General features: G+C 39.1%; 1 protein-coding gene and 2 long non-coding RNA genes across 6 annotated transcripts; all 3 read right to left on the minus strand.

The window, feature by feature from the left end:
• Positions 1–9,450: 9,450 nt before the first annotated feature.
• LOC112166970 (CEN-like protein 2) lies at positions 9,451–10,659 on the minus strand. Its single transcript, XM_024303908.2, has 4 exons — positions 10,372–10,659; positions 10,231–10,292; positions 10,038–10,078; positions 9,451–9,947 (listed from the first exon to the last, which is right to left on the minus strand). Exons 1-4 carry the CDS (start codon positions 10,561–10,563, stop codon positions 9,730–9,732), a joined length of 513 nt encoding a protein of 170 aa, XP_024159676.1. The 5' UTR covers positions 10,564–10,659; the 3' UTR covers positions 9,451–9,729.
• A 10,534-nt stretch (positions 10,660–21,193) lies between these two features.
• On the minus strand, positions 21,194–25,250 carry LOC112166898. Of its 4 annotated transcripts, none has more exons than XR_002923480.2 (10): positions 25,034–25,204; positions 24,707–24,954; positions 24,438–24,545; positions 23,822–23,953; positions 23,346–23,420; positions 22,833–22,881; positions 22,419–22,522; positions 22,215–22,337; positions 21,837–21,927; positions 21,194–21,367 (listed from the first exon to the last, which is right to left on the minus strand). It is a non-coding gene; the product is annotated as an uncharacterized LOC112166898 (long non-coding RNA). The 4 variants fall into 4 exon arrangements; XR_005800831.1 differs by having other exon boundaries at positions 21,196–21,367; positions 22,419–22,757; positions 25,140–25,250; XR_005800830.1 differs by having other exon boundaries at positions 21,196–21,367; positions 22,419–22,757; positions 25,034–25,200.
• A 22,515-nt stretch (positions 25,251–47,765) lies between these two features.
• Positions 47,766–48,727, minus strand: LOC112202862. Its single transcript, XR_002937593.2, has 3 exons — positions 48,673–48,727; positions 48,412–48,466; positions 47,766–48,080 (listed from the first exon to the last, which is right to left on the minus strand). It is a non-coding gene; the product is annotated as an uncharacterized LOC112202862 (long non-coding RNA).
• Between the last annotated feature and the right edge of the window lie 23,362 nt (positions 48,728–72,089).

Genomic DNA, 72,089 nt, shown 5'->3' on the forward strand with positions numbered 1-72,089 from the left:
GCTGTGAGAGGAATCACTTCTGAACCTGCTGTGAGAGGAAGCAGCTGAGGTGTTTGGTAAACTGTTTTTAAAAGTGCTGTGAGAGCGAAAAGCAATTTCTAGGTGTTTGGTAAGTTGAAGGCAAAAGTGCTTTAGCTGGGTATAATTACCAAAATGGTCATATATGCTAAGATATGCTACTAAAATAAATAATTTTGTTTTTTGATTATATGACCATACTAAATAAAAAAAATTCTCATCTATTATCCTTGTACCTTTGCTTGGACCGAATAAAAGATTTATTTTAAACCCTTCAATATGCATATTATGTTTTAATATTACACAAAATAAATCAAGAATATTTGGATTAATTTCCCGACCATAGTTCAACGGGAACCATTACACAAAATTTATTGAAGTCACTTGAAAATTGCAACTAAATACTAATTAAGTAGATGCATTCATTAGACTTTGTGCAATTATATTTCTTAAAACCTCCATTTCTTGTCTTCCCGAACCATCTCCTTCATGTTTATTATCCTCCTTGAACCATGTCTACATTGGAAAAGGAGCTTGCTAGGTAAATTGCCTCCCTGATTGCCAAGGCCTTAGCTGCCATTGGCGAAGGCGCTAACAATTTCACTGCTCTTCCAGCAATTAAGCAAGCAAGGAAGCAAAAGTTTCTCCTCCTTACTATGAGTGTTGACCTGAGGAAGACTACTTGACAGGCTGGATTTGGAAATTCATTCAGAGGTTTTGAACTTTTAATTACACAGAACAGGTAAATTGTGAAGAACATACAACAACAAAACATATATACGTTCTATTTTCATTCATGTTCAACGCACAACGATTACATGGGAGGAGAAGCAATAGTTTCTTTACAATTTGATTCAATGAGAAACAGTGCAGCAAGTTAACATTAAGACCTTATACATATATATACTACTTGAGATTAGTCATGCTCAAGCTAAAATCCCAAAGTTTGGAAGCCAAATCTGCATCTTTGGCCTGATTGCTCGGTTTGGCAATGTTACAGTCTGCAAAATATTCGCCGCTTACTCCCTTAACTTGTGGATGGAGTGCCACAAAGCATGTGGTTGCTGCACCCTGCACAATCATGTTCAATATGGAGATTATTATGCATGTTCAGTTTTTATGAACGGAATGATAAATACACCCAGCACCTTCACAATATCTGTATCAAGCCACAGAAAAGTAAGTGGTCAATGGAAATTAAACCAGACAAGTATTGCAGTTTAAAAAAACTATGATCATGAGCTAGTCTGATTTGTGTCCATGCATATCATAGAAACTGATCATAAGCAAAAAGGTATAATTGTAAGGATCATAAGCAAAGTCCGCCAGATTAGCGACAGTCTTCTTTTTTGATTATTCAGAAGGTAGTACTCTGAAATTGAGTCACCAATTCCCGAAGGTAGTGCAGCCTTGGAGTACTATAGCTTCTGGTTCACTCTTCTTGCCTCGTATCATTGGTAAACAATTGTTGAATTGGTGAATCTAGTTGACCTTTTGCTCAATAAAGTCCTTGCTTAGTCACCCAAGTCTGCTCAGGCGTTGCCTGAAACAAATTAATTTGGTTAGCATGCAAGCCTAACTATATAAAAAGAGCTTTTGATCAACAAACTACAAAAACTGTAATGAAATATAACTTAATTCCCATGAAACGATAACTTAATTAAGCTGTTGTTTCACACTAGTACCTAACTAAAACACTTTTGCTAGAATCCAATATGGCATACTGCCCTTGTTTATCATCTTTGGTTACTAAGGTCAAAGAATACACTTGTTTATCATCCTTAGTCCTAAAATCATCAAACACACTTGTAACTTCTAGCAAATGTCTCCACCAAGAATACATGCATATAAGTGCATTCCCAACAAAAACTTCAGAATGCAAGACAGGCTCAAATACAAGAGAATGCATGCATTTGTAATCCAATGAGCAAGTCTTCATGATCTGCAAGAAAAGAAAGGACGGAGTATAATTCATCCCTAGAGATAGTATTCCAAGAAACTATAACAGTAAGACACATATTCTTCAAGGTAGATAAGACAACATCAGACCGGCCATTAATCAGAAATATGAGCATTTTAGGAACTAGTTGCTTCTCTAAAATTGCTTGAAGCTAAAAAAAGAAAAGGAAAAAAAAAAAATATATATATATATATATATATCCCAAAAGGTTGTTGTACCATCATCCTATGCACTTTGCAATCGATCAATAGTAAATTCTTCACATTAAGCATCAAGTATAGTGTCAAGAATTTAAGTCATATACACTACTAGAGAAAACCCATTTGGAGACAAATCTTTTCGGGACGGACTAATTTTTCATCCCCCAAACACATGATTAGAGACGAAAAAAATTATTTTGTCCCTAAAAGTTTTGTGTTTCAAAACTCTCCATCCAACGCTATTTAGAGACAAATAAGTTTCAATTAGAGACAAAAAATATCTGTCCCAAAATTTAATTGGGGACGAAATTTAATTTAGTCTCCTATGCATTTTAGATTTTGCAAATAATTTGTAAAATTTAAGCAGTTAGTTGCACTGAAATACAAATTTTGGATGAAAAGAAATAGGGTGAAAAAGTTCGTCCCTAATTTCGTTGGTAGTATTTTTTTTAGCTTTTCATTTGGATGGGGTTTGACAAAAATAAATAGTGTTTAGCAACTGAATGGGATTGAAACGATGTAGTTTCTATCTCACATAAAAATCACTCCATTTATCTCAATCCTTCGAACTATTTGACGATCATTGCTCTGCGACTTCCCCATACGAACTTTCGAACAACAGTAACTCCTAGCAGCAACGTCTCTATCATGCAATCTGTCTCGTCTATCTCAGCTCTCTGAGTCTCTCTTCTCCTCCTTTAGTACTTAAATCTCGAATTAGGGTTTTCTCTATTGCAGAATTTCAATTTTTTTTAGTTTTGGTAGTGCTAATTGTTTGTTTGTTGATGTCATAGACTTGTAGTAAGCGTAGAGATTGCATTGCTAACTACTAAGAACCTAAGAGAACTTTTTTGAAAATTCGGATTCTAGATCCATATAGATGAGAGAGTTTATTGTATTCAGATTCTCTTATTTTGATTATTCCTAATCTTAATAGCTTATTACGTACGATTCTTTTATCTTAATATTGTTTAGCCAAAACATAATTTTTGACGTAAATACCCCTTATATAGATACTAGGAAAACCACGTTAATTAAAAAGGATAAACAAGTAAATTTACAAATAAAAGAAATAAAAGAATAAAGATATATTTTGATCTTTTATTAAAGGTAATAAGGATAATACAGGCTATACGCGCTCAGAGTTCCTCAATTGGGGTTTAGGGTTTTTGATCGAAATCTTCTGGATCTCGTGGGTGGTCTCATCCTCTCTCTCATTGGAGCCTGTTTTCTTCCTTCACCCCCTCTTGATTTGAACTCGTGGTTGGGCTGTGCACAGCATTGATGGAGAAAATTTTGATTTGCCATGAGTCGGTTTGGTTGCAGAGGTTTGTTAACTTTGTCTTGTTATAAATTATAGTTACGTGTCTGTTGTTGCTGGGAATGAGTTTCTCAGGATTTGTACTACTTTGTAAAGGGCAGGTACCCGAAGTTCATCGATGCACTAAGAGATTTGGATGACCATCTCACAATGGTTCGCCACTTTGTCTTGTTATATATCTCAGACTCAAAAATTGCGCAAATTCTTTGTATATGTTAAAGGCATATATTATTAGGTGTAGTACTGTTTCTTTATTCTTTAACCTTGCATCTTGTGTAATAAATCCATATGGTTTTGTTTTTGTATGTTCAGGCCGAGGTAAAGGGGCAATTGATCACATGGTTGACTTCTCACCCTTTGCAGCAAGTTTTGACTAATGATATTGACTTCAATATCATGCTAAGCTTTTTGGAGTTTTATGAGGTTACAGTTTTTACCATTGTGTTTTATTTTTTCTTCAATGTCTCTCTGACCTTTTCAAATCAAAGTTTCTTCTTTCATTTTGTTTTTTTGATGCTGTTCTTTCATTTACTATATCATTGTTACAGTTATGTTCCGCTTATGTTGCAGGCTCTTCTTGCATATGTGAATTGTCATTTATATCGTTCCAAAAATGTGAAGTATCCACCAATTCTTGATCCTTGATTGGTAGATAGCATCAGAAGAGATACAAACGGTTAAAAGAAAATGTATTTTACTTTCATTATGTGCATCCTATATTTTTTATTTTTTATTTTAAAAAATAAAGATATAGTTACTCAATTTTTTGTATTGGTAGTCGTTCTTGATGTCTCAGCAACGTCTAGATACCAAGCTGCAATACTGAATATCAATAAATGGGGAGAGGTATGCCAAGTATACTCACTATGCAATGTAGACATGTATCCTAAAGACATGTGATTTGATTCTAGGCATTTTGTTGTGCAAGACAGTTCCCATTTGTTTGGATTCGATTGTCCCAGCATGGTTTGCTATCTTTGCTGCAGTCATCCTTGTACTTGCTTTTACGGAGGTAAAACTTCGCATTTTGAAATGCCTCCACTTTCAGTTATGTAATTAGGCATGAAGAATCAGTGTTATTTACTCTTCTATTTTTTTTTTCATCTTTTCTAGATTATCTCTCAAGCTCTATGTGCTAGTTATGGACTAACTGTTGGTGCAAAGCTCTCTCTCTCTTTCTCTCTCTCTCGGTTCCACTTCTTCGATCTGCTAGTTCCACTTCTTCTGCAGAGTTTGCTGAGTACATAAAGCAAACTAGATATGACCTCCATGATGTAAAAGCATATGGTCAGGTAACCACCTAATTATTTTTTCTTAGCCCACCTTTTACAGTATCTAGTATTCAAATTTTCTTGACAGAAAATTATACTTTACGGTTATATTAATCTCAGATGCTGGTTTTGATGACGTAATTGCCAAGGATCATATTGATCAGGTCTGCGTGATGCAACAACAGTTCTTTGTTTTTGTATATATACATGATTTGGGCTTGCTGATAAAGACAAGGATCCATTTATTGAAGAATTTTCTAAGGTGAGTTTCTTCCTCATTTTCTCTGTGCATTTGTTATATTATTACAGTTCTATGTATTCATGAATTTATGATTCTTTGCAATCAAAATACATTCAGGAGAACTGCAATGACATAGTTGGTGGATGGAAGGCAAAGCTGGTTAGGATTAACTCTGGAGAGCAGAGTGTAGCCTCTTCATTGCCAAGAAGAAATGACTATGACACTTCAAGTTTTGCATATGCAAATGCAATACTGTACTCGAGTTAGATATGCATTTCTAATAACCATTGTATTCAGTTGCTGGTGTATTGTGATTTAAACGGTGTTATCTTAAACTATGTCACAATCCTATTAATGTTTGAACTTTTGCTGTCTGATAATAATGGAATTGGGGTTTGTCTTCACTCATTTGTATCTGAATTTGTGTCAAATTTACTGTTTGCTTGGTTTTAATCATTCCATGTTCGTTTGATTGGTGCCATTAAATTTGAAAATAATTATAATTTAAAAATAATTAAAATTTGAAAATAATAAGAGACAAAATGAGTTTCGTCCCTTATTCATCTGATTGACGTCATCTATAGTTAATTTTCCCGCCAACTTGAATGAGATTGGGGATGGAATTTTGTTGAATAGGGGACAATTTTATTTTCTTCTCCAAATGCATTAGGAGACGGAATTTATCAGTCGTTGTCTTTTGTAATTAGGGACGAGCATTAGGAGACGACTTTAGCCACAAAATGATTTCGTCTCAAACGTTTTTTGGAGACGAATTCTCAACTTTTAGAGACAAATTGATTTCGTCCTTAATAGGGTTTTCTCTAGTAGTGATATAACAGATCGAGGTCACCACGAAGTATAGGGTTTAGGGTTTAGGGTTTTGAATCCTCTTGGAGATCGATTTCTATAGAAACCGATGGTTTTGAGATTGATGGTTTTGAGGAAGAGGCTGGGAAGAGAGATGCTCTTAACGAAATCGATCGATGGTTTTGAGGAGGAGGCTGCGAAGAGAGAAGGAAGAAACGAAACCCTATAGAAAAGATGAGGACATAATAGGAAAAAGGAGAAACTTTCATTTAATCAATACTGTTTACTTCGTGTTTTGACAGAAGCAGCTTCCCAAAGCTGGTACTTGGGTGCTTCTCAATTTCAGATTCTAGGAGAAGCAAATTGGACCAAACGCACTTCCTAGACAATTTACCAAACAGCATAACATAAACCCAAAAGCAGAAGCAGGTTCAGAAGCAGGTCCAGAATCAATCCCAAACTGGGCCTAAGTCTACTGTGGAGAAGCAGAATGGAAAAGGTTGGTATTACCAAAGCAGAAAGCACAGGCAAGTACCGTCACTCTAAGTCGACCAACCAGTCACTGCAGAACTACTTGCGTGTCTGCGTTCCCTAACCTACTCCTATATATTATAGGTAGGGGATGGCCATTCAGTAGCCTATCTTCGGGACACATGCCACGATATTCAGAGAGGGATTTCTGTCCACAGTTTCTTTTTTTGCTCATGTGCTGCACTGCTGCTTATGTTTATAGCCTCTCCGGTGTCGACAGGCAAAGATCGTTCAAATCCAAAATGATGTAGGGGTCCTCACACCGTCTTCCCAAAGTGATAAGGATGAGGACAATACTGAAGATTTCCTCCTTGCTTTAGTAAATGAACAAGGTAAGAAGATTTCTTCAGATACTATGCAGTGAAGTTCACTTAGAAATATCTAGGGCTTTCATTCAGAGCCGACCCTCGGCTTTGCCAAATATTCTCTGTGTTTCTACATTTCATGTACTAATAATGATGTCTAGATTATTAACTCTCAATTAAGCACAAGAATATAAATGAAAATTGAGTACAGTACCCCACTTTTAATGTGCCTAGGGCTCACGTAATTTCAAGATCGACTCAAATCTGTTTTCCATAGTCTATAGTTTATGTAATATACTAATACGTGAAAACATGAATTTGAAAGCCCATGACAAAGTCTAGTTTGGGTCATATATATATATATATATATATATATATATTTTTTAAGATAATAAAATTTTGAAGTTTATATGTATTTTGGACCCTCGGAGTTTAAAATTCTAGTTCCACCCTGACATATGTACACATTAAGGCTGTCATTCGGTCGATACGAAGACATTACCAACTTCAAAACTAAAACTTACGGTTTTAAAATTAAGCTGCCAATTACCAACCAAAGCTTTATATTTCAAAATTAAACTACAAATTACCAACCAAAGCTTTATATTTCAAAATTAAACTACAAATTACCAACCAAAATTTTCATATTCAATAATTTTTATCAAATTAGATATTTCGGTTTTCGGTATTACTAACTTTACAACAAATATTTGTTTAAACTATAAATTAGAATGAACAATACTATTTGGTTTTACTCAATTTTATAAATTTGCTTAAATTTTACATTCATCTACTTATTTCTTAATTTCTTTACACAAATGACAGAGTTTTATTCATTAATAAAACTAGTTATCTGACGATTTTTTAACGGGTTACCCAACAGTATATGACCTACTTTGTTTAAGTTCATTAATATATATATATATATATATATATACACTATTAATCTAGTAGTAGTAATAATATTAATACTACTGTAAAACATATGTATGCTTATAGTTCTTAATATAAATATATTTGTATTGAAAACTAAAAAATATATAACTAATATTTATATAATCAGTAAATTTAGCATTTATCAAAATCAAACCAAGTTTTTCAGTAATTTTTTATTTTGGTTAAATAAATTTCAATTATTAAAAATCGGTTTAATAAATTTAAAATATTGGCTGCTATTAATTATCAAACCCCTAGTCAATATCCATCTGCACTTATACTTAGTATTCATGTGTCCGTATCCAATTATCCATCTGCACTTGTCCCATCTGGTGTTCAGAATCTGCACATGCTCATTTGTAAGGTCAGTTATCCAGCTTGGACTGATAATATCTCATTCAATACGCTATGTACTTCTGGTGCACAAAAAGGGTGGGCGCTCGAGTACTGGTTTTATGATGCAGGTTTACATACGTACCAACAGAAAAACATATATGTACATGTTTCTTTTCCCTTTTCTGATGGGTTAGACAATAATAGTACGTGTAGCCGAGGTTAAAACAGAAAGTAACAATCTTCTATACATGCTTTAATATTTAGAATTGTTATCATGTACTGCTGAAATTAACTTCTTTGCATTACGTCCAAATTAGTCATTTTAATGGCACAAAATTAGTCATTTTAAAATATTTTCTAAATTGAATACCCAAATGCAAGTTTGTTTGCTAATAAATACCCAAATGCATATTTTTTGGCAACCATCAATAATTCAATACTTTCATTAATTGTTGACATGGCAAGCGAATTAAGGTTTTCCCAACCGCGTGCGTGGGCGCGTGGCTGCAATTGAAAAACAAAAGTGTTCAGACCCAGAAAAAAAAAAAAAAAAAAATATATATATATATATATATATACACAGATCCTATGTAGAGTGAGGCCCGTTCAGTTTTTAGGTATTAATGTATAGACTATTTCTGCAAAATTTCAGCCAAATTGATGGCCGTTAAGACATTGATAACTGCCTTAAAGATAGTACGGTTTATGGTGAACAGATTCAGTTCGTCAATTGATTTAATTGAGTTAGATACCTTAAAAATCATCAATTTGGCTGAAACTTTGCAGAGATGATCTATATATTAGTTTCTAAAAACTGAAAAGTCGAGATGTGAATATGAGACCGAAAAATGACCATAAACTCCAACTTCACACGTTAATTTCAGAGTGAAACCTCACTCTGGATTGGATATATATATATATATATATATATATATATATATATATATATATATAAAAGCTTACTTAATTTCCCTCCCAACGTGCTGATGGTAAGTTTTTTATTTTTTATTTTTATTTTTTATACAAAGAGTAAATGTCTCCTACATGCATGTAAGTCTATATTTTTGTGCATATGAACAGTAACAAAAATAAAATAAAATTGCAAACAATAAACTTTTACTGTGACTAGCAGTCAAAAAATTCTTGAAGTACAAAACCAACAAAAGCAAAAGCTCCTTTGCAAAGATGTAAAATGCAGGGTTGCCCATTCTAGGTTAAAAAAATAAAAAATAAAACAAAAAAAGACCTGAACTTTAACGCTTGTGAATTGTGAAATGTGGCTTAAAGCTGTGAAGCTACAAATGTACAACCACAAAAAGTTACACATAGGCCAGAAAAATAAAGCCTAGAATTGCATGTATTCATCATTTTATTTAGGAGAATGAAATTCACATTTCTCATTTTATAATTCACAATTCATGTTCCATTTTTTAGTAAGTTAAGTTTTATTTTTAGTAACCTAATTTTATTTTTTCATAAGAATTTCAATTAAAAATAAATGAGTATGAATTGTAAAATAAACGCTGTGGATTTCACTCTCATTTATTTATTTATAATACTTGATAAATAGGAAGGTACACAAGGTTTACACAGCCATAGACTAATACACATAAAACGATGATAATTCGTAAATAAAAAGAAAAAACGATTTTATGCAGCAGTTATAGTGTTATATATTGACTCTCACAACAGATGATCTATGAGATTTATTTATTTAATTTTTCTTCTCATATTAACTGGCACGTACAAGTGTTTCCAATAAAAGACCAGAAGCATCACTTGGTTGTTTATCTTATTAATTAATTAGCGTCTTCTTGCAGCAGTTTCCCTCTGGGCATTGAAGAAAACAGCAGCCACCGGAAGCCCGAACTCGTTTGCTTCTGCAAACTTTCGACTGTCGAAGTGGTCCTTGGAAGGAGGAGGAATCACTGTTTGCCGACCTTTCTGCTTGAACAGAAGGAACACAAACCTGTGGATCCCTATGTTTGGCCTCGGCATTTCATATTTCACCACCTCCCTTCCTGCGGTTTTTATCGACCACATATTTAATTAGTTCAAAGAAACAAAAACAAAACCATAATAAGCATCATAATCGGTATGAAAGGACTTACCAAATGTGTTGTCAGTTGTTCCTGGGATATCCGTGACTATCCTGCAAAGGAAGAAAGAAAAGAAGATTAACACATCCAAATCTTTAACAAAAATGGCAGCTCTGCTCATGTTGAATCTGCACTATTATTGCCGTAACAAATTTTTTCATGCCTAGGTAGGTATTCTACCAACCAAGAGTAAGGGTTTTGTTACCAGTGCAAGTGCTCCTTCAGATATGGATCACTAGGACCTGGAACATCTGGGTCAGTCATGACCTGCAAAGAAAGAATCACCTTAAGGACATATATTTACAAAACTAAAATTAGATTGGAGATCACTGTAAGCATGCTTTACCAGTGTAAAGAAAGATCTCAGATCGCCTCCCTGAACTTCAACCTTAGGCTTCGTGGTTACTGAGGAAGGAAATAGCTCATGCCCATTATACACCTTCTTGCTGGAGTTGTAAGTCACTGCCATTTTAACACTGGGGGAGAAATAATCAACAACATCTCCAATGACTCTTCCAACAACAAGAGGATCTGACATCTTTGCCACGGAATTTGAATTGATATATAAATAAAATTATATATCCTTTTCTGTTTTCCTTGAGGAAGCAGGTTTCTGATTTATAAACACTGAAGCAGACCCCATATTTATAGTTGAGAAGAACCCTTGAAAACTACATAGGATCCATTATGACAGTTGATCGAAGAGAAGTGGGTTTAAAATAAGTTTCAAAAGTGGAACATATATGAAAAGATATATAGCTAGTGTACGTTCTCTCTAATTAGTTAACTTTTAACAAAGTATCCTTAAAATGCCATTAATTATAGTCTTGTACTTCAGTTCTCTCTCACGCTCATTAATACAAAATGATTTATGCCTAGAAGTACAGAAAAAGAAATAAAAATAAATCATTGCTCGAGTTAACTTACATTTTCTGTAAAATCTCAGCTAAATTGATGGTCGTTAAGGCATTGATAACTACCTTAAAGCTAGGACAGTTCAGGTTGGACAAATTCAGTTCGTCAATTGGTTTAAACGAGTTAGATATCTTAAAGATCATCAATTTGGCTGAAATTTTGCAGAGATGAGAATACATTAGTACCTAAAAACTGAACAGTCGAGATGTGGATATGAGACCGAAAAGTGATTCTAAACTCTAACCTCGCACTTTAATTTCAGGCCACGCTGTGGATAAATATTATATATATATATATATATAAACAATTCAAAAGACTCGAAGTTGTGTACAAGCCTTTTACATCTACCCTAAGCCGTGAAAGAACTACATACGCCACCCCCCATCCATTGGTACGCAACTCTTGCTTCTTCAAGTCTTTTGTGAGCCTATTAACCTTTATCGTTTGCGAGTCCATGTAACATATAAATAATGCGATCACATTTATAGTTGCAAATATGCTTCAAAATAACATATGCATAAAATACATCGATTATGACATTTGTATGAGAAAAATAGCTACTTGAGTGAAAATAGATAAAGAACTAAAAAATAACAATGAAGCATAAGATTTTCGTCATCAAAGATTTACCATATCCCTCTCTCCCCTCCATCCCCAAACCCCTCTTCTTCTTCTTCTTCTTTTTTGTTGAACTGAAGTGCACCGAAGATTTACCAGCTCTCTCTCTCTCTCTCTCTCTACCCCTCTTCTTCTTCTTCTTTTTTGTTGAACTGAAGTGCACCGAAGATTTACCAGCTCTCTCTCTCTCTCTCTCTCTCTCTCGCTATCTCTCTGGTTGAACTGAGGTTCATCTCTATGCCAACTTAGTTTTATTAATTAGCTAGTTATTGAAGTGGGAGCTTAATTACATATTTGATATTTCTGAGTTATTTAATAAGTGGCTTTTGTATTAAGTGCATTAGAGCCATATATATTTAGCCCAGAGAAATGATAACATATATTGGGGATGAGACTCTGATACGAGTCAAGGAAAGCCCTAGACGACTGAGCATCTTGTACGTACGATTTCAACTATTGTAGCATCTTACTTCAACTGTCACAGTTTGAGTCTCAGTTTTAGTGTCAGTCCGCGCGAGCGCATACACTATAAAGGTTTGTTGATGAAATGAGGACCTACTTGACTTGATCGATGTGATATATGATTCGAATTTTATCATCTCTCTATCTTTTTTCAAGTTCGTTTTCTCAAGGTATTTGATGTATTGCCCCCCACCAATTCATGTGTCTCTACGAGGGCGCATTGCAAGTGTATCAAAGATTATATCTCTTTTCAGGAAATGTTTGCTTACCTCAAGTTTATGAACAAGCAAAAAAGATAGTATGCTTCGATGATTTTGGCTTGTAAAATCGAAAACCTCAAATTGATTGCAATTCGTATAAATTTGCAAAAAGTTATTTCATTTACAATAAGTTTTTGGAGGTGCACAGTTGAATGCGCATCGGACAATAAAACATGTAACTAGTCTAAATGGGAATGAAATTCCTTCACTAAAAGGTTTATTTGGATTATGACATAAAAGACTTAGAACCCTTCATGTTTTAGGTATGTTATTTATGATTTATTTTGCAAAAAATCATTTATGTTAGAAATCGTTTGATCATCGAAAATGATAAGAGTATAAAAAGAAATAGCTTTTTTAGGTAGATCTGGGAGGATGTTAATAGAATAATTAAACGATGGTTCAATTAGTTAAATCTTTTTGTACAAATAATTCATGAAAGATTATAAATTTTATGAGGAAACATTATTAATTCAACTTAATTAGTGAAATTTGAAAGTTATAACTTTTTTTTTTTATAAGAAAATTATCTATTTGAAGGTAACCTTCAAAGAAAGACATAAGCAATGGGATTGTGTTTCGATCGGCCAACACATTCTGAAGCCGGGAAAGAGTCTTTAGCCTTTTGTATGAAACATTAAGAAAGGTGAACTTTTGAAATTGGTTTCGCAAGAACCTTCCAAAAGTGAGGATTCACTCCAATATACCGATGTTATTAATTTGAGAGTTATTTTATGGTATAATTTAATTTGGGGTATAAAGCAGCTCGTTCCACTACCACAAAGCCATAAACATAGACTGGTGGCCTGGTGCTGAGCAGTCACTTCAATAAAGAGATTCACTTGTGCTCGTTAATCGTTATGGTTCTTGAAATAGCAAGGGCAAATAAGTGGCTTTGCTATAAGGAGAAGCCATAATTCTCTTGTTTATTTCCATATCCCACTTTTGGATTACATTGGATAATGTTTTCAACCGATTATGTACTATATTTTATGCTAGAATCTTTTCTACCATTACTTTTGCTCGTAGCACGTACATTTATTTTACACTCTAAAAGAGCACTAGCTATATGCTTACTGGATTTGGTAGAATAAGTTTTGTCACATTACCGTTGCTCCAAATTTGTTGTAGTTATCTTTGTTTCGTTCTTTTAGTGGTCGTCACTCCCACCTTTTCTTGCATCTTTGTATGATTTTTTCTTTTGTTTTCTCGTTGTACCTTGATTTTCTATATCAGGTAAGGTTTCAAGCTCCTTTTTCACTTGTCTCACATCCTAAGTTTTTTATTTAATTTTTTTTTTTTACACCAAATGCCATTTGGTTATTTATTAAGTACAAAAAAATTAGGTCAAAATACATCAACAAATAAAGCCTCATGGACAAAAACCTGAAAAATGGTTGGCCAGATCAAGTAAGAATAAAAATAAAGAAAAGTAAAATAGGTTGTGTTTCTGTGGTTCTAACGGGGGATAAGACTGGGGTTGCCGGCCTATTATCCTCTTATGCCTAAATCAGTATCAGTATGAGATGTTGACAAATTAACGAATGGAAAGGTACAGTGTTTGATTTACTTGATTTGGAAGTATATGGCTGTAGATATTGGAAATGTTGGGAGTTGTGCCCATAAACCTCCGATGTGGGAGAGTGTGCCATCCCACAAATGGTAAACAAGGGCTTTGCAGCTTGGTTGTATACATATTCTGCATCCCGACACTCGGAGGTGGTTCCGGTCGACATGGATACCAGAGACTTGGCCTGCCATGTAGGGGAGGCTCTGGAGTGTTTTCTGTCAAATCTGAGGTGAGTTCCAAGGGCCGATTGGCCTTGTTCGTCTGGTGTTTGCGTTTGATATGCATATGGTATAAACAAGTCCCCCAAGTCCTCAGTCAAGAACTCTCTTGGGTGGAGAGTTTGTTCTAGTGGAAACAGCGGGAGTGCACGATGAGAGGCCTGCCAGACTCAACATGGATGACCAGTCCCCCAAGTCCCTGGGCAAGAGGGGTCGGAGACCGAGTCTTGGTACGATATCCTTGTTTGCCACCTTGGGAGTGATTCACACGTAATTTACGTGTGTTTCTAGCCCTAATTACCTTGAAATTAGTGAATACGTACTCAATCATTATTTCATAAGTATTACTTTGTTTTCTTCATTTGTAGGAAATTATGGTCAAGAGAGGAAAAAGAAGAAAGTAGTAGTGAATTCGAGCAAAAAGTCAACTTCGACTAAATGACGAAAAGTCAACTAGTTGACCATTGGATCAACTGAGTCAACTTGGCCTGATAGCAAGAAGTTTAAGGCCCAAAACCAAAGAAGCACAAGCTGGAGACCCATTTTTCTATACCCTAGGCCTTTTGGCCGAACTTGGGACTTCTCTCCCTTCTCACCTCTTCTTCTCTTCTTCATCCCCCATTCTTCATATGTAGGCTTGCACAAGGAGGAAGCACATACATTTCCGATATCTAGGTCACCATCTCTACACCATGGCTTCATAAGGGTAGCAAGAGAAGCCATGAAGTTATGGCAATAGCTAGTGACAAGTTTTGCCTTAACTTCCATGGATTTCTCCTCTCTTTCCCTCTTCTTTCTTTTTCTTATTTCTTGCTTATGATGTTGTTTGATGTGCATTGATATGTACTTATGTGTGACTTCTCATGGTTTTAGGGTTTTGAAACCCAAGTTTAGTTTTGTATGGTTTTGTTGAGGAATTAATAAAATTGATGTTTATTCATATGATTTGTGTACTCTTACTTTAGTTTCTTCACTCTAGATGTATGGCTTAGGTTTTCCCCTCGTTAGTCTATGTTTGGTGTGTTGGAATTGGAATATTAAATTGGGGAATTTATATTTCAGTCTAGATTATGGCAAGAGTATGGTGGAATTAATTTGCCCATTGCATATCTGTATTTTCATTTGGATTTCTTAGATTGTGGTTCTCCAATCACCCAATTTTGAGTATTATTACCCTTGATTGTTGGAATAATATTCAGAATTGTTGGGTAACCACAAGTACTCTTTTCGACCTTATTATTTGTGGTGATGGTTACTAGAGTGTGTTACAATCGATTGTCGAAACCTAAAGCATTTAGTTTTGAGCACTTATGGCCCTAACAAGGCATAAGGTTTGAGACTAGTATAGGGTAGCCAAAACCTAAGTATTCTTTCTTCTTCTTGTTTTTGCTTAGGTTCGACTACTATTTTATGACAATTAATTTAGCTTTCTTTTCGGCTTCTTAATGCCAAATGAAAATCCAACAAAACATTTGAAACATCATTTGAATTAATCATCATCATTCCATGTTATTTTAGATTTGTGTGGAGAACCTTAAATTACATGGTGACCCTTGATGCGATGCATCCCATCCTTCTATCTATCTTATTTTTATGTCGTAGTTAGTTAGTTTATTTATCATTTATGAAAATCCAAAAACATTATGACTTTCCCACTACCATTCATTTGTAAATCCATGTGGGTGTGAGCATTACAAGCACTTTTGTGTGTTTCACGGCCCTATCTAGACCTTCCTTGGTGCAAGGCCGTCAATGTGACTTTGTGTAATGCAAAGTCATGCTTGAATATGGCTCGGTGCCTTGTTTAGCGTTATTTCTATTTTTATTTGTTTGTGCAAGTGATTTTCGGTGACCTAGAACCACATGATTCTTAGCTAGCTCATAATCCCCGAGGTACGATAAATCGGGACGTAAATACTTCCCATCTTTGATGACCATGTTGATTGTTACACGATAGGCGAATGAAAAAGGGTCAAATCAGGGAGGCAGGGCTTCCCGTTTTGGCTAGGGTCTTGTACACTGGGAGTAGCCTCTGGTGTTGGGACGGCCCAGTACTTGGCGTGTTTTGCGATGCTTCTAGGCTTCTAGTGTGACACATGGCGTGCTATTATTTGAAATTCGTGCATGATGAGAAATCATTTCGGTTTCCACAACGGGTCATAATTATCGTGCTGGAACCAAGGCGACGGTCTATTTACGCCATTAATGAGAATGTGTGTTCTAAGTCAGAATAGTGTTTGTGGGCAATTCGAAATTGATGACAGCGATCAAAGGGTTGGTGTGTATAAAAGGTGGGGTCATCTAGAAAGAGTATTTTTCTGGATTTTTGTTTTTTGACATGAAACTTCTCTCCCAAGAACTCAGAGAAGAAGATTGCAGGGTTGTGTTGTGGTTTGACAAGTAGTGCGAAGATTTTTGGAGTTCGTCGAGCAATCCGAAGTTTGCAACCATCCTTATTACTCGATTCATCCTCCAAAAAGACGCCAACTGCTGGAAAATCACAAAGGTAAGAAATTTTCTTTCGACTAGGAAATCTTGCTTCAAATTTTTGGTTTTGCATGTTGCTTGGAATTTCTGGATTTTTTGGGTTCTCTAAAATTTGGAATGTGGAAAGTTGCAAACTTTTGGATGTATGATTGAGGTGAGATTGATTAGAAATGATGTGTTGAAGTTTCTAGGTTTTGTCTCTAAGAATAAAAAGTGTTATGGGTTTTTAAAATGTATGGGTTTCTGGTTTTTCAAATGTGTGAGTATTGGACTTGGCTATGTGTGCGGGTAGGTACCAGGAGTAGGGGTCATCATTTGGCCCTTGGGCCCTAAGCCTATTTCAAGCTCGCCCGGCCCGTAGGATCGAAGCCCAACCCGACCTTTGCATTAGGGAGGTCGGCTCGGCCCTCTTTCAAATAGGGTAGGGTAAGGGCCATGGAAATGAAACCCAACCCAGCCCCTTGAGCCCCGCAAACAAGCTCTAATAATTTTCTATTTTTTAAATATGTTAATTTTTTTTTATCCACATACAACTTATCCCTTTATTATTTTGTAATTCATTTAGGAAGCTTTATTTTCTTTGTTAAACAATAATTAATTTTGGGAGATTTAGAGAGATAATTAATTGTATATAACTATCCTAACTAATATTTGTAATTGTTATTATGGTAGCTTAAAAAAATGTATATATTAAATAGGGTAAAAAAAAAAAAGTCTTGGATTATCCACCTATACAACTATTGAGCCACATTTTGTTTGGGCCGGATTCGGCCCAAAACCAACCTAAATTATGCCCAACCGTTACCAAACTGAAGTTGGTCGATAGGCCCAGTTCTTGGGCTGAAACAGAATCGTGCCAGGCCTAAACCGAAAAGTCGGTTTATCGGATTGTCAGTTGGTTTGTTTCGGTAATCGACAGCTGCCGAATTTTATTGGGTCTTCATTCCCTTCATTTTTTATGGTTTGTTTTCAAGCCCAATATGTGTTCTCAGAGTTGATTTAAGCATTGACCCAATAAGTGTTTCCAAAGCCCAACTCTTCATTCTCTTATAAAAAAATCTGAAAATCCGATACTAACACAATAGCACATTGAAACACAAAATCTGGAAACTCAAAATCTTAAAGCGATTCAAATCATTAAAGGGATCCAAATGATTCAACCTCTTCATCTTAAAGGGATTCAAACTCTTCATCGGAAACCCTAACACATTGAAGGGATTCAAACCATTTCAAGTTAGAACTTAAAACTGTAGTCATCCTCAAACAAAATGCAGCAGCAGTCTTAAAAGCAAAAGAAGTTCTAACTTCTAAGTTAAATATTACAAGGGAAAATGGTCCATACGGTACCTGAAGTTTTGCTTCTTATAAATTTTGGTGTCTCAAGTTAAAAAAAAAAATCAGAACAGTACCTGAGGTTCTGAACACTAGTACCTAGAGCCGTTAATTAACTCCGTAACGGCATCTGACTTCTGTCATATACTGAAGGGTATTTTCATCCATTCATGTCCCTCCTTTACATCTGTGTTCTTCCTCTCCTAGCATCTGTGTTCTTCATCTCCGGCCACCAATTTAAACCTCACAACTAAGTTTCAGCATGACTTGCAGATGATGTCAAGGTGAGATACTTCATATGGAGTTTCAAGTATTAATTTGTAGGTGTATATATAATGTATTTGGTCAGCATTATCCATGCCTACCTCTAGGTAAACTATGTGCTTGTTCAAGTTGATATTTTGATGTCATTTAGTAGTGGTTGGATGAACATGTGAGTCTGATTCTCTTTTGAAAAGAAATCATACATAATTTTTCAATTTGCCTTATTCTCAAAGAATATATGGCTGCTGATTACTGGTTTTAGAAGAAAGCATCTATTGTATTAGTAAACTGATGATGATCAGACTACTGGTGATGCTTTTGAGGAACTAATAAAGAAGAATGATTCAGTAATGTTTTTGTAATTCTTTATCGTTGTTATTTGTTCTTGCAATCTATTAACCGTTGGACCATTAATCCCAAGTATATATGACCAAACAAAAGAAAAAAATTGTTGTAAAATCCAGCTGATTGTCTAATCACTACTACAATAAGTTAATCAGACGACAGATATTTGGAGTTATGTGATGACCAGCCTCACTGTGGTCTAAACGAGTGTTGTGTGATTGAAAAATCACACAACGGTGATTTCACCGTTGTGTGACAATACTTTGCTCAACAGAATACTTGTTTCCGTTGTGTGAATTCTGCGCAGGCATGTGCCTGGCATGACATGCGTGGGGATGTGTCGACACATTCAGACAACAGAAGAAGGAATTCGCCGTTGTCTGAGATTCATAACACACAACAGATATAACTCATTCTTTGTTGTCTGAGGTTCATCATTCTTTGTTGTCTGAGATATGTAACACACAACAGATATTACTCATTCTTCGTTGTCTGAGATTAATAACACACAACTGAAGTGAAATTATCTCCCTTGTCTGTTGATTACTCAGAAAACAGAGATGATTTTATTTCTGTTGTGTGTTATGAATCTCACACAACAGAACCTTGTTTTCTTTTGTTGTTGGTTGTTAGTTCACACAACCACTATATTTGGTTAGCTGTGGTGTAAATATTGTAATCAGATTGGCTAATAGCCAATTACTGTTGTAGGAGAAGCCTTAATTTTGAACTCGTTTACAGTCATACAATACATTGTTTTGTATTGTGTTGTATGAGATCAATGCTAGGTGAAATCATACAAAATCAATGCTAGAGATTATTACCAATGAACAATAATTTTATATTAATGCTAAAAGTAACTTTGATACATCAAAACAAACTCCAATCGATTCACTATATACAATTTTATAAGCATTTAAACATTTCATTGAACTAAGCCTTCCAATTTCATAAGCTATACAAGATTGTGTTCGATCTTCACCCACAAGCAATGCTGCAATACGAGCAATCCAATTTCCATCTTGTGCAGCATATGCTTGAGGATTCTGATGGAAAAGTTCATTATCTTGTGCAGCATTAGCTCTAGATTCATCTCCTACATGGAATCTTAGGCCTGAATCTACACCAAACTTGAATGCCAAGGACAGTTAGCTTTACTGCTATGTCACATTATATTTCCGTATAAAAAAAAGAAGAAGAACATGGTAGAAACACAAACAAAGAAAGTTAGGACTAGTTTCTAACTTTTGGCAGATGATCCATTACAATACCAATGTGATCTTAGACACTTGAAAACCTTATTTTTAATGCTTTTGCGTCCTCTCCGAGATACATGCATGCACAAGACCTTATTTTTATGTCTTTATTGAATCAATTAGAGTAAACCAAATGCATTTGGTCAAGACGAAGTCTAACAAAATAATGCACAACATCACATTCGACATAGCAGTACGTAATTGTGAATCCAGCATACTACGAATATACTTACTAAGGATACTACTGGGACACTATCATATGTAGGATTCCAACATATGTACACTATCATATGTAGGATACAAGCAATAACCACAAATTTTCAGGCCAATTGACTTATTCGGTATGCACTAACTCTTGTCGAGTCACCAAAGTGACCAAGCAATATCCTATAACAGAGTATAAAATGTCCAAAATCCAAAGTAGAGTTTTTTATTTATTAAGCTGCATAATATTCAGAAGCCAAAAAACATCCAGCAGGCCAAATTCATGTTTGTATTTGAACATATCACTCCAAAAATCACCCAACTAGAACTGGAAATTGCTTAATTATATACCTTTGCAGCCTACTATCTGATTCCAGTTGGCAATCCAGATTTCTGTAGGCACAATCACATGAAAAATGCTCAAACATGCAGCTAGAACAATGGTGGTCTAATCTTACGTCTAATAGTACGTTAATACTTTAAAGCTAGCTGATGAGTACTTAAAATAGAACAATGGTGATCCTTGCTACTCAAAAATCAAAATAACAAGAAAAAGAAAAGAAAAGAGGAAAAGGAAAACGACAGCTAAAAGTTGACATGCATGGTAGAATTTGCAAGGATCAGCCTATCCATGAAGTGGCAAGAAATAACTCATAAGGAGGCTAGATTTCACTACTACAAAAACATGATTTAAGGACACTGGAAAAGAGTCCTCTAATACATTTAAGGACACTCTAAAAAAGAGTCCTCTATCCAGCAGTCATTGTAAGTCATATACAAGGACACTGGAAAAGTGTCATCTTTTCCCTACAAGGACACTAAAACTGTGTCCTTAAAGAAAAAAATAAGTGTCCTCATATCCAATAGAGGACACATAAACTGTGTTATCATATCAAGAAAAATGTGTCCTCTTTACCTTACCAGGACACCTAAACTGTGTCCTTAAAGTCCAAAGTAAGTGTCCTTGTATCTAATAGAGGACACGTAAAATGTGTTCCCATATCAAGAATACTGTGTCCTCTTTACCTTACTAGGACACCTAAACTGTGTCCTTAAAGTCCAAAGTAAGTGTCCTTGTATCTAATAGAGGACACGTAAAATGTGTTCCCATATCAAGAATACTATGTCCTCTATACCTTACTAGGACACATAAACCGGGTCCTTAAATGTTGAAAACCATCCAAAAAAAATTATATCGCAAGCATTCTTAAAGTGCCAAAATGAATATAGTCACCAAAATACACCAGTATGGTATGGTATGTATACAAATTAAGATCCGATCTAAGGAGAATCAACTGCAAAATGAAATTAAAAAAGTAACGTTACTATAATGCTAATTTTCTCATTAGGTATGCTCTATCAACCTTGAATAGATTGAACTCCAATGATTTGTCCTTGCCAAAATAAGAACCTACACAAACAAGCCAATAAACAGAAATTTAGATAACTTATACAATGTATTTGCTATAAGGTTTGTGTTATATACCTAGCAGCCAAAACTAAAACCATATGCAATTCAGTTACTAAGTTTGTGTCAAATACATTTGCAGCTTTTATCTACTAGTAATAGAGATGTATCATGCATGCATATTACTGGCACCTTTCATCATATTATGATCAACATCCTGACTTTAAGCTACACATTGTGGAGAATCACAAATAACCCCACAACACATTCTTTTTCTTCGTCTTCTAGCTTTTACATTATTCCACAGAAGATGATTGCTTACAACTCCCTAATGAAAATTATTTTTAACAGGAGGCCAACAACTTACATATCTAGGAAAATATCCATTTTTTTGGTAGTAAGGCCATTAGCTCTCTCAAGTATTTGGCATACATAAAAAGAGAAGAATTGAATATAAAGAGAAGGAAGCTACCTTAGGAATTGCAGTTTCATTTGTGTACGTTGACAGTAGTGTTATGGATGGAAGACTGATAACCCAATGCATTCTATAAAGCATAGCAGACCTGCACCATACAAGAGGCTCTGTCAAAATGAGCACGAGCCGCTATAACATGGAATGAAGATAATGCCAACAGAAGACTATTGAGGGTCGTTTCATGATCGATCACATGCATCACATTCCAGCAAAAAAAAACAAAACAAAACAAAATAAAAGAAGAGGAAGTGGACACTCTCCAGTAATGATGAATGAATACAATTGATTATTGTTTTTAGAAGGATGATGCTTATCTTTGAAAATTTTTGTGGAAGAATAATACAATATGGGATAAAATGTTATTGTCATTCCAACCTCAGTTTGACCCAAGGCAACTTAAGCTCTTGCTATGCTTCCACTTTGCAGAATCTTTGGGCTTTTGTCTCATTGCAGCATAGTTATCATTCTCTTGCACTAACTTTAAATACATTAAAGTAACTGCAGCAAGCAACAGAACTTCAATAGAGAGCAAACATGAACCACAAGGGAAAAAGAATAAGCCATAAGATGTGATCTTACCATCCAAAAAATACCAATTGGAAAAGCCAGCCCCAATTGCCCATCTATTACAATTTAGTCTCTAGCCATTGCTTCCATCGGCATATGGTGAACCTACACTTCCCCTATAAGTCAAGAAAAAAATAATACGAATATAAATTGATTGATCAATTAAATTCAGACAAAACCTACAAATTTTACAGGTTACCGCAAGCTAATCACAAGAATGAGTCATTGAATATGATAACAGAGAGACTCATAAATTCAAAAAGGGAAATAAAAAAGACAACCAGAACAGAAAAAAGAAAAAAGTTTGCAAACTAGCTGTCATTCCAAGTCTGCAAACATTATCACTCATTCCTGCATTTGAAAAATAAATACATGCAGCAAGAAACTAATGCATGTGGGAAAGTCATAAAGAAAATATGTACAAACCTTCATTGTAACAGCTTAAAGCTAAGGATCTCGTGGAAGGACTAGTATCCTACAAATAAACAAACTAGAATTAAAACTGTTCTGAAAAAGGGGGCACAGTGAACTATAGAAAGTGTAAGTAAATTGGCTAAGCATTTTATTCTAACAAATAAAGAACCCACACCAGAACTTAGTAGGTGAAATATCCACTTCTCAGGTAAATTCAATCAAGTCGAATATCATCATATCCTTTAGCCATTCAATGAACATTGAATTTCAATAAGCATTGATAATAATGATACTTGCATGAACATTGTGAGTAGTTAATACAACTAGCTAGCAGGTCTGATTAATGCGGTAGTGGAAACAAGAAACTAGCCCTCGAGCCACCCCCAAAAGAAAAAGAAACTTTAGCTGCAAACTGAAGTAGGATAAATCTATGCTTATGTTTATGTGAAGATGGTATATATAGGAGAGGCCTCCTGCGTCATGATGTATGCTAGTCATGACATTCATGAAATTCACATTTCTTACAAGTACTGCAATCTGTTCAGAGTAAGATCTTCAAGATCAGGAATACTTCCTTCCAATTTGTTGAAGCTGAGATCTCTATAAAACATTAACGAGAAGATGTTATAAGAACCCAAAGCTTACTAATACTTTCAAGACCAGTCCCTATACCAATTTCTAATACTTTCAGCAACATGTGCAGTTTGCAATTGAAATTCAAGGCTAATGGGAGAGGCCAAAAAGCATATCGATCAGGGACATAATCCATGACCAAGATTCAAAGACTTGGCATGTAAACTAGATTAAAGTTTACAGGTAAGTAGCTAAATAAGTAAATAGAGACTACAAGTGGAAAAAGCACAACCACAATCATGTCAACTAGGCCTCCCACCTCATATTAACTTCTGTGATAACTAATGTGAAACCAATAAGTTATATTCCAGGGCAAGACATTATCCTGCAATCATCTTAATAAACTTTTTAAGGCTTTGAAGACTGACCTGACTCTTTGATGGGTTGGTAACCGCTTGATATTTTGCTGGAGTACCAACTCGTAGCTCTCCTTTCTGATTGAAGGCAACTACTGATGGTGTGGTCCGAGCACCCTCAGAATTCTCAACAACTTTGGGAATCTGTGACAAATCCACAGTGAGGCATAATCACATCAACAACCTTTAAAATTGCATGCAACAGAATTCAAGAGTTGTATCAGACCATTATGTGACTATCCCGCCTTATGGAACTAAGTGCCATGCGATTGAAAGATTAAATTGCCTTGGTGAATATTTTGCCATTCCACACATTTGATTAGCATAACTTCCAACAGAGATTAACCACAAACAATATTTATAACAACTGAAACATTTCATATACTAATCTAGATATGAACAACCACACAACCAATTCAATGGGCAATGCAAGATGCTTTGAGAACATAAATTGACAATGCACGCAGCTCTTGGGAATTGAACCTTCTGGTTTCAAAGAACATGAGGTGCCATTAAGTTCAAAGCCATCAGCTTGACATTGCAAGGCTTTATTCACATATATTCTAAAAAGGACAGGAAAGCTCATACAGAATACATCATGAAAGAAACTAAAAATCAGCCAAAGTACCTTTGGAAAGCCCATGGTAAATGGAACTGTAAGAACATCCATGCCTCTTGAAACATTCTTCATGGTTTTAGCAACAGGATTTCCCTACATCCCTTCTTGCAGATTGTGCTAATGAACAAAAGAAAAAAAAAATCAATTCATAAATTTAATTGAATATAGTTTCTGATCCTGAACAGGTAATTCTCATCCCCAATCCTATCACCACCACCATTAACAAAACCAATCATCCACGAAATGCAAATATAAATAAAAAAAAGGCCACTACATACCTTAAGATCGAGCAGCGAGGAGTAGGACTGTCCGAGAGACAGCTTAAACGTGCGAAGGAGAAAGCTCTGAGGTTCCCATGCCAATCGCACAACATCAGTGCGCTGGTGGCGCTGGAGCTCCTTAATGGCATCACAGAGGGGGTCGGAGGAGTCAAGGGACAACGGCGAGGTTGCGGGTTTGGAGAGGGACGACGGTGGCAACATTGCTGAGAGGATGAGAGGGTTTCAACCTTGAGGTGGCTTGGCATCTGAAGAGTAGATGAAAACAAAATTAAACCTCTAGCATCTCATCCACATAAAGGATTATGAATCGACCATCTGACATACCATCTAATTTTGATCATAAGCCACCATCACATTATGATCTGGATAGAGCATATAGATCTGGCAAGAAGAAAAAGCTATGGACAGATAGAGAAGGAGAGAGAAGTACCCATATGTAGTCTGATTTTCTTTGCTCAGAGCTAAAGAATCAGAGCTCCAATTTAATAGCTCGAGGAAGAGATGCAGAGAGAGAGAGAGAGAGAGAGAGAGAGAGAGAGAGAGAGAGAGAGAGAGGGGTCGATTGTAAAATAGAGGCCTAGGTGTGAATATGCCTGGGAAAAAAAGAAGAGGGAAGTTCAACTTTTGACCCAAAAAATAGGCGGGGCAGCAGTATTTTGCTCCTGTTTTTTCAAGTCGTCCTCATAAGCTTATTAGGACTCCTTGAAAAAAAGTGTCCTTATATGGTGTCCTTATATGGGTTATTTGTAGTAGTGTTTCTTTAGGCACAATCACATGCAAAATTCTCTAACAGCTAAAACAATCTAGTCCTGATTTTACTTAACATAGTTAATACTTTAAGCTAGCTGATAAATATTTAATCATAACAAAGGTGATCCTTTCAATTCAAAATAAGAAGGAAAAAGAAAAAATACTAACAAACTGGTTTGCCATAGTTTTGAAGGATCAACCATATACTTGCAGTGACATAGAATCTCTTAACATTGTTGATCATCTATTAATCTTTGTGTTAGTGGTGCTACTTCATCGATCATGCATCACTGTGATGGAGGAGACTTATCCTTTGCTTTTCCCCAGAAAACGAGATACGGACCAATGATGATTAAAGCTGCTCCGATAACACTACGAACAAGAGTGAAACAGACTAGTCAATCAACTATCATGCATATATAGGCATGGATTAATTGAATTAACCAGAGACAAATAAATACATGTGAGCCTACCTCGCAATGTAGAATTGTTCTGCTAAAACAAAGAAACCCAGGATTGCTACCTACTGTGGCCAAGGGATGAAAAGCCGAGTGAAAAACAGGTCCCTTTTCCTTCACTACCATTCCCATCATATAATAAGCAACACCAGATTGCATTGCCTGCAGTATGAAATATTAATACAAAGTTCATTAAATTGGATTGCAGTGTTAATTTCAATTATGCAATTACTTTGGACGGCCATGAGATCTAAGGCGCCAGATTCGTTTTGGGCCCACTAGCAAGGGCGTCGCCCTAAATCCAGTTATTATAGTACAAATGTAGGATTCATACCATCATATGATAATATACTACTGGGACAATAGTATACTACTGGGACAGTATATTCGTAGAGACCGACCATCATATGATAGTATACTACTGGGACAATAGTATATACACCATTATATGTAGGATTCCAAATCAAAAAGGGCAAAAATTGTTTGTATCATGTATACACCATCATAACAATCATGTATCTTGTTTGTCACACACCTTGAGTACAAGATGACTTGCAACCATATCTTCTCCCTCTCGGTTTCGTAAACCCTATAACGATAGGAATCAGTACATAAGAGAGTGACAAAATTCAAAATCATAGTCAAAACGGAAACAAAATAGACAATCACCTTGGTAAGGATCAGTGTTGATACTGAAAGTCTGTCAAATGTCCTTGTTGACAAATAAAATCACATTGACCACAGATAAACTAAGACAACAAATAAGGGAGAGCAAGGACGAGAACATCTATGATACAGAGTACATACTGTAGTAATAAAATTCACATAATAATCCAGAAAATCATACTCATTGTTTAAAGCTCAGTTGAATTATAATACCCTAGTCACGAGTATCCTAGTTAACAAGTCACCAACAACAATATTAAGAGGTACTCATCCCAAATAAGTATCTCAATGGGGAAGAAAAACAGAAAAAAGAAGAAGAAAATGTGAAAGTCAAACGGTGAAAAAGATAAGACCTTGAGCTAGGTGGCTTCTAGGTGTCAAACATGTGAAGCTAGCATCCACTGATGCTTAATAAACAAAAATAAACTTAATCTAAAAACTAACTAGCTTTATCAATAACAAAAAAAATAACCTTAGGTAAAAGAACATGGTAAAAGAACTCATCCTAAAAATAATTTAGGTAAAATATATAAATAACAGATTAAGAAAAAACAAAAAGAAAAAAATTTGTTTCAGGATTTCACACAAGAAATCGAGGTATGCTATAATCTTCTCACCAACATCTTCCCATTTAACTAAAGGACTTCTATCCACTATGGCACTATTTATCATTTCAACCAATTTTTCATCATAACCTGCACCAGAATCTTGCACAGGTTTTGATCTTCCAATATATTGGTATGACTCCTCATTGCTGGTATGCTTGTACTGGGACCACATGATTTCGTGAATTAGATGTTGTTGATAGCTGCAGTCCAACTCCTCAAATCAAAGACCTAAATTGTAATTCAAATAAGTGAATATACAAATATATATATAGAACATCAAGTTTGAACATAGACCTTCAACCAAAAGTTTGAACATATACATATATATATATATATATATATATATATAGCTGTAGATTTGTTGTCAATCTTTCAATAATACAAATATCTACAAAAATGACCGCCATAACTAATTAAATAAGAAATTAATCATTATAACCGCAATGCATCAAAAATACTTCATATTGCAATTAGTACAAAAATGGAAAGTATTTCTTCATAACATATCCACGTCAACCAAGACAATAAATAATGCAACAAGTTTTGTGTTTACACAAAAGTGGAGAAGAACAATATAACAGCTACATATATATAGAGTTCAACTCAGGTGAGAGATTACTTCGATAATAACTGAAGAATGGTGGAGTACTGTTCATTATATATATTAGGCCAAAGAAAAGATGATTGATGTGAAAATAAAAAATAATTCATTTTATCAGTTCGGCTAAATTGTCAAACTATTTGACAAGTTTAGATGAAAAGATAAGACACTAAAGCAAATCCAGTTCTACCAATCCAAATTTCATTATCGTTTCTATATTAGGCATTAGCAGATATGTTCTATCCTTAGCAGAAACAATACACTATATGACAGCCAATGAATCCTCGACGATACATTCAATCCTTCCCAATGTCATTTTCCAGTATGGTTAATGCATAATCACAAAAACATAGCCAAAACCTCCGAAACTTCCACAAAATATCAAAGACTAAACAAAAAGGTTGAGCTAGATAGATACCCTCAATGATTGAACTTAGTGGCTTTCTAAAGCACTCCAACTGACCTTGATCTTTGAGTGAAATAACCATGTCTAGGTCATATAGTGTAGAATGAATGAAATCACGAACCTGCTCAATTGAATTCATGAGCTTTATTATCTTGAATTACATAAAGTGAAGAGTCCAAATTGAAAATGATAGGAAGAGTGAGTAAAGTGGCTTACAAGAACTTGTTTTTCACCAACAATGTGTGTGGAGAAAAGGGCTTGGGGTGGAACTGCCCAGAGTTCACATGGGTTCACTGCACACATAGCAATTTTACTGTGCTTACAGCGTAGAGTGTAGAAGTGAGATAGATAGATAGATAAAGAGAATACCTTTGGGGCTACGGAAGAGCAAAGGAAGCGTCTTGGAATGAAGAGTCTGACTCATCATCGCCGTTCGCTACCAGGTGATGATGGTTGCGGGCCCACCGAGAGGTCTCCGACGTCGTTGACAAGGGTTTCAGTGGCGGTGCAGAGGATGGGAGGGAGGTTTCGCTGAATGTGTCGAGCAACCCTAGATTACAGATTGATGATATCAAATATGACATTGCTAAACCTCTAGGGAAAAACCCTCCAACTAAACACTACCTTCAGAGAGAGTGAGCTAGGATTGTGAAGGAGACAAGCAAATTAGGGTTAGGCTTATGAGGTAGAAGGTCTTGGGGGACTGTTTGGGGGTGGAGGTCGATTCTCAAAGAATGTCTGGGATTAGGGAAATTGAAGTTCTTCTGGGGCCAGATCCATGGTTGATTCAAGACAGGTCGAAGCTTTAGGGCCAAAGATTGAAAATTTGGGGGAGATTGGGGGGAGGGATATTGGGAACGGAAGAAGGGTAGTAGAAGAAGAAGGGGAGGTGGCAAAAAAAAGGTGGAGTGAACCTTGATCGAGACTATTGGTTTCAATAAAGACTACTTGTTTAGTAGGAGACTTCAAGTTTCTCCAACAACATAAAATTAATGGACCGTTGTATGAGTATATGATGACAAAGAAGGTTGAGACGGAAAATTTTCCGCCTGTGACTATAGGTTTCATTTGAGTGAAATTTTGCTACGCTGTGCAATTTGCTGTCATGCTCAGACAACAGAGCTATGATAATCTGTTGTACAAATTTGTGCATCTTGCACTAGGTGTACCTAGAGGATTTCTAAAAATTCATACAACATTTCATTATACAACAGATATAAAAAAAACTATTGTGTGGATGGTTCAAATTGAGCTCCTTCTGGGAGGGAATTATGTACTCATTTCCCTCCATCTAAGTCTCACATTCACACAACGGAAACTTCTTAAATCAGTTGTGCAATATCTTCCTAAAAAAAAAGTTTTCAATTTGCTTATATTCACACAACAGAAACATATTTGTACCGTTGTATGATAGAGTTTGTGTTAATACACAACAGTAGATTTTACTTCTGTTGTGTGATGCACTGCTGTGTGTTTCGATTTTTGTAGTAGTGAATTACTGTTGAACTTCTTGTCCCAAAGTCTTTGTGTCATGGTCTATGTTTTAGATAAAATTTTAATTCTGCATTTTAATCACTGGTTATATCTATCTTTGACTAGTTAGATTGTCCGCTCTTCTTTGTTTATGTTGTAATGTTGTTTTGGAATCTGACAGCATCATATGGATTATCAAAGTTGACAAATCCAAAGCACTTTGGTTTTCCATCTTGATCTCTCAAGATCACTACGCTAGTTATTGGTCTGAATTCACCAAAATTTTTGGTAAAATCATCCTCAGTAGTCGATTCTGATAGATGCTTCCTAACAATCCCTTATTGTAACACCCCGAACCCGGATTAAATGAAAGGGTGAATTAAAAACAAATAGAACTCAGTCCAACTCAAATCCCTAGAAGAGCTTCATCTTATTATTGTCTCTATTATCTAATCATCAATTGAAAAAGAAACAAAAACACACGAATTACAAGATCAGTACCTGGATCGATCAATCGATCTTACCATCGTCTTTGATTGATCACCATCGGTGGTTGCAAGGACAGAAGAGACCAGAATCCATCACGACCATAGCTGAATTCATCGTCAAACCTAGCGACGTCATGTGCCAGCGCACTGAGAAAGGGAACCGACTCGGGAAAGATCTAGAGTCTCCCTTTTTTCCTCTCTCCCTCTATCCGGTATGTACGAGTACTTATATAAAGTCAAATGAATGGTCATGATCAAGCGGTGGAACAATGGACGACCCTTATTGCAACATCTCATGTTGCTTTTGATAAAACATTTTCTTTTTCTTCCAACCCAAAAATCTCATAATATTAATTTGGGTGTCTAAAAATTTCTACGACCATTCATACAGATTTGTTCTTACCTCTACTATAAACTTGAAACCTTAAATTAAAGGTTTCATTTCAATTACATATTGTTTATGTATTTATTTGTTTTCCTTATACAATTCAAGTATCTAAATAGAAAACAAATATTTCTTCTATTTAAAAAATTTAAGGGTATTTCACTTATTCACTAATGACTCTCCCTCACAAACACCCACCAATCCTCACACACCCAAATTTAAATTCCTAGCTTCCACAGACAAAACAACGTTCCCACAAGCTACACACTCTTAAACCCACAAGCCCATCTCTCTCTGTTTTTTTTTTTTTTTGAAATAGGGTTAGTACGGCTGCCCTTAAGCCTTGATCATTAATGAAACTGTAGAATACATCCAAAAAAGCCCATCTCTCTTTTACCTCCAAAAAAGCCTCAGACTTTAGTAATAGTCCAAGAGCTCAAACCAGCTTTGAGGTTAGTCATTGCATTTCTTTACTTAGAGGTAACCATGTGGCTGATTGTAGACAAATTCATGCTCAAGCTTTGAAGTTGAATGCTTTTGAAGTGAATATTGAGTAGGAAACAAGCTTGCTATGCTGTACTCCAACAATTATGAGCGGTTAGACTAGAGGTGGCAAACGGGCCACTAAGCACGAGCACGGCACGCTTAAAAGCGGTCCGGCACGGCCCAAGCCCGTTAGTGGCTCGGCATAACCTGAGCACGTTAGAATAACGGGTCGGGCTGGGCCTAAAATATTGGCCCGAGCCCGTAATGGGCCCAGCACGGCCCAAGCACGACATATTGTGGGCCGGCCCGTTACAAACACAAAATTTCATTTAAAAAAAAAAAATATTAAAAAACTACAATGATGAGATTTGAATATGAGACATTTTTATTTAAAATCTCATGACAATTCCACCAATGCTTTCTTTTATATTGTCAAAATAATGAAACAAAACATTATATCCTTGTTTTGACATAAGTATTTTTTCTAAATATTAAATATATGTTTATTAATAAAGACTAATCTCATAATAATACAACTATAGATTGAAGGAAATAATAATAGATACTGAATCTTCATTATATTAATAAAGATTAATGTCACATTAATATACTAAAAACAATATATTTTGAGTTTTTTTTTTCTTTCTTTCTTATAGTGGAATATAAAAAATTATTAGAAATCTAATCTTAAAAAGCTAAGATTAAGAAAAACGTTGTAGAACTTAATTTATTTTAATTTTCTAAATAGTTAAATAAAATTAATTTTTATTTGTTCAAATTAAGATTTTAAAATCGTGTTTTATAATGGGTAGGCACGAGCACGGCCCGTTATTGACCCGGCACGAGCACGGCCCGCCACAATATGGGCCGGGCCGGGCTTAATGTTTAAGTAAATGGGCCGGCACGAGCTCGGCACGATAATAAATGGGCCGGCCCAAGCCCGGCACGAAGCACGACTAGGCCCGCTTAAAATGGGCCGGGCCGGCCCGTTTGCCACCTCTAGGTTAGACTATGCCCAGAAGTTGTTCTACGAAATGCCTAAGAGAACAATGCCCACATATGCAGCTTTGATTAGTGCATATTATCAGTCCGAGCAATGGGGGGACCTGTGATGGTTAAGGAGGGAATGGTGCCTCATATGTATGGAATTCTAAATGCAATCTTCGAATTGGTGGCCGGAGATGAAGAACACAGATGCAAGGGGAGGAACAACACATATGTAATGGAGGGACATGAAGGAACGAAAATACCCTTCAATATATGCCAGTTGTCAGACGCCGTTATGACGTTAACGGATCTAGGTACCAATGTTTGCTCGGGGCCAGAACCTTAAGTACCGTTCTGATATTTTTTAAGCTGGAGGTACCAAAATTTATAAGGAGCAAAAGGTCAGGTACCATACAGACCATTTTCCCATATTACAACTACTACTAATTTACATATAACTTAAGCACTTAAATAATACAGAAATAAAAAATAATACTACATTACCAGCATAAATCAAAATTTAAATTGCACCAAAGTATTTTGAAGAGTAACATACGCATGTCCCATTACAAATAAAACTCAAAAACAGAAGTTAAGCACAATTAGGTTGCTTTAATCTTCCGATAAGCCATCACCTCATCTTCTCCATTATGTTGTTGCTGCTGCACAGTTTCAAAACATTGATATTACAGACTAAAATGAATTGGAAACTTGATGCGGCAGCCCATAAAACTTAATTTAAAGAAAATTTAATGGAAATAAATACATACCAAAATCAATACAGCAGCTGGCAGAAAACTAAACTTATCATATTCTTTATGTTGTAGCAGTAGTCAAAGAAGAGCTTGGTTTATCCATTCTAAATCCAGTAGTTTCTACAAATTAAAACAAAAAAATTGATAGTGAATATAAGTTTAGAAAAATTAAAGAAATCGCAAAATCAAGTAAATTTAATCAAAGATTCTTTAAATTATACCTCTCTCTATGCTTCAAGCTCTCGATACATCTCCAGCTCACTCATAGTTGGTTCCTTGTAGAAGTTAGGTTGTGTAGCACTTAGCCAATCACTTGAGCAGACTAAACACTCCACCATTCGAGGTGTTATTGAACTCCTATAAGGATCTACCACCCTTTTTCTCAAACTGAAGACATTTTCACTTGCAACGGTGCCACAAGGGATGACAAATATATTCTTTGCTAGCTTGAAAAGTATCGGATAGGCATTTGCATTTACTTTCCACCAAGTTGTCACTTTGGAATCCTTTGTCATTAGATGAACATATCTATCACTCACATATTTGTGAACCTCATTCAATATCGATCATTTCATTTTGTTATTAAATAAACTAATATTTCAGCTTGTCCACCATAAATTCCATCAAACTCAACCCTTCCATTGGCTGAATTCCATCTAATGTTATGGTTTATGAAGGCAGTTTCACAGTGCTTCCACTCAGGATCCAACACATTGGCTATGACAACTATTTTGTTCATTTTTTCAAATGAACCCCAATACTTATTGAACTTGGCTTTCATCCCACAAGCCACCCATTGAAGAATAGGGTCTGATTCATCTCTCATCTTCATATCAATCTCTGTTTGCAGCCCAAGTAACTCAAAAAACAGCAGATGTGCTGTCACTTTGTTCCAAGCATTCAACTTCATCGTTGCTTCATAAAACTTCCCAAGAAAATGCACAGAAGCCTGTGCAATATTCCTCCAATCTTGTGGTGAAGGAAGACGAACCCTTTTCTTCCCTTTGGCATCCTTCTCGTTAAAGTACTTATCAAAAGTTTCATTTTTTTTTTTGAGGAGACACGTGAACAATTTCATTACTCCGGCCAACAAAGTTACAAAGGAACCCGCCACATGTGTGGCTCCGATAAAATGAGAACCTAAACGTAACTCTGTACTTACAAACACAGCACGCCCTAATGGTAGGGAAAAGAGAAGGGAAATACTCAAAAGACTGCCTCATATGGGCCCTAACCTTCCCTACCGAGCTCCATTCTATTATTAAAACACAATGAAAAGAAAAATAAAAGAAAAACAAAAATACTAAAATAAAAGCAAAAGTGGGCTACGAAGCCCATAGTCAAGCCCAAAGATAACTCTAGAGCATGAATCAAACCCTAGCCACCCTAGAAGCAGCTTGACTTTAGCGCTGCCGCCGGTAACAAAAGTGACGACAGCACCGGCTTGACCAACACCGTCTGCGTTGCCATTGCCACAGCCTGGAATGCCACCATGGCTAGCATCACCATCACTAGGGCCTCGAAACAACCCTAACCACCATTGGAACAAAATGGCTAGGAGCACATCCATTAGCATCGCCGCCGCCGATAGCACCACCTCCACCAGCATCACCGCCTCCTCCTGGATCAAGAAACCAAGAGCAAGAGAAGAGTTGCACAATCTGACCCAGAGCAGCCACCATCTTCTCCTCTAAAGCAAAACACCCCCCCCCCCAGCAAAGGGAAGGCTAGCATCAATTCCACCACCCGCTACGAGACCTCTATCTCAGCAACAAAGGCGCCCATGTGGATACTCGAGATGAAATGGGTTGAAGAAGGTAAGGGAGATGGAAAAGAATTGGAAGGAGATCAGGGAAGGACGATCTGTGAATTAGATTTGAAAACTCAGCCTTGCGGCCACCGTAGAAAAACACGAGGAGAGAGAGCCCCTCGGACAAAGTACCAATATTATGAAAAATTTCATCTTTATCAGCCATCTTTTCATACACTTTTTCATACTTTAGTGTTGCATCCAACATTAAGTATGTGTCATTCCGCCTAGTTATAACATTGAGGGGAACATTTGCAGTCTTTCGCAAGTGTTCAGGCACTGAGAAATCCCTAAATTTATCAAGTCCGCTTAAAAATACTTGATAAACTTCACATAGTGCCAAATAGCCTCTATCCCATCCTAATCTCATCGATTTCATTTCTCACAATCAGATTTATGATGTGACAAGCATATCAAAGGTGTAAAAAGTCACTGTCAAAGTTTTAAGTCCTTTGACCCGTAAGTCTTCTCTTCATTGTCCATTGTTATTGTAAAGACATTGTAACCACTGCATTCTCTAAGATACTACTCCAAAACCCTCCATGTATCATCCTCTTTATGGTTAATGATAACATAAATTGATTATTCTTTTGTGAAGGTTCTAATCACTGAGTGATGATCGTATGGTTTATGTTTTGAATACTCATCCAAGTATCAGTACTTATGCTCACTCTTGTTGAGTGAGAGTAAACTCACTCATCAGCTTGGTTTTCTCAACTTGATACAACTCCCACATTCCTTTAGCAACCATTTTTCTGTTCATTCTTTTCCACTAAGGTTGTAACTCTTCCACAAACTCCTTAAACTCATTCCTTTCAACTTGCATGAAAGGAAGTTCATCCATGATATCATCCTAACACACTTTAAATTACATTTAGGGTAGCTGAATTTATGACAAGTAACTCCCCACTCACATTATCCTCACTAAGAATGGTGTGACCCTTTGTTTCAAGTGGTACATGACTCGTAAAGAGGGCATCTTTTGCACTTCTTGGCATGAGACCACATTGAAGAAGTCCCAGTTCTAGTGTTATAGGCAGGTACAATTTCTTTGCAAAAATTACATTGTGCAACTTCTAGATTATCACTACCATCAATCAGTTTCAACCTAGTGAAATACTCCTAGGTTTTGCTTCTTCCTAAGTATTGTCTTGCCCTTCGTGAGTAGGAATGCCTGGGGATGACTGTGAGTCTACTTCAGGGATGATATTTAGGTTAGGGTTTGTGTTTGGGTTTGGAGGCTGAGATGTAGATAAAGTTGTTATCGCATATTGAAAGGGTTCTCATGCTACTAGAAGAAGATGCCATCTATACAAACATGAAAAGAAAAAACAAACAAACAAACAACAAGTGTCATATTTTGCCTAACTTTAATCAGTCCAAGTATTTATGCTTAACAAATAAACAAACATTTCTAGTTCCAATTCATGGGAGTGTATTCCATGCACCGTCAGTGCATGGGTACTTGCAATATGAATGGATGTAATTTTTTTTATATTAAAATATATAAATGAGTGGATTAGATGAGTGGCTGTTATTTTTTTAGAGATTAAAATAACCTACAGTGCACTTGCACTGTCGGTGCATACAATCCTCTCCACCAATTCATTACCAAAACGACAGCTAAGCAGGTCCAATGCATTAACATTTCAAGTTCATTAACATTAAGCAATTCCAATTCATTACCAAAACATTAATTATTAGCATTCACAATTCATTAATTATTAGCAACCTTCATTTATCTTTGTCATTTATACAAATATACATTATTCATAGTTCAACCAAGTATACAAGTATCATTCACAGTTCAACCAGAACATAGTTTCATCATTTATCATTACCATTTATATAAGTATACATTATTCATCAACATCACGAAACAAAAATTTGCATTTCTAATTCATAAAATCTCCATTAAGCAAGTCTTAACATTAACTCAAATACTCCTACCTTTTCAATAAAGTCCTAAACATATACTCCAACTTATCACACTTGGACTACAACCAGCTTTGTCCTTGCCTAGGAAATCAATTATGTAATGCTAGAAACCACAATTTTCACATCAATAATCTATTAAATGGACCAAAATATAAAAGAGGGGTAGAAAAAAGTCAATAACCTTTCTTGAATTAGTCATATATAGTCTGTGTTCTTCACTTATGTAACTATGCATCATAAGACTTAATTAGTAAACCAATTTAGAGAATATATGTTTAGCAATTTAAAAGATGCTTGTATACCAATTTTGAAGCTCACTAAGTCGAGCAATTAATTCATTGCCACTAATAAAACAAAATGAAGAGACAAACCTTCTTCATCTCCATTTATGGACTTTAACAAGCTGTTTTTGACAAACTAAGAATCCCCAAGCTTAGAAGCAGGTGAAGTTCTTTAGGAGTTATTGTTTGATCCACTTATCTTTCTATGATGGTGAGCCCCCATGAGCTTCATCCTCAATTTACTAGGAGAAATTATACCAGTCTGAAATGATGAGGATCAAAAAATTAAAAATAAATCATACACGTCAGTCTTTGTAAACGAAATCATCTGAGAAAGCAAAACCCAATAATTAGATTACTTCAATCACCCAATTGTTCTTGTTCTTATTAACAATTTGAAAGAAAACCCAGATGAATTTTGAGCTGAAAACAGAGGAAAACTTTTACAAAGTTGAACTAAAATCTGGGGCTCTTCATTCTTCCTCTTCTTGATTGAAATATGGGGCTACTTCACCATCTCGAACTACTCTGGAAAACTTCTGTTCTTTTACCCTAAATCTTAAAGAACTAGGGTTTGAGCAAATTGTGGTTTTGCAGAAATCTTCTAAAAAATTGAGGATAAGGCCTAGAAACTATTAGTATAATATATGTATGACTAACGGGAACCTTTCTCGGGTACTGATTTCATAAATAGGGGCCAAAATCTGGGTTTCGGTGAATTTGTGGAGGGAGGCACGAGAGATGTGAGACTGGAAAGGAAGACAGTAGGAACTATAGGAAATGTTGAAACCCTATATGACCTTTTGGTTTTATTTTAATTCGATAGTAGGAACTAAGACGCATTAAATATAAAATTTGTATATATTATAGCAAGAGTTGCTGGTGCTCTAGTGGTTGGGAGAAGAGCTGCTGGTGCTCTAGTGGTTGGGAGCAGAGGTTATGTGTAAGAGGTTTAAGGTTCAAACCCTACCTCCTACCAAATTTATTCATATTGTGTATATATATAACAAAGTGAGGCCCTTGTCAGCCCTATTCGGTCCTATTTGGAAGGCCAGCCAACCTGACCTTTTTGACCCTTACAAAATGGGCCTTAAGGTTGAGTAAGGGTTTACATATTGAAACCTTAGCCTGGCCTAAGTTTCATTGACTTTAACTGCCCGGCTCGATCCTACCCTAAGTCCTAAAATTTAGTGTAGGGCAGGCCCTAGCTCGGTCCATGATGACCCCTAACCAAGGTTCGAAAAATCGCTAGGCGCTAGTCGGACGGTGGGCTGGGGAGGAGCGCCTAGGCGGTTTTGTATTTTTTAATTTTAATTTTATTTTTATAGCTTTTATTTATGTAATTAAAAATATATAAACATATTTAAGACTCAAAAGAGTAATAAAATTGGACCTAAAATATTTAAATTTTGAAAGAATTCTAAATTATGGGCCATTAAAAGAATCCTAATAACAGACCATTAACTAGCACTAGCAGATCTCTAATTATGGGTCTTTTAGCTGATGATCTTTTTGTTTCTCCGTAGCCCAATAATCAAGTTGGCATTATTTGAGCTGGATACCTGGCCGTTGTTATGAACTCTTCTAAGGGCCAATTTTGTCTATTTAACTCAAAATTCTAAGGGAAACCCTAATCTATATAAACAAATGCTTCTTCTTCTCCGTCAGTCCCCCCCCCCCCCCCCCCCCAACACACACCCCTCCAGATTTTGGGTTTCTGCCGTAGCCAAACAACGATCTCTGTCAGTTTTCCCGCACACATACACACCTCGAGATTTTGGGTTTCTGCCGCAGCCAAACAATGAAATGGTAACTCTCTCTCTCTCTCTCTCTCTCTCTCTCTCTCTTAATTTCTAGCTTGATCATAAACATGCATAGATTTGTAACTGTGTTGTTGAAATCTGAATAGGGAAAAGGAACTAGTAGCTTTGGCAAGCGCTGCAACAAGACCCACACTCTCTGTTTCCGATGCGGACGACCGAGCTTCCGTCTCCAGAAGTCTCGCTGCTCCGCCTATGTTTACCCCGCTGCTCACCTCAGAAATTCTTCAAATGGGTTTAGGTTTCGTTGATGTCGAGTTTAGGTTTGGGAAAGAAAAAAAAAGGAGGAAACCGCCCAGGCGGCCGCCTAAATCATATCTGCCTAAGGCTTTCGATTTGCCATTACTCGCCTCGGTCTGCTGCAGCCCAGCACCTAGGCGACCGTTTTTTAGAACACTGCCCCTAACCAGTAGGATGAGAGTATCAGTCCCATAACTAGCTCTAACTTAGATTTTTTTAGTATAGCTGGTGAACATCTCAAGTACCCCTAAGGTGATACCGGTATCGAGCTTGAGCGATAAGAGCGCGAGTCATTGAGGAAGCATTAATAGATTACTTGGTGAGATACACGAGGTGGTGAACTTGAGCTTTGGTAGGACTAAAGCAGGGTTTTTGAATAGGGTACCCGCTACTAGGGGAGAGTTTGTAACATCTATCTTCTTCATATTCAATTTTATAGGACATGGAGAATTATTCCCTTAGGGAGCCTAGAAGTTCACGGATACCATTACCGATCCCCTCATGGAAGAATTGAGAGGTCCAGTAAACGCTATGGCAGAAGATCACATGTTACGTGATGCCACACTGGTAGATCAACAAAAGGAGGAGCATGATGCAAGAGGAGATCGATGTGTTCTAGTGGAATTGGCATATCCTGTCAGAGGTGGAGTTGCGTCCCCTCTAAGATGGCCAGTTGGTGAGTCGCCTGAAATATGGTTTCACTACCAACAAATACCAGTTTAGGTGTGGACTGTTGCTGCTGCTGTCAGAGTATGTGCAATATGCTCTGGCAATGCTTAAACGTAGCTATGGAGTAGTTTTCACCCAATACCTGGCGGCAAATCATGGGTATGAAGCTGTTATGGTGACTTTGTGGCTAGAACTCCCATGTTACCATGCATAGGTTTAATGGCTATTACCGGTTGGAGTATGCTCAGAAGCAGATGAATAATAGATGAGTGAACATGAAGCCCTAGGAGTTTGGGATCATAGATGATGATTTGCCAACCTTCGTGTTCAAGTAATAAAGGGACAAGGTATGCCTTGCTGAAGGCTAGTGGCAAGATCCCTAAATGGTGCATCAGGGGGCATGCTCCATTCCAGGCAATCAGTAAGTGTTGCTTATGTTTGAAGTTTTAGGTAGGAATGTGTAGTGTGTGCTAACATTGTGGTAGGTCTCGTAGACAAGAAAATGTTTGACCTCTCGCCGCTAATAAGGAAGAAAATCCTAAGGGTGATTACGAGTTTTTCCTGCCCCAGCAAGAGGAGTTCGTACCGGTTACGTAGGTTGTCATTATTGTAGAATTGGCACTTAGGGCGAGTGCCTGGTGAGTTAGTATTCCCTAGTTTGAAGCTGTAACCTTTTTTGTTATAAGTCTAACTATGTTCCTTGTGTTGCAATTGCCATGCCAGGAGAAGGACTAAGAAGGAAGAACTTGGGACCCTTTGATGACATAGATGATGACGATGTCATCTTGGGTTTTCTCGAACAAGGGAAGAGAGCTAGGAGGATGAACGTTAATCTAGAGAACAAGAACATGGTCTCGACGCCAGACAGGGTGGGGATATGCCTCGGATCGGAGTACTACAGAGGCTACCTCGATGACATTGTGCAGTAGAGGTATCTAATAGATCTTAAGGTCCTCGAAGAGGAGAACACTGAGGCTGACAACTAAGAAGAGGAGGAACTAGAGCCTGTTGCTGTTGATGAAGATGTGGTGATCGGAGAGGTAGAGACTAAAGTCCAACCACTGATACAGAGTAGCTAGCTCCAGCCATAAAAGTCTATGCTGACATCTTGGTACAAGTGGTGGTTGAGATTGTCGGGAATGAGGTGTCAGATGCTGCTATTGTTCAGGGGCCTGGCATGAGACCTCTCCTCTGCGTCAGGCACCTGGCCGAGTTAGTGACCATGGTAGAACTCTCGCTTCTTGGTGAGAAGAAGTCAAGGGTTCGTCCCGCTAGCTCTCTAGACATGTTGATGTCGCTGGCGTTGTTTTCTTCTTCACTCATTGTAGTGAGCAATGGTGATGTATCACTGTTAGGCCTTCCTCCTAGCACCAAATATTTCTGTGTGGTTTTACTGGGAGGGGAGAAGAGCACTTGAGAATCACCAAGTTGAGTATGTCTGATCCCGTGATCTATCAAGACAAGAATAAGTCAGGGGGAAAATCGGGATTGCAGGCCTATAACCCTCCGATGCCTAAGTCAGTATTAGTATGAGATGTTGACAAACTAACGGTTGTCAACTAACAGTTAGGAAATGTACAATTTTGGAATTACTTGATATGGAAGTATCTACGTGTAGATATAGGAAGTGCTAGGAGTTGCGCCCATAGTCATCCGATGTGGGAAAGTGTGCCTTCCCACAGATGGTAAGCGAAGGCTTTGCAGCCTAGTTGTCATATTCTGCATCCATGTCTTGCCAACCTCCGGAGGTGGTTCTGGTCGACATGGATGCCGGCAACCTGACCTACCCCGTAGGGGAGGCTCTATAATGTTTTTCGAGAGAGCAAGAGGAGAGTTTTAGTGGTCGATTAGTCATGTTCTTCTAGTGTTTACGCTTGATATGCATATGGTTTAATAATAGGTTGCAAAGACAATAAACTAATGTACACGAGCTAAACTTGCTAAAATTTTACTGCACAGTAAACTGGGAAAAAGAATATGCATAAGAGAAGTTAATAGAGTGGCGAAACATATGACCCAATAGTACCAGCATGAAGGTTGAAAGTATTAAATGAACACTCTCAGAACCAAGGTTGTCCCTCCACCATTAATAGCCGATCTGTTGTCAGCAATATAAATTAGGTGTAAGTGAGATTTGAATGATATAAACCACAACATATAACATATACCCGGATTCAGGTCTATATTCATATCTGATATAGACTTCAAATCCATTTTTGAACAACAAGGAGCATTCCCAGTTACCTGCCTAGCCATGATAATCAGTTGTTGCCAAAAGTAAAGCATGCTAAGAATATCTTAATCTCTAGAAACTGAAAGGTCATATGCTGAAGGATGATCTTTTAGAAGCAAAAACCCTACCCACCTGTGACAAAAAGAAACCATAAGAAATATGTCAACAACTGATATCTATAACTTTAAATTTACCATGGAGTGGATGGTAGGAATGAGATATCAGATCGAGTAATGCCTCACCTACTGATGTTTTCATAGAGGCTAGGGAAAAACCATATATGTTGCTAATAAAGAGAGAATGAAGTCTATAATACCTCTCATAGGGTTTGTTTTTTTGTCCTTAGCTAGTTAGCATCTTAAGAACATCCAGCAGCTTTCCCTATAATTTATTTTTCTCTAGTTTAGGAAGAAATATGCATTCTAGAATTATAGTGATTCACCTTTTGGAAGTTTGTACACTATTAACCATTCTCTCTTCAAATTATATTTCTTTTATCATTAATTATTGGATTACATTTTTGAATTTTATAAAGTAATATCATATCTAATTGTGGATAATTAATTATAGATAATATAATAGAGAAGTTGGAACTGCGAAAGAAATATTTTTTTGAGTTGAAAAGGTCACACTTTTATAAAGTAAGCAAGCAGTACAATAATGACTTGCCCATAGGACCGTCAAAAGAAGCCATTACATAGAGCACACTACACTAGCACACCCCTCACACAAGCGTGCTACTCAGCACACCCCTAGCACACCCACCTTTTAGTATTAAGCTCAGACAAAGAAAAATTAGAGCTCTAAAGAAAAGTAAAAAGGACAACAGAGCCCCAATCTTTCTTTGCGATCTTTCCCGCTCAAGCCAAGAAAAATACAGACCCACCCTCTTTTTGGACAAAAAGAGTTTTGGACAAAAAGAGAAAGACCCACTACTAAATTAAAAAATAAAAACATAGGCCAACAATGAACCCAGAGCCCAACAGAAATTGACCATATCCAAGGCCCAATTTCAGCAAACCCTAGAGGAGAAGACAACCCTTGTGTTGCTGCCGCCACTTCCATGTGGGCCCAAAACCTAGCATTGCCGCTGCCGCCGCCCTCTGGGAAACCCCTGCCATTGCCATGGAAGCTACTGCTCCTATGGAAACCACTGCTGGCATCGAAGAGATCGCCACTGCATAGGACATACTGCACAATTGGATCCGAATTCGAGCACAGGACCGCTGACAAGCAAGACCGCTCCACCATTAACACCATCAGAGCTATGTAATCCCGGGCAAACCAACCTGGATAATCAACGCGACAACCACCAGAGGTCTAATCACCGCCGAATTCCGCATGCCAAACACCCCTATCCATTTGCCCCACATCACTAACACTCCGATCCAATCTCAAATCGACACCACCATCACCATACCCAACACCGACGATGAGCAAAATTAGGCAGAAGCACAGGAGCAAGGAGCCCCGACAAGAAATCCAGCCGGCAACACCAAGAAGTAAACTAGAGAAAGGAGGAAAGACACCCTTCATAGTCCAGAGCACAAGACCGCCACCACCTGAAAATAGTCGCCATCGAGAAACCTCCCTTACGGGAGTCAGAGAAGAGAGCATCGATAGAGAAAGTAAACAATCTTAGTTAAACTACTAATATCTCAAATCTAAACTGCGAAAGAAATGTAATAGAGATCTTAACTTCTGAGTTTCAATAATAGAGATTTTTTATAGAAGCTGTTGGAGAAATTTTAAGGAAGTTTGTAATTTCTAGAAAATAAATTTAAATGGAGGGACGGGCGGTGGGTTCTTGATTGTGATGGCCACATTTCTTTCGGGATTGTGGGTCAAGCACCCCAAATCGGCTGTTACAGAGGAGCTAATATCACATAATCCTCTATTTATTAAAAAAAAGGTGAACATATTTTTTATTTTTTGTTTGATTTGAGAGAAACCGTTATTCATTAATAATTCAGCAAGCTGTTCAATAATGATGTGTAATTACATAAAATACACCTATTTTTTAGTAATGTGCCGAACGACAAAATTACTTAAACATCGAATGTTGAAGAAACTTTTTAAGAAAATGAAGTCCTGATATTTTCTAAGACATCCTCTCAAGCATAAGAAATCATGCTCAAGTGAAAATTTGAGTGCCATTTTCTGGCCTTTCATCCTTGGTGGAGTCTAATTTAAGATTCCTCTATTGCTTAATTTTATTTCTACTACATGACATGCTATAGCGCTGGTAAAAAAAGAAAGAAAAAAAACAATGAATGATCGAATGAAAAGAAAACAATAATAAAACCTAAAATTAGGCCCAACATCTGATTCTGATCCAACTATTAGTTTGCAACCAAGTCGAGCTAGAAAAAGAGTTTACATAACTGTCACCATTTGAAACATCACATACATCATTGTCGCCAGCCCTTTTACTTATTTGGAACCAGGGTCGACCTTGGGTTTAAAAACAAAAAACATGACACACAATTGGACCAATTGGTGAAGAAATTTAGGTCGTTCAAAGCCTCCCATAACAATATTAACTAAAAAAAGGGATACATGTAGTCAACACAAACCTCCCATATCTTTTTTGTTTTTTAATTTTTAATTTTTATTTTATTTTTTATTTTTATAAACAAACATGCATATGCCGATGATTATTTTATCCATATAAGCCACCAGTAAAAAATATAAAAATGAACACACTTTGACAACAAAGTATCATTGGTAAAAGTCTCCCATATAATATTTAAAATAAAACAATGCACTTTTCCAGGCAAACAACTCATCCTTAAAAGCCTTCCAAAAAGAATTGTTTGCAGTTTATGTAGGTAATTATATTGTTATATGTATTTTATGAATTAGATTTTCTATTATTGAGTTTTTTTATATTTAATCTTAGTTCTTAGTTGAAAAAAAAAGAAAGAAGAAGATTGGACTACATTCATAGATTGTGATATGCAAAATTTGTATTAGGTTCATTTAATATAAACTTTTATATCTATACTATTATTAAGAAAAGATGCTTTGTTAGCCAAAATGCATATGAAATTACATATGGATCCTTACATCATATATTAATTTAAAATTATATTTAATAACGAAGGGATAAGAAGGTAAATAACAAAATCAAAATTGAAAAAAATAAGAAAACAATAATTTACTTATCTGCAGATAACTTTCCACTTACCCACTACGTGCATTTCATCCAAGACAAAACTTCCCACTATCTTTAATAACTCTCCACTTATTTTCAAAAAAGCTTTTCCATATGTATTTAATTAATAATTATTCACACCCATCGGGTGTGTTTTGTTTGTTTGTTTTTTTTTTTTTTTTGAGAATGGATAATGATTTTATTCAAAAGCAAAAAATTACAGAATCCGGGACTGACCGGTGGTGGACAAGAAATCCCCACTCTCCTCCCTGCTAACCAAAATAGTTACGGGTCCGTCACCTAAAATGACATCCATGAGCCAAGAGGGCCCAACCTCTAACCAAATATGTCGCCCATGATCACGAGCTACAAACCCTGCTACTTCATGTGCCGCCCTGTTAGCACTCCCTGGGACATAATGTATATCTTGGACTCCAACAGAACCCAGCAAGAATCTGATCCTATCAACTAACACGCCTTCCTCAGCAAGACATTCATCATTCCCATTTACTAAATGCACCACCTCCATACAGTCCGTCTCGACGACTAACCGCCACCACCCTTGTTCAATACACCACTCCAGACCCCTTAAGATAGCAAGTAATTCAGCTGCACATGGCTTAAGTCTACTTGCAATTTTTTCTCCCACTGCTGCCATTAACAAACCACTACTATCCCTGCAAACAAATCCCACACCAACCTGGCCCCCATTTTGACGCACAGAGGCATCACAATTAACCTTTAGATAATCATTAGTGGGTGGAATCCATAGGGTAGGCCTACTTCCATTAACGACATCCTGAACTTCATGCACCAACGTCTGAGCATGCATAATTCCTGCCCACACCGCAGCTCCCATCTCATAGACTACCTTTGGAGGTCTTAGGGTCTCACCAAATTGAATAGCATTACGTTCTTTCCAATTACACCACTACTACAAAAAGGCCATCAGATGACGCTGGATTTCTGTTGTGTGATGACCAAACTCACCGTGGTGTAAGTGAGTGTTGTGTGATTGAAACATCAGACAACGGTGATTTCACCGTTGTGTGATAGTACTTTGCTCAACAGAATACTAGTTTCCGTTGTGTGAATTCTGCACAGGCATGTGCCTGGCATGGCATGCACAAGGATGCGGCGGCACAGTCAGACAACAGAAAAAGAAATTTGCTGTTGTCTGAGATTTATAACACACAACAGATATAACTCATTTTTTGTTGTCTAAGATTCATAACACACAATAGATATAACTCAATCTTTGTTGTCTGAGACTAATAACAGACAACAGATATAACTTAATTTTTGTTGTCTGAGGTAAGTAACACACACCTGAAGTAACTTAATTTTTGTTGTCTGTGGTAAGTAACACACAACCGAAGTAAAGTTATCTCCCTTGTCTGTTGATTACTCAGACAACAGAGATCATTTTATTTCTGTTGTATGTTATGAATCTCACACAACAGAATTTTGTTTTCTTTTGTTGTTGGTTGTTAGTTCACACAACAACTATATTTGGTTATCCGTTGTGTGAATATTGTAATCAAATTGGATACCATCCAGTGACTGTTGTAGGAGAAGCCTCAATTTTGAACTCTTTTATCATCATACAGCACATGGTTTTGTATTGTGTTGTACGACTTAACCTTGGACAACAAGAAGAATATCAATATAAATGTTTGTCCAGAAATAATGTTCGATATATTACCAGATAAATAATACTCTAATCCATTTCATTCAAGTACCATTATTCAAGCATTCATACATTCAAGTAACTAGATGATGCACTAAACAAGAGAATTCCTAGTTAGCTACACAAGAATAAAAAACATTCCTATTCTCGATATATAGCTCTTAGCCTTCAACTGCCTTTGGCTTCAACAAAACTTGGAATGTCTCACTCCCCCAATTGGCCTGCAAAATGCAAACTTGTTTAGTGATTTGATGAAATTTGACAATGTTTGTATCAGGCACAACATGATTTAATGGTTGCAGAAGAAATAATACAAAGCTGCAAGGGAATGTGAAGAAAGAGTAGTGAAACAAGAAAACGAAAATGCAGGAAATTAACAGCAAAGAACAGAAAATGCAAGTGAAACCAAAACCAGCAAAGTCCAGAAATCACAATATAAATACATTGATTTCCACCATTGCCACATGAGTACATGACTCTAGATACAAAATGGACATGTTCTTTCTCTTAAGGACAACAAAAACGACATTTAGCTTAGGATAGAACAGAGCCAGAGCCAGAGCCAACCTTAACAATGATCTGTAATCCTAGCTTAGGATAGTTTTGGGAGATCTGCAATTCTAAATAGAAAAAAAAAACATAGCTGTATAATTATAAGCTTTATGGCAACACCTTATTATCCCCAAGAGAGGGTACCTGAAAAAGATACATGCATCCCCAAGAACAAGTTTCTTGGCAGTCACAAATGTACTCCAACCAGTAGTAAGCAAGTGCCTCTTTGGATGACCTACATTTATTGAGGGACATATAGCTTAGAATCCAATACAGAAGGTTACAGCATGATCATGCACAAGCACTAGCAGTGTTCACCAAGATTAAGAAGATGATGAGAAATAAAATCGTAAAGGTAAAGTACATAGCATTAGTGACCATTTATGAGTAGGGCCAAATCAATTGCCTTCCATGATAACAGGTTTTATGGGATATCCTAAAATATGTCCTATTTAATGTAATAATCACAGATGTGATGCATACTATTGCATTGTTGGACCAAAGAGAAAATTTATGTTTTGAAACATCTAATCTTAAGATGTTAAGGCAATTGATTATCATACAAAGCCCGAGCCCCAATGGCTGCATATCTAGTCGTGGCTGCAGAGATATACGCATTGTATGCACCATATCCACCTTGTGGTGCTGGCATTCTGCCCAATGGTTTAAAGTCATCTTCCTGAAAACAAAACTTTATAAATCTTCCTTCTTGAATTAACAATGTGACCAACAACTTATTATTATCAACGAAAACTATGAACCAAAACTATGAATATAAAATGGAAACTGATCTATAAGATTAATAATACTAAAAGTAAAGGTCAGTTATGCTGTACCTTGCCTTGGGTGTTGCTCGATCAACAACTACATTGGAACCCCCCAATTCATGGGTATCGGCCATTAAATTTTCCACGGAGTCTGCAATTTAGAGAACAATTATCACTTCAATAATTTTTTCATCACAAAATATATGTACAATGAACCACAAACAAAATATGACACAATCAGCTCTCAGATACTCTATCCTCATTAAGCTAACTCGGTATATTTGCAAAATTGAAGACCGATAAAGATTGCTATATCGATATAAAACAGGTTATTTACTATGTGAACAAGCTATAAAGGTTAAGCTACATAAGAAACACAAGCTCTAAGGAGACGAGAGCTTTATGGTAAATTGAAAATGCAATTAGCCTCTATTATGCACAATTTCAACTGCAAGTCAAACAGAAAAGTGAAATGATCTGACCTGCATTTTCAAAGGTAATAAACCCAATTCCTCGATGCATTTTTGAGCCTTGATCCTGAAGTAACAGATAAACAGAAGTCATAGGACATCAAGTCCAAACCAACAATACTTGAAAACATAAATGAATTGTAGAGTACATATGAATCTTGGTGGTACGTGCATGTGTACAGGTATGGACTATGGATACACATACTTAGAATGACTTGAGTGCATGTGTCTTGAAAAGTACCAAAAGAAAGTATACATAGATAGATAGAGAACCTTCGGCATGTATAAATCTGTTATCTCTCCATATTTCCCAAAATGACTGCAAAAGAGATTCAAAGAAACATCAGTTTGATTCCAGACCATGGCAGAAGAAAATGATTAAATAAGAACAAATCAATAAATGACATTAATACCCTCAAAATTTCACAGATTGTGGGATCCTTGCAACAAACATCCTGGTAACTTTTCTTGCAGGTGCTCTCATCTCTTCCTGCAAACAAAAAATATAAGCACAAAGAACCCATTAATGCCTTACCCCACGATTTGTAGACCATTGGAATCATCGTCAGCAACTCCTTAAGAGACAGGTTTTTGAAGATTAGACCCAATGCATCGGGTATTAATTCGTCCCATTGCCGAGAATCACTTGCCTCACTTGCCACTTCCATTTATTTCACCTTTAGAAAATGAGAGACCAGTAAAGACTAATCAATTTCTCAGCTTAGCAGAACCATTACGAATAGAAAACACATACCAGCACTGACCACATAAAGAAAACAAAAGGATGAAGAAGAACAAATATCTTTGATTCTAACGAAGAAACGAAACATAGTTGGGGGAGAGAAGAAAAGCCAAGAAATTAGTAGTATGTGAAACAATACGGCAAGAAATCAAACATTAAGAGATCAAATTAAGACCAAAATCTTCTTGCAGATCCAACAAAATCCATATGTGAACAAGAACACCATTTAATGGAATCACAAACAAGGAAAAAATAATCATAAAGACATAGATTTCAGACCAAATGAGAGTTAAATCAAAATGAGACTTACCAATCAAAGACCAAGATTCAGTACTTTCTGTTCAAAGGGTTCATTGAGTGCATGAACAACTCTCCACAGATCTAGATGAAAGGCCAAAAGCTCCAGTTTCTGTTGGTCATCACTCTTTAACTGGGTTGGTAAATCTCAAATTATATACAAGCCATCACATAGAATAGAACAAAAGCATTTATATCATACCGTATGTTCCGACTATACCTTCTCCTTCGTTCTCTTAGTCTGCAACAAGAAAAAACCATTTCTTAGAAATACGCAACTTTTGAAGATACCAAAACAATTTGAAACAACCAAATCGATTCCAAACTCGATCTCTACAACCCAAATGGTAAAACCCAGAATCCTAATTCCGCAAATATGAACCGCAAAGGAATTGATAGATAAAAAATTAATTACTAGTACTATGGCGCCATCATCAGTGATTCAAACACTCAGAGAGAAAATACTACTCTCACCTAGCAGTTAGATTCAGCAGGGTGAGCGGCGAAGCCAAGAATGAGAGTGAAAGGAGGAGGGAGGAAGAAAAGCTGGGAAGCAATGCCTGTAGACGACGGGGGTTTTCTATTTCAAGACATGGACCCAAACGACGCCGCTTTTGGAGTACCGAAACACCAAGTCACTGAGCCAGAGGCACCAATCGAGGCGGAGAAAAACCAAAACCAGGAGGAGGCTCAAGCTGTTGAGGACGGTGACGGCGAGGGAGAAGAGGCCGAGGCCGAGGATAAGAATAAGGAGCGGAGTACTAAGCTTGAAATAGAAGCCATTTGTCGGAAAAGGGTTCGAAAGAGAGATGGGTCTTTTGTCCAGGTTTGTTTGGAATTTTCAATCTATGAAGGAGAGGACTGAGATAGAGATGGGTTTGTAAGGGAGATGAGTTTCTAGGTTTAAGAGAGGACTGAGATTTTGTTCAGGGGCGAGAGAGAGCTGAGGGTCGAGAGGAGGGCTTTGATATTTTGTTTTTTCTCTTTTGGACACGAAGTGGCAATTAAACCTAGCTATAAATTCTCAAAGTTATTCACACAACAGAAACCTCACCAACTGTCGTCTGAGTGCAGCATTAAAAATCAAAATGTGAAATCATGGAGGGAAACATGGCGCCTATAGCATTTTGGCTTAAAATGTTGCCGCCCAGTTTCAAGTTCACACAACAGAAAATCTTAAATCTGTTGTATAATTTCTACAGCTTACACTAGGCCTATCTAGGGGAAGACATTCAATCAAGCTTCCTCAAATTTTGGTGCTTACTTTTTCAATCACACAACTGAAATAGTAAAACCCGTTGTCCTAGTAGCCCAAATTTCAATGTTTCAAGAGCCAACCAAGATTCCAAAGTGGAGGGAAATCTGCCGCTAAATTTTTTAAGACTCAGACGATGGACAGTACTTAATTCCGTTGTGCAATGTAGTTCTGATAAAAAAGTTAACACTTAGTTGGCATTCACACAACAGAATACAACTAAAACCTTTGTATGATAGAGCTTACTTAAACACACAACATATAATTTATGTTCCGTTGTGTGATTAGTGTTGTGTGATTAACTTTTTGTAGTAGTGCACCATAAAAGAATCATAAGAAACCTCAACTCATCCACCGTTAGCAACCTTCTAGCAGCCTCCATAAACTCAATAAAAGAATTCCACGTACCTTGTCCCAACTTTGGATAAAAGATCTCCTTTTCCAACACCGCGACACATAGCGAACATTGAAATGTCGCGTGTAAAGGCGATTCCGAAGCTTGTTGGCACCTAGAACACGTAGAATCCACTGTCATTCTCCTCATGGATAAAGACTCCTTGCACGGCATATAACCAGTTGAACACCTCCAAATAAAATGGGACATCTTTGGGGGAATTTTTAACTTCCAAATATGTCTCCAATAGTCATTCGCAGCTGGTACACCATTCTGACTACCTCTACAATCTCTACCTCCCTTTAAAGCCAGCCAATACCCACTTTTAACTGAATATTTTCAATTCTTATTTTGGTTCTAGATAAGTTGATCACGACCCCCACTACGAACTAAAGAAGGCTTAGAATAGCTTCCACTTCTTGGGATGACCCAATTTGCTCCAGCTTATTAACATTCCACTCACCAATGTCATTAATCAATTCTGAAACCTTCATTGACATATCCAACCCATTCTTGTAAGAAACACGGAAATCATCCAGACCAGGAACCCAAGGATCAATGAACACCATAACATCAATTCCACTTCCAACTCTCCACCTCAAACCTTGTCGAAGAAGTCCTCGACCCCATATGATTGTGCACCATATAACAGATGGACCATTCCCCACATCAGCCTGTAGAAAATCACATTTAGGAAAATAGCGTGCTTTAAGCATCCTACCTACCAGAGAGTTACTATCTCTTAACAACCTCCACCCTTGTTTAGCAACAAGAGCTTTGTTGAACTGCTGAATTTCTCCAAAGCCTGGCCCCCTTTCATTCTTCGTGGAACACAACTTATCCTAGCTCTTACAGTGGATCCCTTTACCACTCGACTTCCCCCACCAAAAACGGGTAAGATGCTTATTAATCTCTTCACAAGTACCCACCGGAAGTTGAAAAACACTTATCGTATAGGTGGGAATCGACTGAGCAACAGCTTTGAAAAGTAACTCTTTCCTTCTTTTTGATAAAATCTTACCTTAATTCCCACCCTTGAACCCGCTTCCAAACTCTATCTGCCAAACCTCTAAATGTACCCTTCTTGTCTCTACCGGTGACAGTAGGCAGTCCCAAATACCTTTCATGACAAGTAACCTTCATATCTAAAATAGAACAACACTCCTTAATAATGCGATCAGTCTTCGGACCAAACGCCATAGCAGATTTATCAGTATTGATTTTCTGCCCCGAAGTCAATTCATAGGTACTAAATATCTCCTTCAATTTACTACAGTCCTCCACAGATGCATCACAGAAAAGCAAGCTATCATTAGCGGAAAAAAAAATGAGAAACACAAGGAGCGCCTCTCGCTACTACAACACCATGTAATTGCTTCTCCAACATAGCCTTGCGCAATAACGATGAAAAACCTTCAGCAATAATGATAAACAAATATGGTGAAATAGGATCTCCTTGCCGAATTCCACACGTAGGTCTCATTTTTCCAAAAGGTTTACCATGCATAAGAACATAATATGCCACAGATTGCACACAAGACATGATAAGCTGCACAAATCTAATCGGGAATCCCAACTCCTCCATCATTCTCTTTAAAAAATTTCATTCCACGCGATCATAAGCCTTGGCCATATCCAGCTTTACTGCTATCTTCTGCCTACTTTTCTTTCCCGATCGTTTCAAATTATGAATAATCTCAAAAGCTGCTATAACATTATCATGGATTGACCGGTTTGGAACGAAGGCACTTTGAAACTCAGAGATCACATCCTGCAACACATTCTTCAATCTATTTGCAGCACCTTCGACACCAACTTATACAACACATTACACAAACTAATTGGTCAGTAATCCATCACCTTCTTTGGACTCACAACTTTCGGAATTAATGCAATTAGCGTATGATTAAACTGTCCAATATCTCCATCACAATTCAAAAACTCTAGGCATTTTGATACCACATCATCACCAACCACAGCCCAATACTTTTGATAAAAAATAGGAGGCAAACCATCCGGATCCGGCGCCTTCATAGCCCCATCTGCTTTAACGCTCTTTGAATCTCACCTCATGAAAATGGGCTAACCAGGAAAGCTGATTGAGACTGAGAAATTCTAGCATCAACTGCTTCAAACAAGTCTTCCTGAAACTGTCCCCCACTTGAGGTAAAAAGTTTCCTGAAATAGTTCACAAATTCACATCCAATCTCCACCGCTCCAGTCCTCCATCTATTTTCCTCCTCAAGGATCCTAACAATCTTATTAGTACGGCCCCGCTGTTTAGCGTAATTATGAAAGAATTTTGTATTCTGATCCCCATAGTGTTAATGCTCAGATACCGCTACTTGATGTCGGTTTCTGATAACGTGGACGGGGGTCCAATCTTTCGATATGTGTATGGTTCGTGAAGTCCCGCTATCTGTCAAGAGAAATACAACGGCGTCAAGAGGGGAGACCGCGGTTAGCGGTCTTCGCTCCTCTGATGCCAAAGTCAAACAATGTACTTGTATTGACAAATACAGCGGTAAATAGCTATTGAATGCGTAATCAATGAAGAGAGATGAGTGAACCTTTTATAGGTGAGAGAGTGAGTTACCTCACTCTTGTTTTCGATGTGGGACTGATATCCTTCAGTTTGCTGAGTTTTGGTCCTTTTCTGCAGAGACAACTTTGGGTGGCGCGTGTCGGCGCCTCACAGCATATTTCGGCCTGGAGTTGGTCTGCTGGTGGAGGTTGTCTCGCTGTGTTTCCAGAGGTTACTCCATTGAAGTCACCTCGATAAGGTGAAATAGTTAAGTATGAGTGCTGATTGTGGCCGGTAATTGCCATGTATGAACACATAGCGAAGCCAACTAATCCTTGCTCGTTGGCACCACATTATCCCCTCCCTCTCTAACACCTTATCCAAATTTAACTCCACTTTTCTTCGCTGCTGCAAATTCTCACTCGAAGGGTAGAGCCTCTGTAGGTCATCCAATTTCTTCCTTAAATCAGTTATATCACGGCGCACCAACCCAAACTTCTCATTCTCCCAAACTTTCAACCACTCTGCTACTACTCTTATTTTAGTAACCACAGTCATGTGACGTCCCTCAGCCCATACCTGACTAACCACCTTACCACATTCTTCTTTTGTAGTCCACATTTCTTCAAACAAAAACCTGCGACCACGCCTACGAGGGTTACTACTTTCACTACCAGGAGGTTCACACTCAATAAGAATAGGATAGTGATCTGAGGCCATAGACACTAAGTGGTGTGAAAAAAAAATCCACCCCAGTTATGAATCAGCTCAAAATTACCAAAACCCCGGTCAATTCTCTCCTTAACATTATCATCGCCCTCCCTTCTATTATCCCATGTAAACTCATATCCTGTAAAAGCAAAATCATACAAACCACACTCCTCCAACACTTGTCTAAACTTATCTATTTGTCTCTGAGATTGAATTGCAGCCCTAGTTTTCTCATGAATGCTCATAATCTCATTGAAGTCTCCACAACATAACCAAGGGCCATCATACTCTTGGGCCAAACCGCGGAGGAGCTCCCAAGATTGACGCCTCTGACTAGCAATTGACTCTCCATAAAAACCAGTCACCCTACATACTTCTCCATCTTCCCAAGTAACCATGGTATCAATGTGATAAAAACTCGTCGATAAAAAAGAAACAGAAATAGAACTTCTCCATAAGATACACAATCCCCTAGAAAAACCACCGTTAGACTCATCCCTTGGCACACTAAGAATCCCATCCATACCCAAACGAGACTTGAGCCTCCCCATCTGACAAGAGGTCATCTTTGTCTTAATAAGGAACACCAACTCTGGTTTATGGACATGAATGAGATCCTTTAGATCATGGAACGTCCGGGATCCCCTCATCCCTCGGACGTTCCAACTTAATATCCTTATTGCTGGTGGTGGGGTAGCCTTGTTGCACCCACCACTTCAGGGATACCCTCAGAAAGCATCACCTTTTTGGAAGATTGTAGTTCCACATCCAATTCAACCTCAAATTTCCGTTTAACACCCTCAGACAAAGCAGCATCTTCAATGACAACCCCACTCACATCAATATTCTTCCTTTTACGAGCTAACCCCTTCCAGGTTCTCCGACCTCCTTTTTGTTCCCCAGCATCCTTCTTCTCCTTAGATTGTCCCATCTGAAAAATTGGACCCTTAACAGATGCGTGCTCACTACTCATAATTTGCTCAAACCTAGAATCTGCACCTCCTAACCGTTCTTTCCCCTCCTTTTGTATTCCCCCCTAAAATTCAGTTTGCAATAGCTTACTAACCTCCCTAATATGCATGTGATTAATCCATTCCCTCCACCGAAGGCGAAATAATAAGCTCATTGGGCTATTTCGACACCTCCACGATCATAGAAGTTTCCTCAACCGGGAACAAAGCTCTTGCAACCTGTTTGTTTACCCCTTTCGATACTTCATCTAGCCTCACCATTGCATTTTTAACACTAATAGAGTCATCAGGCAGATTACGTTTGGCACCCACATCCTTGCTTGGCGACGTCGTCATATCATTGAGTGGACCCTCTAAGAGCTAAGTCTTCCGACCTTCCCTCGGCTTCCGCCCCTCTCCAAAGAACCCCCCCCCCCCCCCCCTCTCATTTTAGAACTATTAATTGAATCACTAGCTTCACTACTTCTACCTCCATCTCCAAACCTACCTCTACCACCTCTCTCATCCAGCAACTTCCCATGCAAATCAAATTCAGCCTATAGAGTTAGTCGATATGGATGATCAATCTCCTTCTTATCCCGAATCCTCAACTTCTTATCACAAACCCTCGTTGGATGTCCAATTATACCACATTCCTAACGAAATTCCGGCAGCCTTTCGTACTGGAAGTCCACCTCTATTGGTCTAACACCATGGAAGTCAGCCACAATACGTCACAGTAAAGGTAGGGTAATATCCATGCGAACCCTAAACCGTAGAAACCTCCCCACACAATCACCTCTACCCCCCTTCCCTATATCAACTACCTAACCAACCTCCATTCCAATATCCTCAGCCACTGATTACTTGAATTTTTATGCTCGTAATTACATTCTAAACACTAGAATTAAGCTAATCTCCAAATCAATTATTATATAATTAATCTATTTTTATCTATTTTGTAGAAAATAAGCGGAGTCACGGATATCGGAAGAAAATAGGGTGAAATCAGAGAAAATAATGAAGAAATGAAGAAAAGAAGAAAAGACGAATTTTTGTTAATTAATTATTCTTCTCATTAACTAATCATTGGATAATGATTAATTAATACAATGATTAATTAATAGATATTTTATCATCAGAGTATCATCTCATCACGTGTAGCATGCAACAATTAAACAATTATTTGTTTAATCAAGTTGAGCCACTCAGAAGATGACAAGTGGCAGCAATACAATTATACATTCTGGCTTAATTATGTGAGAATGGGCTGCAGCGTTTCTTTCTTTCCTTTTCCCCCACGCACGCCAGCTCGGTAGCACGTGCTCATTTCTTGGTGAATAGCAGACCTCATCCTATCTTCTCTTTCTTGGATTCGTGGAGACCAGAGATATATATACTCCCATCTATCCCTTCTATCCCATCTATCAACACAGCGCCGCACACCAAAGGGGGGCAGCCTTTGGGCTGCTCTCACTCTCCTTCCCCTTCATTTTCCTCTTTTCTTGATATTTTCTTTTGAGATTTCAAGGATTACTCACACGAAACTTCAAGGATCCATCAAGGAGCTCAATTTCTACAAGATTCAAGATTTGGGTATTTTGTGGGTGTAGGGGCTCAGTGGCCCCCGGTTACTTATGCTTAATGACATCATGTTTAAAACTCCCCAACCAAGAAGCTCATCTTACTTGGGGACTTATAGATACCTCTACTAGCAAGCTACTTTGTTACATCACCAAGTATAAGTAACACCCTCTTTGGGGGGCCCACAAGCCATGGTGGGGCCCAACCGAGACATGCATCCCGTAGCCCGATGTCCAAGCTACACCACGGTAGTCAAAAGCGGCCAATACCTCACCGGCAAGCCACCTTCCCGGCCTTGCCAACATGCCTCCACAATATGGCTTTCTAGACTAGAATAGTGGGTTTAGCATCCCACATGGAAGAAAATGTAATGTGGAGGGGTTTCCTTACCTATAAAAGGGTCCTCCACCCACTTAGATCACCATCCCATTACACCTCATATAATCCCCTTGGGCCGCAAGGCCCAACACACTAGTTAAGCTTTCAAGTGGACATAGTTTCCCGCTAAGGCGGGAGACGAATCACTATACTTCTTGTGTGTGTCTCTCTCTCTTACTCTCTCTCTTTCTCTAAAGCTAACTAGAGACCCTCGCGGACTCTAACGTTAACATTAGCACCGTCTGTGGGAAGCTAACACAAGGGCTTCGTCACTTACCATTGAGTTAAGTCATCTTAACAGAGCTCAAAATAATTTTTCTCTGAATTATATAATTGATATTGTTAGCGGCAACTTGTGCCATCTACCAAGTCAACGCTTGGTCAACGCTGACAAGGCTGGTCAACCCCAACAAAGCGGCACATTGGCCTCTTCCGACAACATCAACCCAACGGTAAAACAAAACAAAAAAAAAATCTACCGCCAGCAGCTCCAGCGGCACCGCTAGCCTTTTTCAGCGGACAAACGCCATCTTCGAGCCAATCACGGAAGCTCGCCATAGCAGCTCCAGCGGCACCGCTAGCCTTTTTCAGCGGACAAACGCCATCTTCGAGCCAATCACGGAAGCTCGCCATAGCAGCTCCAGCGGCACCGCTAGCCTTTTTTCAGCGGACAAACGCCATCTTCAAGCTAGTCACAGCAGCTCCAGCGGACAAACACCATCTTAGAGCCAGTCACGGCAGCTCTAGCGGCACCACTTACGAGGACCGTCCTGGTCCTTTTACCCAACAGGTTAGAGGTGCCATTCGATCAAACATATCAAAGCCTTTGAAGATTGACTATACCGGAATTGGGGACCCGTACCAACACCTACAGGCTTTCCTCTCACAAACAAGCACTAAGGGATACACGGATAAGGTGTGTTGTAACATGTTCCAGGAGACATTATCAGGGGAAGCTTTGAGTTGGTTCTACTAACTGCCGGCCGGTTCTATAGGGAATTTCAAAGAGCTAGCAGACAAATTCTTAGCTCGGTTCATCCTACGTACCGACGAGATACACACCCCGAAGGGGCTAATGAAGGTTCAGCAGGGGGAGAATGAAACATTAAAATTCTTCGTCAACCGGTGGCAAGCGGCTACCGCTAAGTGCGGGGACCTTAACAAGGAACCGGCTGAGCTGGATTTCAGGAGGGGCTTAAGAGCCGGGGAGTTCCTCTATGGGATCAATCATCATCCCCCAGCTAGCTACGACTAGCTGATGGCCACGACCATCAGACACGCCCAGGCTGAATTCGAAACGTACGGGGATAACATCAGACCAGAGATGAGAACCTCTAACTTGGCCCCGGTGGTCAGGGAGGAGCCAAGAAAGCCGGAGTGGGTGCATGATCAGGGACGATCACCTCACAACTCGAATAAGTGAAGCAAAGAGTCCTCGTCCAGGTCTAGCAGTTACGTGACCACTCAGTCTCACCACGAAGAAAGGGCACAGCAGGCCCCGCAAACACCACCACCACCCCGGTATGAGGTATTTACTATCCTCAACGCCTCGTATGAAACTATTTGGAACGAGAACAAAGATGAGATACCTGGACCACCACCGAGGAAGTTCCCGAAGAGTAAACTTACTCAGTAGGATACCAGAAGGTTCTGTACATACCATGAAGATGCTGGCCACAATACCAACCTCTGCATGGAGTTAAAGAATACGATCGAATCATTAATTCAAAAGGGCAAGCTTCAGCGGTACCTACTGGATTCACACACGATTTACGTGTGTTTCTAGCCCTAATTACCTTGAAATTAGCGAATACTTAAGCATTATTTTGTAGTATTACTTTGTTTTCTTTATTTGTAGGAAATAATGGTCAAGAGACGGAAAAGATGAAACAAAGAGCAATCTAGAGTGAAAAGTCAACTCTTGACTAAAGGACAAAAAGTCAACTAGTTGACAATCGGGTCAACCGAGTCAACTTGGCCCGATAGCAAGAAGTCCATGGCCCAAGACCAAAGAAGCACACAAGTGAAGACCTAAGCCCATTTGTATTACATCTTTGTATTCAAATTTCAAATTCAAAATTGATGTAATAACAATAATATTTAGTGGACCACACACCTCACACACATCACACATGTAGATGGAGATATTTATTTGTGTTCACACTAGGTACACACTCACTTACACTTTTACCCTCCGGTTTTCTTTATATTTTCCAAATGTTTTCTAATCTTCTAATTCTCTACATTTTTATTAGGTTGTTTTAGTCTTTTCATTTTACCCATTTTCTACTTGTTTTTGAGCTCTTGGATCTAGGGTACAAGTCCAATCTTGACCCTTGAACCCAAGGGGGTATATAAGCACATTTGCACACACATTTCACAAGCTTAAGACCCATTTTTCTATACCCTAGGCCTTTTGGCCGAATTTGGGAGATCTCTCCATTCTCACCTCTTCTTCTCTTCTTTATCCCCCGTTCTTCACATATAAGCTTGCACAAGGAGGAGGCACACACATTTCCGGTATCTAGGCCACCATTTCTACACCATGGCTTCATAAGGGTAGCAAGAGAAGCCATGAAGTTATGGCAATAGCTAGTGACAAGCTTTGCCTTAAATTTCATGGATTTCTCCTCTCTTTCCCTCTTCTTTCTCTCTCTTATTTCTTGCTTATGGTGTTGTTTGATGTGTATTGATATATACTTGTGTGTGACCTCTCATGGTTTTAGGGTTTTGAAACCTAAGTTTAGTTTTGTATGGTTTTGTTGAGGAGTTAATAAAATTGATGTTTATTCATATGATTTGTGTACTCTTGCCTTAATTTCTTCACTCTAGATGTATGGTTTAGGTTTTCCCCTCCTTAATCTATGTTTGGTGTGTTGGAATTGGAATATTAAATTGGGGAATTTATATTTCAATTTAGAATATGGCATGAGTATGGTGGAATTTGCCCATTGCATATGTCTATTTCCATTTGGATTTCTTAGATTGTGGTTCTCCAATCACCAAATTTTGAGTATTATTACCCTTGATTGTCGGAATAGTATTCGGAATTGTTGGGTAGGGTAACTGTTATCACAAGTACTCTTTTCGACCTTGTTATTTGTGGTGATGGTTGCTATAGAGTGTGTTACAATCGATTGTCGAAACATAAAACATTTAGTTTTGAGCACTTATGGCCCTAACAAGGCATAAGGTTTGAGATAGACTAGTATAGGGTCGCCAAAAACTAAGTATTCTTTCTTCTTCTTGTTTTTGCTTAGGGTTTGACTACTATTTTATGACAATCAATTTAGCTTTCTTTTCGACCTTTTAATGCTAAATGGAAATCCGACAAAACATTTGAAGCATCATTTGAACTAATCATCATCATTGCATATGATTTTAGATTTGTGTGGAGAACCTTGAATTCCATGGTGACCCTTGATGCGATGCATCCCATCCTAGCTTCTATCTATCTTATTTTTATGTCGTAGTTAGTTAGTTTATTTATCATTTATGAAAATCCAAAAACATTGTGACTTTCCCACTACCATTCATTTGTAAATCCATGTGGGCGTGAGCATTACAATCACTTTTGTGTGTTTCACGGCCCTATCTAGGCCTTGCTTGGTGCAAGGCCGTCTATGTGACTTTGTGTGATGCAAAGTCATGCTTGAATGAGGCTCAGTGCCTTGTTTAGCATTTTTTCTATTTTTATTTGTTTGTGCAAGTGATTTTCGGTGACCTAGAACCATAGGATTCTTAGCTGGCTCGTAATCCCCGAGGTACGATGAACTGGGACATAAATACTTCCCATCTTTGATGACCGTGTTGATTGTTACGCGATAGGCGAATGAAAAATGCTCAAATCACTACCCGCTAAAGAGATAGGAGCTATCGACGTATACGGCCAGATCTTCATGATCCATGGTGGAGGCCCAGAGGATTTACCACCCCAGTGGAGGAAGCGAATTTCTAGTTTCGGCCACCAAGAAGTTTTCAATTTCCGCAAGGCCCCGTAACAAGACGGCGACGCTGGGTGGAAGTCAGTCACGTTCCTGCAGGAGGAAGAAGCTGATCTAAAAATGCCCCATGATGATCCCTTCCTGATCACGCTCCAAATGGACCACTACATAATGTCTCGGGTACTCGTAGATACCGGGGCTTCGGTTAGTGTACTATTTTGTGATGCATACAAAGCTTTGAACAGGGGAAGGGTCAAGTTGTCACAAGATAATGAGCCATTCATCAGCTTTTCAGGAGATATAGTCCAACCAATGGGATCAGATTACTTATCGATCACGGTGGGAGAGAGCCCAAACTGTTCAACCATCAAAACAGAGTTCATTGTGGTTGACCGCGCTTCATCCTATAATGCTATCCTGGGCTGACTGGCACTCTAGTGTCTAAGGACTTTCATTGCAGGCCACATGCTCATGATGAAAGTACCAACCCTAGTCGGAATAGCAACCATTCAGGGTGATCAGGCTGCGGCAAGGCAGTGCTATTCTTTAACGGTATCTCGGGCCAAAGGAAAGTCAGAAATGTTGCCCGTGGACACCGACCCTCTCACAGATAGGTACGAGGACCCCAGAGATGATAATGACTCTGACGAGGAACGTCCCAGTTCGGTGGAAGACATCGAAGAGGTCGCGCTATCTGAGCAGTTCCCGGACAGGATTGTTAAGATAGGTAGTTGGCTCCGGCTATCAGGGAAGACCTAATCTCGTTCCTGCGCTCTAACGCATCTGCTTTCGCCTGGTCATACGAAGACATGCTCGGTATACCAACTAGCATAGCCATGCACAACCTAAGCATTGTTCCTTACTCGGCACCGGTAAGACAGAAGCGCAGAACCTTCACACATGATAAGTACCGGGCTATCCAGGTTGAAGTAAAGAAATTGATGGCCATCAATTTTTTCAGGGAAGTAACATATCCCCGGTGGTTGGCCAACGTGGTCATGGTACCAAAGAAATCTCAAGGATCATAGCGCATGTGTGTAGACTATACAAATGTCAACCGAGCATGCCCCAAGGATAGCTTCTCGCTCCCACGAATTGACCAACTAATCGATTCTACTGCTGGGTACCGATTACTCAGTTTAATGGATGCGTTCAGTGGGTACAACCAAATTCGAATGAACCCGGCAGATGAGGAGCACACCGCTTTCACCACAGACAAAGGTCTTTATTGCTACCAGGTCATGCCCTTCTGATTGAAGAATGCAGGTGCCACTTATCAGTGACTTGTCAACTCCATGTTTGCGGATGTCATCGATACTATCATAGAGGTATATGTGGACGATATGCTGGACAAAAACTTAACCCTCGAGGATCACATAACCAACCTATTAATTGTCTTAAATATCATATTACACAATGGTATGCGGCTTAACCCGCAGAAATGCATTTTCGGGGTCAAAGTTGGGAAGTTCCTCGGGTATGAATAGCCATGGGGGAATTGAGGCGAACCCAGAGAAGGTGCAGGCTATATTAGACATGATATCCCCAACCTACAGGAACGAGGTCCAATCCCTTACAGGTAAGGTAGCCGCTCTGTCAAGATTCATCTCCAGACTAACGGACAAGTGCACTCCTTTCTTCAAGCTGCTGAAAACCCAGCACGTCGAGGTAATAGCTTGGACCGCTGAGCACGAAGCTGCTTTTCTCGGCCAAAAGGCATACTTGGCAGAGGTACCTTTACTATACAAACCTGTTCCAGGAGAAATGCTTTACATATATCTCGCGGCATCTTCTACAGCCGTCAGCTCCGCTCTGATCAGGAGGGATTCCAATTGCGAGTACCCGGTGTACTAAGCTGGAAAAGGTTATACTGGTGCGGAATCCAGGTACCCAAACATTGAAAAAGTAGCATTAGCCCTACTAGTATCAGCCCGAAAACTCAGACACTATTTCCAGGCACACTCGATCATCATTTTCACTAATCACTCATTGAGACAAGTTCTGTAGAAACCAGAGACATCGGGAAGATTAATTAAATAGGCCATCGAATTGGGAGAGTTCGATATTAAATACCAACCCCGGATAGCAATTAAGGGCCAGGCTGCAGCAGATTTCATTTATGAGCTTATTCCCCCTCATGATCCACCATCGGGAACACCAGAACCACCGACCCCGAACCCACAACCACCAAGAACTTGGCAATTGTACGTGGATGGCGCATCTAACAAAAAGACAAGTGGCGCCGGCATCTTGCTAATCATCCCGGAGGACCAAGTCTACAAGTATGCCCTCAAGTTTGCCTTCAAGGCATCCAACAACGCTGCAAAGTACGAAGCACTTATAACAGGCCTACAGATCGCTCGAGAACTAAGCGTCCAGCACCTTCATATCTTCAGCGATTCCCAGTTGGTTGTGAACCAGGTCAGCGGTAACTTTGAAGCAAAAGAGTCACACATGTCTTCTTACCAGGCCCTAGCCAGGGCACTAGTTCAGAGATTTGCCTCCTACGTTATCACTCAAATACCCAGGGCAAAAAATGACAAAGCAGATGCCCTTGCAAAGATTGCGGCTACTTCCCCAAGCCCAACTTACGGGGCTACCAAGGTCAAAATACTAGAAAAGCCGAGCACCTTTAAAACTGTGTCAGAAATATTCACGGTGGACCACACTGCCTCCTGGATGGATCCAATATTAAAGTATATGGTTGATGGTCTGACCCTGGACGATAAGGTTGAAGCCAGGAGACTCCAATTAAGGTCAGCTTGATACACGATCATGAACGGAAAATTGTACAGAAGAGGTCATTGCTTCCCCAAACTCAAGTGTGGGACACTAGAGGACGGCCACAAAATAATGAAGGACATACACGCTGGTGTATGCGGTAACCATGAAGGGGCCCGGTCTCTTGCACACAAGACCCTGAGGGCAGGATACTTCTAGCGAACCATGTCGGCCCTAGCTTAAACAATATTGAGTTCGTGCCACAAGTGCCAAATGTAGGCAAACATCCCAAGGGCACCGCCCGTTGCTCTCTCCATACTCCTTGTACCTTGGCCATTCTGCCAATGGGGCTTGGATCTGATTGGTAAGCTTCCCACAGTAGTGGGACAATTCAAGTACGTCATCGTAGCCGTTGACTACCAAACAAAGTGGGTAGAAGCAGAACCTCTTGTCGCTATAACCACGAAGAAAGTGAAAAACTTGTGGAAAAACATTTACTGCAGGTTTGGAGTCCCGAACACCATAGTCACAGACAATGACACACAGTTTGATAATGACGAGCTTAGGGCTTACACCGAGAACCTGGGCACTAGAATACTCTATGCGTCCCTGGCTCACCCCCAGACCAATGGTCAGGTTGAAGTTGTCAACAAGATAATCAAGAAAATATTGAAGAAGAAACTCAATGAGGCCAAGGGTCTTTGGGCCTCTAAACTCTCTGACGTATTGTGGGCTATCAGGACCACAGCGACAGAAGCTACCAGAGAGACCCCTTTCTGCATGGCTTTTGGGTCTGAGGCTGTCCTCCCCATTGAAACTCAAATCCAAAGTCCCAGAATCGAATAGTTCGATGCGGGTACCAACATGGAAGGCCTACAACTCGATACTGATTTACTCGAGGAACGAAGGGATGTGGCACACTTGCATAACTTGGCAAACAAGCGGAGGATAGCTCATTATTATGATGCCAAGGTACAATCCCAGACACTGAAACTGGGGGACTGGGTCATGAAACAGGTTTACCCAGAGCCCCGTGGGTTGGATCCATCCTGGATAGGCCCTTACGAGATGGTCGAAGAGGTAGGCCCCGCAACCTTTTACATCCGAGACATGGACGGAGTCGTTTCCCTGCACCCATGGAATACGTAGCGCCTCCGGTACTATTACAAGTAGCTCCCGGAGCATCTTGTCCTAGCTTTTGCTTTTTGACCATACAGCTATGGCAAGCTACCCAACGGGTACTCACTCTGCATCAACCACCATGTGGTACTTGAATGGAAAAATGAATTATTCAGACCATTTCTAGCATTTTTACCTACATCGGGAATTCCCGGACATAGCTATTATCAGTTACTCTATTCCGGTAATAAGTAATGCAAGTAAAGGCTTAAAATGAGGCATAAATTCCTAGAAATTTTAATTCCTTTCAAATTTCCATTCAAGTTCAAAAAATTTCCATTCACAAAAAGCCACGACTACCTAGCAAAGGAATTAAGAATTAATCTTGCCCATTGGCTCTTCTAGCCATCGTTCAAAACAAAGAAAATGTCTATCTAAAAAATATATATATATATAAAAAACTACTAGTTAGGTCCGTTACTCTGAGATCCACCAGCACCTCCCTTGGCTGCAGCTTCCTGGTTCTTGCTCCGCTCAAGGGCACCCCGCTGGAACTTAGCCTCATCCAGGTACCCGGCGGCCACCCACTCCTTGTACTTGATAATCACGGCTTTGTCCTGAGCAGCGAGTAGCATATCCAAAAGCTCTTGGGAGCCCTTGTACCCGGCAACTACTTCTTCCCTTTCGGTGGGAAGGCGCTCCTCCAGATGCTCTGCTTTCACCTTCCACGACTTAACAGAGTCTTCAGCTTCTTTCAGAGAGCTCTAAGCACTGTCTATTTCAGCCATGGCCTCGGAGAGTTCGCCCTCAATCTCGGAGATCCTTTTCATTACTTCTTCCAGCTTGGTTACCTTGGGAGCCAAGGATTCTACCTTATTCTTCAGGGAGTCCCGCTCCTTCTCCAGTTTTTCCTTTTCTCCATGAAGGTACTTAACTTGCCCGGAGAGGCTGCTTACCTCCTCCTTCAGGTGGGTATCCTCCTCACTGGCATCGATGGCATAGACGTTGTATAGTGCCTGCACCAGGTAGCAGTATTATTATTAGGGCTTTAAAAATATATATAAATATATATATATATATTTACGAATTGGGCGTTGTACAACTGTAAGCCACGTACCCGCATCATCGACTCCCTCGCCAACCTCCTATTCTCTTGGAGAGTGTTATCCTTGACCCGAATGCGGTCCAGGTCGATGTCCTTGAGGTCCCCAAGCATCGAACTCACAAATTTTTCATCTGCCACACCGTACTCGGAGAGCAGCTGCTTGATCTGTTTCTTGGGAACAACCGGCAGCACCGGAGGCAACAGCCCCAATGACTTGGTCGACTCCGGAAGAGCCTGATGACTCTTCTTGGACTTCTTTGAGTCCCCCTTTACATCCAGCCCAATATATGTCACCTCCACGTTCGCCCCACTGCAATGATGGTGGCGATGAACCCTTTTCCTCTTCTCCCAAGGCAAAAGCATGCCCTCGCTACCAAGAGACCCGCTGGAGAAAGAAGCCTAAGACCCGGTTCCCTTTCCCTTGCCCCTCCCCGGATCTACTATGGTAAGCACAGCCTCCATTCCAGAAGCCTCCTGTCTCACAATGGGGACATTAGCGTCTGGTTCCCCATACCCTTTATCCGGTATCTCCAGAAGGATATCCTCAATTGCAGTCCTTGTGGTCTTATTCTCTAGATCCACGTCGATCCGTAACGCTTCATCTCCTTGGTTGAGCAACTTGTCCATCAATGCCAGATCATCCATTCTATCCACTTCTTTTCCTTTTCTTGGCCTCCTCTTTGGCATCTTCACTGCAAAAATCAAGCGGGTCAAAAAAAAAAAAAAAAACCGAGTATTTTTCACAAATCCTTACCGGGTACTCTTCCTAAACCTAGTCTGTCAAGTATGCGGTACCAGATAAATCTATAAGAACTCCTCCCCTCGATGTCAGCCCAAACAGCGTACACTCTGGCTATGCGTTTCCTCTCTACCTCCGATAGCACGTACGATTGGTCCCCGATGGCCTGAATGGTTCCCGTAACCTGCCACTTCTTATTTTTGTTCTGCCACTTACCCCCGGCGAGGAACACTTTGCTCTTCCACTTCTTACTTTGTGAAGTGGGTAGATCGGTAACGAGCAACTCATAGTTCCGTGCATTAAAGGTCACGGTTCCTTCATACTTCTTCGAGTAAGCCACTTGGTAAACCGCCCGAAACTCATTTATTGTGGGCCAGCCCTGCTCGCATAGGTTCCACATCGCCAGCATGCTGAGAAGTTGCCTCCATGCAGCTGATTCTCGTATAGCGCTACCTATCCCGGTGGCGGATTACATGCCAACTCGTCTGGCCTTAGAGGCCTAAGCTCTACTTGGTCTGGTGTCCCCACCTTAACCTAACAGAAGTAATCTCCTTCAGCGTCACGCTTCTTACTGGCTCATCGTACTTCGTTCCATCCATCAGCGTATACCTATGTACTGGCACACCTTCTGGAATTGTAACGGTAACCTTGTCCTCCGACTTCGGACCCTCCTCGCTCCCACTTATTTCCTCACTCTCAGAACTTACGGATACCACCCCGGCCGACGAAGTGGTCTCCTCCTCCCGGTACCCATGGCGGGTACCGCTGCTTGCGAGATAGGCATCTATCGCCTGCTCTGCCTACCTCTCCGAGGCTTGATGCGACGACTCTCCCCTGAGTGTGTCTCTCGTTTCTGATTCCATCCTATTAACCTACGAGTGCCCTAGTCTTCACATCTACCTGGAATCAGAAAAAGGGAGAGTCAGCCCAGATCCAGATCTAGGGCCCCGTGGTAGTGTGAATCACTCCCCATTACCATAAACCCAGATATTCATCAAACCCAGAAAATCTAGACATTCCTACATCTATCTATCACTGCTAAACACAGATTTAGTCACTAATAAGCATATTTGGTACCACAAGCGATAGTTCAAAGGCAAACAAAAACCACATTCTTCGCACATTGTGAAATCCCAGAAAACCAGATAGTTTCAAACCGAAAACCCAAAGGAAAAAAAGAGATTTCTCTACAAGCCGAGAAACGATTTCTTACCTCACAATACCACAGTCGCTAGTCTTGTTTGGCCTTCCACAAAATCAGATCACCTGCTCGTCATTCTTCTCCACAATGCTATCAGAGACCAGCGCAAAATTTGGGCAGAGCTTTTCCACAGTGTTCGCAGAATGAAGTCAAGAGATGACTTTTTCCCTCTTAAATTCAACTCCTTCGCGATCACAACCGTTGATAATGAAGCATCGCCAACTGCCAGATCACGCCACGTGTCCCACTAACTCTTTAACTCCTTCAGCACGCCAACCGCCAGAACCCGAGGCGACGGGCATTTATTACCCCCTCCGAATCCCACCCGCCATGTGCCTTGCATGCATTTGCAACCCCATCGGGTACCAAAGGTTCAAACCGTCTTTCAAACCCCATCGGTTACCAGAGTCTCAAACCCTCTTTCAAACCCCATCGGGTACCAGAGGTTCAAACCCTCTTTCAAACCTCATCGGGTACCAGAGGCTCAAACCCTCTTCCAAACCCCATTGGGTACCAGAGGCTCAACCCCTCTTTCAAACCCCATCGGGTACCAGAGGCTCAAGCCCTCGTTCAACCCCATCGGGTACCAGAGGCTCACTCCCTCGTTCAACCCCATCGGGTACTAGAGGCTCAAACCCTCTTCCAAACCCCATTGGGTACCAGAGGCTCAAACCCTCTTCCAAACCCCATTGGGTACCAGAGGCTCAAGCCCTCTTTCAAACCCTATCAGGTACCAGAGGCTCAAGCCCTCGTTCAACCCCATCAGGTACCAGAGGCTCAAACCCTCTTTCAAACCCCATCGAGTACCAGAGGCTCAAGCCCTCATTCAACCATCGGGTACTAGAGGCTCAAGCCCTATTTCAAACCCCATCGGGTACCAGAGGCTCAAACCCTCGTTCAACCCCATCGAGTACTAGAGGATCAAGCCCTATTTCAAACCCCATCGGGTACTAGAGGCTCAAACCCTCCTTCAACCCCATCGGGTATCATAGGCTCAAGCCTTCTTTCAAACCCCATCGGGTACCAAAGGCTCAAACCCTCCTTCAAACCCCATCAGGTACCAGAGGCTAAAACCTTTTCAAACCCCATCGGGTATTGAAGGCTCAAACCCTCTTTCAAACCCCATGGGGTACCAGAGGCTAAAACCTTTTCAAACCCAATCGGGTACCAGAGGCTAAAACCTTTTCAAACCCCATCGGGTACCGGAAGCTCAAACCCACTTTCAGACCCCATCGGGTACCAGAGGCTCAAACCCTCTTTCAAACCCCATCGGGTACCAAAGGCTCAAACCCTCTTTCAAACCCCATCGGATCCCAGAGGCTCAACCCCTCGTTCAACCCCATCAGGTATTAGAGGGTTAAATTGGGAGCATTGTAGAGTAGGTACCTGCAGTGTAACCCGCTTAAGACATCCCTTGCATGTGCACTTGGGGGACTCCTTACAGGCACATCTGTGCTAAACCTTGTGACCAGAAATATCAAGTCCCCACCCAAGAAATATCTTGAACGGGAACTTAGGGGACTTGTACATACTACTAGATAGTTCACTAGGTTTAGCAGTCAACTGGGGCCTGTAGGAAAGACCCAGGTACCAGACCACGGGCCGGGTTCGCATCCCACCGGGATGGTTCGCGTCAGGGACGGCACTCTGGGCACAGAGGGGTCCGGACCCGATCAACACAGTCCATTTAAATATACACCAGAAGGCTGATATAGCTGCAAGGGGACAACATACGTCCCACATCAAAGATAGGGGAAACCTCTTTCCCTTGCTCGAGTATTAAAGCATCAGCACAACCACCTTTTACGGGTAATAACTCCTTCATCCACTATTTGTATAGTTCAATATATATATTAGTATCTTACTCAGACATCGGAGGGGCATAAACCGTCTGGTACGAATTCAATAAGGCCAAAGGCAACATATAACTACGAATTCAATAAAACTAATCAACCAAACACACAAACAACCCTTGCTCTCTCTTCATTCCCATGGATCAGTCTCACAAACCCAGAAGACCCAAATCCCGAGAAGTAAGCGCCCGCTTCCCATCCCCACCACCCCGGAAATCTCCATACTTCCATCTCCAAACCACCCTTTCTCGCTAGCTCGGAGAAAATCCAGTTCTCTGATATCCGATACCTGAAAACCCAAAACTCATCTCGACGATTCAACCTTCATCCGTGGAGGACTATGGCCATCTTCAACAACTCCTTTCATAAAGAACTTCAACTCTCTAGCAGTTCATCTCGAAATCGAGAGAATCAAAGACTATGTACCGTTGACGGAAGTGGTCTGTATCAAAACTCAACTCGGCGAAGTTTCGATAGTTTCTCTGATGCTCTTGGGTCGAGATCAAAGTGCAGCGACATTGATTCTGGCATGAAGATCAATATCAGGTCGCCGAGTTTCAATGCTCAAAGCTCGACTGCGAGTTCGAGAAAGTTAGGGGTGGAGGTTCTGTCGAAGTACATGAGTGATATTCAGATGAGGAATCGTTGGAGACGGACGTTGGTGACGGCGGCTTCAACCTCCTTCACCTTCCTCTTCCAGATCCCAGCCATCGCCAACCTGTTCAAGTCCATATTGCCTCAGTCGGAGAGTCCGAACCTGATTCTCTCCGACGCCTCGTTAGACAACCTGGAAGGGTGGCCCGCTTCTGATAAAGCTGGCCTGGGACACCATCGCCTCCAGCGAAGGCCCGAACAAGGCGCTGGACTATGCCGTTAGGGCGGCCAAGTCGTTCGAGCGGTGTGCCGTTGACGACGAGCCCAGCCTGGACTTGGTGATGAGTTTGCACGTGCTGAGTCTAATTAATGGGGCTTTCTTTCTCGATCTATAGAGATAGGTGAAGGATGAGGTCCTTGCTCTAAGAAGATGGAGGTAAAGTGAAGGAGAGAGCTGGAAGAAGAATAGGTAAAAAGAAAAAAAAAGAGGAAAAAATAATTTAAAAAAAGAGCTAGGGAGGGTAAAATAGATATTTCAGCGTGTACGGAATGCCACGTTAGCAATTTAACTGAGAATTAACGGCAAAGACCAATTGGGTGAAATTGGAGAGTTTAAAGACTTTTTAGGTGAAATTGAAATGTGAGGGACTGAAACATCGACTCTCTATAAGTATAGGGAGTAAACAATATTTTGTCCTTTCTTTTTCAATTCATTGGCATAACTCTCAAGCATATTATAATGGTCTTCAAATGATAATTGAGACAACTTCTTTGCCCTCGTCTTAGCTCTATAACACATCTGGAATCCTAAATTCATTCCAAAGTCCTTCCTAACTACATTTTGGATATCTTCCCTTGTCCAATTAGGATCATTCATGAAGAAGTTTTCATATTCATCAGCAATAAATGAGGCATATGCATGTGATAAACCCTAATTCCAACACTACTACATTTGTGTTCAAGTCTGAAAGTCTTGATTGTCATAGTTGGAGTGTCAGGATTTGGACTAGATGCATATATTTAGAATGGACAATCCTTAGATTTCTTGAAGACCACCTTCACCTTTCTTCTAATGTTCTTTGGAAATCTCAGCTCCTTTTTAGTAAGTACTGCATGCTTCCTGATTGCCTTCTTGAAAATGACTGAGTTGGGGAATACTATGCCTAGCTCAAACTTTGGGTTCTTCATATTGAAATTCTGGTTGAATTCCCTCCACCTAGAGAACCTCTTCTTGTGCTTCACTGGATGCAACCCCACATCTTATCCAGATTCATCACTTGAACCATGTAGGCTTGGAAAACCATCACTAGCAGTTACTTCTTTATCAGATATATTACCTCTGAATCCCATGTCATCCTATTCTTCTACATTTTCAGGATCATAATCCACATATGCCTGAAAGTCAACTTCATCATCATTAGAAGCCAACTCAAAGTCACTATCCACAATCCCATCCCAGTTTGGATCATCAGAATCATCACTACTAGAACTACTTCAATCGTACTAAACATGGTTTGAGCATTCACCACCAGACCTGGTATCATACCTCCTATTCAAAACTTGTTTCGACCTACCACTC

The sequence above is a fragment of the Rosa chinensis genome, chromosome 5, assembly GCF_002994745.2.
Source record: "Rosa chinensis cultivar Old Blush chromosome 5, RchiOBHm-V2, whole genome shotgun sequence".
In the NCBI taxonomy this organism is placed as follows: domain Eukaryota; kingdom Viridiplantae; phylum Streptophyta; class Magnoliopsida; order Rosales; family Rosaceae; genus Rosa; species Rosa chinensis.

Bases quoted from the DNA above. Each gene is read 5' to 3' on its own strand.
- LOC112166970 (XM_024303908.2), bottom strand. From the start codon at position 10,563: ATGTCAGATCCTCTTGTTGTTGGAAGAGTCATTGGAGATGTTGTTGAT. The intron at 10,079-10,230 runs GTAACAAAACCC...CTTCCTTTGCAG, and splicing joins CTGAAGGAGCACTTGCACTG to GATAGTCACGGATATCCCAG. The intron at 9,948-10,037 runs GTAAGTCCTTTC...TAAAAACCGCAG, and splicing joins AACAACTGACAACACATTTG to GAAGGGAGGTGGTGAAATAT.